The sequence below is a fragment of the Talpa europaea genome (assembly GCF_964194135.1).
Source record: "Talpa europaea genome assembly, chromosome: 9".
NCBI lineage: Eukaryota > Metazoa > Chordata > Mammalia > Eulipotyphla > Talpidae > Talpa > Talpa europaea.
In genome coordinates this window covers 117,183,951-117,246,858 of record NC_140076.1, presented here as the reverse complement: position 1 = coordinate 117,246,858, position 62,908 = coordinate 117,183,951, and the positions used below count along the sequence as shown (strand labels likewise).

Below are 62,908 nucleotides of genomic sequence, written 5' to 3'. Positions count from 1 at the left end.
CACGGTCACATGAGAAGAGCAAGTACCCAAGGTTTTCCTGAGTCCCTGGCCTGATCCCATGCCCAGTGCAGTGAACAGTATCCTCCCATAGGAGCACAGAATGCCAGAGATGGGAAGGACAAAAAAAATCACAGCAGTGACAGAAATACCCTTTTCGTATTGGGAAGTGTCAGCACAGACAACTTTCAGGAGCGCTGGGACTTCACAGAAGAAATGATGAATTTCCCTGGAGGCGCAATAAGGGAGTGTCAGAGTATAGACCACATGGATCAAGGAATTGAAGAATGCACCCAGCCAGGTCACAAGCACCAGGAGGACACAGACCCTGGGACCCATGAGGATGGGGTAGCGCAGAGGGTGACAGATGGCCACGTAGCGGTCATAAGCCATGACCGCCAGCAGCAGGCACTCTGAGCCCCCAAGGGTGATGAAGAGGAACATCTGGAAACTACACCCAATAAAAGAGATTCGATGATCCCCAGATAGAAAGTCCACCACCATTTTGGGGACAAACATGGAGATATAGAGGAGATCCATGAGGGACAGCTGGATGAGCAGAAAGTACATGGGAGTGTGGAGAAGAGGGTCAGCCCAGATGAGGATGATTATTATGGTGTTGCCGAACAGGGCCACCAGGAAATCGAGCAGGGTGAGTGTGAACAGTACCCAGGGCACCGGGGTGCTATGGAACAGATCCAAGAGGACAAAATCACTGCCAGAGGTCTGGTTGCTCAGCCATGCCATGCTCATGCTCCCAATTTGGAACTTTGGAGTGTTCTTCAAAAGTAGTATATTCGCAGTCCATAAAAAAATTTTACCAAATCAAATCATACCCAACTTTCTCATATCTCAAGTCCATTTATGTTCCAACTCTTCATACTTTAGTAAATCAGTATACATGCCTTTGATGTAGGATCTCATGAGATATCAGACTACTCCACACCGCAAAATGGTCAGATATGTTGTTAAAGCTTAATAGTTTAATGACATCTTTGTTATCAAAAGTTTTCTAGAAATTGAAAGTCTCAGGCAATTACAGCAAGCTGCACTCTACCCTAAATATACACTGAAATGCACAAGTCTATTTTATTCCTTCTGTAGTCATCAGGGGATAAAGCATGCATGGAAAATAGGGAGAAAATTTCAAGGTCACAATAAAGCTTTCATCAATTAAATCTTTTCACAATAATTTCCAATTAACTCCACAACTCTCATGTTGTAAAAAGGAAATTTTTTTCTCTGAAGATTCATTTTACAAACACATAATTAAATAGGAATTTTGCTTGAAGCTGCACAGTTATACTGAGTCTGTGAATCTAGTCAAAGAAGCAAGCTGCTTGGGAAGGAGAGTACGGAGGACTCAAGCATGCAGACCTGGACACAGTGACTCTGGCAAGGAAGAGGGTCCAAGGGCAGCAATTGGCACACATATGTGCCTGCGGGAGCAAACTGCACGTGGGAAATGCGCTTCTGAGTGGGAAGCCAAGGGGACTCACTGCCCTACAGATGGAGGCGCAGCAACCTCAGGGCTACAAGATCCCCAGGGATTTCTTTTCTCCTTTATTTTCTCTCCTTCTTGGTCTTGTTCCAACGTGAACTTAAAGCAACATCTGCAGTGACAAGGGCAGTAGAAAGCACACTTTCTGAGATTATTTTGGGTATCAGTTCCATGCTGAATGAAAAATTTTTATATTCATCTAAGCTACTTTTCTATTGGAAAGGATGCAAATGAAAAGCTTTCATGCATTAAAGTAATAACACATAAAATTTTTTCATATTAAAATGTCATTGTATTAACTGATAGCAAGAGCAGCTATTGAGTGCAGTCAGTTCTGCTGACAACACTTGAATCCTGCTGTCAGAAACCTGCCACTGTATTCTCTGACACACAGAGACAGGGACATCTGCCATCCTTGCCCTCACATCAGTCCTACAGACAGATGATACGGAGCTCAGTGGAACCTGGTGTGGGTGAAGGGTTGATCATGGGGTGATACTTACATGAACATGCAACAGTCCCTGTGCTGAATTTCATAGATTCAATATTGTTGTATGTAAAATAGCACATGAAGTCTTTAAAAAAACAAGTATCATTTATATACCCAATGTACCAGACAAAGTGGTAGGTCTAGGGTCTTCATCACTGCACTGTATACAAAATCCCCTGTTCCTCAGCCCTAAATTCTAAGGCAAATGTAACAGCAGAGTGAGTATCACAAGGAGGGCCATGCGAGCTGGAGGTTCACAGAGAAGACATTCATGGGGCTTTACATGCTCCTTATCTCTAGGAAAACAGGTTTGTCACTTATTTCTCAGCTCCAGAGAGAGCTAAATGCTTCCATTTGAAATAATAATTTTTACAGGATTATTGAAATAAAATAAATTTTACAAGGAATTTAACATTACACTTTTTTCTAAATACTTTTTTTTAACTTTTTTTAGATTTATTTATTTATTTATACAAGCACTGGGTACTGTCAGAAGTGCGGGAAGGTGACAGAATTCACCAGCACCAGAGCGGAGAACAGAATAGGCAGAGTGAAAAAATACACTGCTGAGGGGAGTAGCGGGCACGGCAGGAGAGGTCTGTAGCACCATGTGGGACCCTCACTGGTGGCCAGGGATCGAACTGTCACTGCAGAGTCTGCAGGCAGCTTCACAGCTCAGCGCTCAACTGCTGCGCCACCAGGGGAGGCCCCCTAAATACTTTTTAATGGCCTCCAAAATTCTGTAACGGGTGCTGCTCAAAGCTTTCCTGAGTGGCATGCATCAATGCCAACAATGAAAAATGGTCAAAGACATTTTCATGGACAGTATTTGTATTTGTGTTTGTATTTAAACTGTGGTGCTTAGAGAAGCCCAGAAAACATTCTATGCATGTATATGCAAAAGTACATAAAAACACAAAGGAAAAAAATAATTTGTAGTTGGGCCTCCCTGGTGGCACAGCGGATTGAGCACCACACTGTGAAGCTGTCCACAGCCTCTGCAGTGCAGGTTCGATCCCAGCCAGCCAGCGAGAATCCCACATGGTGCAACAGACCTCTCCTGTCTCACCCACTGCTCCCCTCAGCAGTGTATTTCAGTCATTCTGCCTGTTCTGTTCCCCACTCTGTCTCTGGTGAATCCTCTTCCCTTCCCTCACATATGGCCTGTGCCCCAGTTCTTGTATAAAAATTAAATAAAACTTTAAAAAAAAATTTGTAGTTGACATAAAAACTGAAAAGTCTATCCCTTTAGAATAAAGGACATGAATAACTGAAATCAACTAACAGTGTCTATTGAGAGTAAACCAAGGGAAATGTCATATAATTTTACTTAAGTGACTGCTCATGTATCTGAAAAAAAAACTTAATTACACATTTGCAACAAATTCATTCCCTCCGGTTTTCAAAAAGTACTTCAGGAAAGACTTTGAACACCAGAGAGGAGAGGCAGCTGGTATTTCTACACTTCACCCCTCTTTCTTCATAGAACTGACCACTGCCCTGAAGACTGACAGTAACAAATTGCACCTTTTTGAAAATAAAAGGAAATGTGATTATCAACTCAAAATCAGAAATTGCCTTTCATGCAGTACTAGTACCTAAATGCCGGTTCCAACATAACTAAACTGCTTACTTGGATGGAATAAAACTTGCTCATATTGATATTTGACAGATGTGCCATTAATTTAAATGGATGGGATTGTCTTAGTTGTTCCACTATATGCTAGGGAACAGCATCACATATTAGGCAACTTAAGGAAACATACCACACTTCTCTTCTAGAGAAACAAGCTCCTACTTACTCATAGGAACAAAATGAATGCTACTTACACAGTGCTGCCTGTACATTTCTTACTTTTTCCAGTACAGGACACACAGCCCGCCTGAACACACAGATTAAATACCTTGAAACCATTGCTTCAAGAGGCCAGGGTCAATTTACCATTGCACAAACAGCCCTCAAAATGATTGTCCCTAACTGCACTTGGTCCCTTAGGCAAAGCCTGTAGCAATTATCTCCCTATCCTTTATGACCCTGAAGAAATGGTTACAGCTACCTCACAAATATGTGCAATCTCTCCCTCAGGAAATACACTTTGCTGACGTGATGTATGTTCAAAACTTTCAGCAAATATCAATTTCAAAACAATAACTACTTGCTGGTTGTGTGAAAAACAAACTACTTATAAACAGCACTAACAAATTAAATATCATTTTTAATCATTTCTTAACTTGACATTTCTTAACTTGTAGAAATATTTTTATGATTTTGGCCATTCACACAAGCTGAGGTTGAAATGCTGCAAGTTGAAGCTGGGCCAATTGAAAGGGAAAACCCCTGTGACTGAGTCTTTGGAAGAAAGGTTCTTGGCTGGTAGATGGAACCACATTCAAATAGATTAGGAACAGGATCCACACCAGGTCCTCAAGATGAAGAGGGATTAAAGGTTCCTTCGTGGCTCTGGGAAATAACACAGAGCATTCTCTTTGAAGCAAAGGCAAACACTTTGGGAGAATATTCTTTACCTGAGCCTTAGCCCAGATAACAGAAGGATATTTCCCCAACAACAGCTCATCACACTTTTGATGAGCAGCTGTTGTTGGGGAAATATTATACCTATGACCATAGGCTCAACTCTACAACATACCACATCACACAGCTAAAGAGCTCTAGTATATAACAGTGTATTATATGCCAAATATTTAAGGACCAGTTCCTATAGAAACACAAAGAGAAGCAGGGATACTGCATGGGCACTAGATTTGTTTGAACTCGGGGGCAGCAAGAACTATGGACACAAAACCCAAATCAACTTCTTGCAGATTACATAATATATCACAATAAAGGCCTTAGCTCAGTCTCTATTTCCCACAACATCATGTATCTCATTTAACAGAAAATTACAAAGATGGCCATTAGCATTAGAAGCAGAGTCAGATAGCGTACAGATTTGCAGTTATCACAGAAGGAATTAAAGCAACACATGAATCAAATGGATAAATTACACTGTATCTGAAGGCAGTAAACTGGGCTACAGCCCACATCGTATCTGAGAACTTCGGAACTGAGAACTGGGGCACGGAATTCAGTCCGGGGGATCTCCACGATGTGGGATACACAGCAGACACAGCACTCCCACGCCGTTGAGGCACTCCACCACTTCTCCCAACTCTGTTCCCTGGAGACCTATAGCAGTTCTGGGAGGATACTAGGAAAGATCTCTCACGCCACCTAGTGATCAGAACAAAATCACCAAATACTTGATAGTTGGAAGCCAGGAAATCCAGACTACCCTCCAGCTCTGATTGGGAGTGAGCATCCCAAACAAGAGGTGAGAAGGGAAAGGATGTCTGAATTATGGAACTGAGAGCCTGGCATGGGATCTGGGCCATGGGTCATGCCATAACAGTGGGCAGTGCACAGAGTGACAGCCAGCATTTTGGATCTGAGAGCCCCTGACCTGAGAAATAGGGAAGACACAGCACCCCATGTGAGCAATAGCTCTTGTGTTGAGTGGTCACTTCCTCCCCTCATTTCCTAGAGAACTACTGGGGTTAAGCACAGGTTGGGAAGTACAGGTCTCTCACGCCACCTACTGACCAGAACAAAATCACCAACTACGTGATGATAGTTGGAAGGCCTACTCCAAGGCTCCCTTCTGGAACTGAGAAATACAGAGGGAGGGAACTATAAGGGGCTGTGCCAAGAAAAACAGCTACAGATTCAACCCCTGGTGGAGTTTTGGCCTAACTGCACTGGACTCGTTCTGGTAAACAGCTTCTGACACTCCTGAAGGAGCATCCCAAAGAGATGCCCACCAACACCAGTGGCACGACATCCCAATGCATAGCACTAATTAGAAAGCAAACAGCAAGAAGAAGGAAAAATACAGACAACAAAGCAAGCCCACAGGAGGACACACCACAAAAAAGAAAATCAGTCACCAGAACTCAACAATGACATGAAAGAACCTCTCTGCCTGCCAGATAGAGAATTTAGAATCATCATGATTAAAAAGCATAAAGAAACAAAAAGAAAAAAAATGATATGAGACAAATAATCAATGAACAGAAAAACAAAAATGAGACCTTAAAAAAGGAAATAAAAGAAATGCAGGACATTAAAGATTACTGGAGGAGGGTCTCCCCGGTGGTGCAGCGGTTGACCACTGGATTGCGAAGATGCCCACAGCCTCTGCAGCACCTGTTCGATCCCCAGCCACCGGGCGAGGGTCCCACATGGCGCGCAGACCTCTCCTGCCGCCCGCTGCTCCCCTCAGCAGTGTACTTCGTCAATCCTGCCTGTTCTGCTCTCTGCTCAGGCTCTGGTGAATTCTCTCAACCCCCCACCCCTGCACTTCTGACTCTACCTAGTGCTTGTATAAATAAATAAAATAAATCTTAAAAAAAAAAAAGATAACTGGAGGAGATAAAGAACTCTGGGGAAAGCAATGAAAACAGAATCGATGAAATGGAACAAAAGGGCCTCCCTGGTGGTGCAAGTGGTTGAGCGCAGCGCCATGAAGTTGTCTTCAGCCTCTGCAGTGCCGGTTCGATCCCCGCTGGCCTCAGAGCAACCCACATGGCGAGCAGACCTCTCCTGTCTTGCCCACTGCTCCCCTCAGCAGTGTATTTCAGTCAGTCTACCTGTTCAGTTTTCTTCTCTGTCTCTGGTGAATCCTCTCACCCTCCCGTGCATTTGGCCTGTACCCCAGTTCTTGTATAAATAAAATAAATCTTTAAAAAAGAGAAAGAAATGGACGAACAGATCAGTATTCTCCAAGATACAGAAACAAAAAGAACCAAAAGTGAAGAGGAGAGATAAATACAAAGGAAAAAGAATGAGGAAATTTTTCCACAATTATCAGACTCCAGGAAGGAAAAAATATAAGAATTATATGCATTCCAGAAGGTGAGGAATGAGACAACAGATATGACAAATTATTCAAGGAGATAATTAAACTTCCCAAATAAACAAAAAGGAGATGAATACAGACACACAAGAAGCGAGAACACCCGATTACCACAACAAAAAGAAAAGTACAGCAAGACACATAATAGTAAAGCTTGCAAGTGTCTAAAAAAGGAAAAAATAATAAAACTGGCAAGGGGGAAGAAGCAGATAACTTACAAGGGAAAGCCAATCAGGTTAACTTCAGACCTCTCCAAAGAAACACTATGGGCAAGAAGAGAACGGAGTAACATAATCAGCAAACTTCAAGACAACAATGCCAACCAAGAATACTTACCCTGCAAAGCTCTCCTTCCTCTATGAAGAAAAAATAAGGACCGTGTAGGCAAACAGAAACTCCAGAAATTCATTACAACTAAATCCCCACTCCAAAAAAATCTACAAGAAGTCCTAAAGCCAAAGCCAACAGAGGAATCAATAAGAAGAACAGAACAAAGCAAGGAATAAAATCACAAAAAGACAAACAAAATGGCAAATACAGATGCCAACGTATCAATATTAACTCTAAATTAAAATGGACTAAACTCATCAATAAAAAAACACGGAGTAGCAGGCTGGATTAAAAAACAAAATCCAACCTTCTGCTGTCTCCAGGAAACATATTTAACTACAAAAGATAAATATAGACTGAAAGTAAAATGGACCAAAAAAGAAGGCAGGAGCAGCTATACTTATAACAGATGAAATAGACTTTAAATTAAAAAGGTAAAAAGAGACATAGACAGACACTACATTATGATCAAGAGGAAAATACATCAGGAAGATATAACACTCATCTACATATACTCACCAAATGAAGGCACACCAAAATATATTAGGCAATTATTATCAGCTCTGAAAACAGACATTAAAGAAAATGCATCTAGAGTAGGAGACTTCAACACCCCACTCTAACCAATGGACACATCAACGAGATGAAAAATAAACAAAGACACTAGAGCCCTACATAAAAACATAGAACTCATGGGCTTAACAGACATCTTTAGGACACTGCACCCGAAAAACTCTGAGTACACATTTTTCTCAAACACACAAAATCCTTCACCTGAATCAATAACATACAGGGCCACAAGACAAACATCAACAGATACATTAAGACCAAAATCATTCCAACTATCTCCTCTGATCATAAAGGCATCAAACTAGAAACAAGTCATGAAAAGAAAGCAAGGAACCCTCCCACTTCATGGAGATTGAAATCCACACTACTGGAAGACCACTGGACTAATGAAGAGATCAAAGAAGAAATGAAAATATACTTTGAATTGAATGACAAGGAGGACATCAATTTCCAGGATGGACTAGCATTATCCACAAAATCCAAGTTATGGAACCAGCCTAAGTGTACAATACAGATGAGTGAATGAAAAAAAAACTGTGGGAATTTCAAAGTTTTCCCTTTTAACTGACTTCTAATTTCCTATTGCTTTGTTGCAAAGTTGCCATTTATTTTAATCTTCTTAGATTCCTTGAAATTTGCTTTCTGGAATAAAGTATTATATATTATGAAGAATTTAATGTGCACTTGGAAATAATGTGCATTCAATATTGTTTAGAATGTGCATTTGATGGATATTGTATGGAACATTCTGTATATGTCTTTTAGATCCTCCAACTCCAACATATCACTTATGTCTCTTAACCTTACTGCTAATCTTCCTGCAAGGTCACTCTATTGTTGATGGCGGGGTATTGAATTCCCCTCCTAATATTGTGTCCCTGTACAATGCTCGATTAAATGTGGTTAATATTTGCTTCATATATATTTAAGTGTTGTGATATATGATTTCACCTCTTATCTCTTCATACCCCTCCATGTGCAATGCAGACTACTTACAACACTATTCTAAATTCCTCCTTTCCGCTCCTTTATCCCTAGATGTTTACAGCATAACTGTGAGGGGAGTGAGGAAGGCCAGAATGGGTTCCACTTTGGAAAAGTACTTCCCCCCCCCCCGCTGTGTTAAAGCATTGGAAAAGGGGATAAGGGAGGAGGGTTTGGGGGAACCAGTTGCCCTGAGTCACAGGGCTTAGCAGTGGTGGGCAGCTCCAACAGTATAGTCCAACTTCATTGCTCCAGGAGCTTCACCTGATACAAGTGGATGGCTGCTATGATGCTTCTTATTTGTTTGTCTCCTAGATATAAGGCTTGAATTTGACCTGACAGCCAAATTCTCCTACAGTTGAAAGAAAAATCTAATTTGCTATTTACTCAGAAATTTTTATCTACTAAAGACAGAGATGACCACTTCTAAGACTTCTAAGACCACTTCTAAAAGTTAAAAATGAAAGTGCTTTTTAATTTTTAGTATTGTTTTCAGATGGTTTTTTTCAAACAATTCACTACAATTAATATACATATAAAATTAATATTTACTCAGACACACCCTTTCACCCAGGACACAGATCTGAGCTTTTACCCAGCTCCAGAAACTCCCTCCAGTACACAAGACAGAGGTGCGTTTTGAGGGAAGGCTATGTTCTGGAAAGGATTTTGTACCCAACTCAACTATCCCTCAAGGTTTGAGAGTAGAAGGAAGAGATTTGTAGTCATGCATGGCCTGAAAACATATACATTCAATTCACAACCTGTCAAGAAGTTGTTGAAGGATGTACTGCACTAAAGCAAAAGGGGTGCCTAGAAAAAGGAAGGTGCAAAGGCACATACACAAAAACAAGAAGTTCAATGCAGAACAGAGATGAAGGTGTGCCCTGAGAAGAGAAATAAAGGAAAGGCACGCAGAGACTCATGCAACAGACATGCACCCAATCCCACCACTTTTGAGAAGACAGAGGTCTTCAGGAAAATGAAGAAGTGTGGGAAGGAAAATTAAGTCTCAAGTGAAGAGAAGCACCGTGGCTTACTTCTTGAATCAGCTGTGAATACTTTTTATTTTGTTATAATACTCTACTCTTGTCTCTTCATCTAACCTAAATTGTGATACTATAATTTGGAAGGAATGGAGGAGAAGAAGATGTGAAAGATGGGTCAGGGCTGAAAAACAGCTCCAGCACCTTCCACAGGAGAAAAATCAATACAGATCTCTAAGATGAACAACCAAGACAAATAGCAATAGTACACCTGTTAATTAGTACAGTGGAGGAGGGAGCCCCCACACCAAAGCTTGACTACAGGAAATGAAAACCAGGGGAGAAAGGGGCATGGGGAACCACTTTTTCATGGTAACCCTTGAAGGACTACCTGCCTCTTAAAAACAATATATACAACATAGTTCAAAGCTTTGATTAGGTAAACATGGAACATATTCCTGATACTACTGAAAAGCATGAAATTGTCTGTATTCTGTTTATTATTGTGGAAAATATGGATGGTCAAGGAATGAAATGGAAAAAAATAGTTTCCCTGGGGAAAAAATTAGTCTTCACCCAAATATTTGAGGGTGAACCACTTGACAAGCAGTATCCCTGAGGTGGAGGCTGCATGTCCTTGTGAGATAGCTGTAACCATTTCTTCTGGGTCATGGAGGATGGGGAGGTAACTGCTGCACACTTTGCCTCAGGGACTGGGTGCAGTTGGGGACGGTCCCTCTGAGGACTGACAGTGGAACAGTAAATTGCTGTGGATTATGGAGGCAATGGCGTCAAGGTATTTAACCTTTGTTCAGGAGGACTGAGTGCTTCTGAGGCTGGAAGAACTAAGAAATGCATTGATAACACTCTAGAAGCAGCACCGATTCTGATCTTACAAGTAAGTCGGAGGGTTGTTCTCGGGATACATGTTGAAGTCTGTTATGATTTCCTAAGCTGCCTGATATATATAACTCTCTGACTTTGTACATATAATAGACAATCTCAATAATCCCCTCTATTTAAGATATCTATAAGATATTAATACATTTAAATACTGAAAATACTTAGATGTTGTGTGTGTTGACTCAAATAGGCTGTTTAGTTGAACTGGAACTGGCATGTGCACTAACATTGCATAAGAAGACAATAGCTCATGGCAATACTGATGGTCTGGTTTCATGTAATTGTCAATGAGGTACAATTTTCTAATTTTGGGGTGGAGTCAGCGGTTAGTTTTATGGAAGAAAGATGTTCACTGTTCAAAGCCAGCGCCCTCTCTACAGTGTCAATGCCCTTCCTGAAAGACTATTTGAAGGCTGAGGGCATGAGGATTGTTGTAAATCTATAATAAATTCATTTTTAAGAGACATGAGCAGTGGCATAAGTAAAACCATAGGAGATTTACCCAGGATCTACTCTCAACACACACTGTTGGTTGATTTCCTTCTAATTCATGTCAATGAGGTAAAAGATAGAGATGTTTTAAGTTAAAATGAAAGAAAATTGTCTTCAAATTCATTTTTTCCTGCCATTATATTTTGGGTAGTTTTATATATATTAAATACATATATTACATACATATATAAGATATGCGCATGATTTCATGTCCTCTGGGAGTCTCATAGCATCATAAATTAAGTAAATCTCCAAATACAAACATCCACTTACCAAATTACAGTGGACTGTTCTTGGATTGAGGGCATTCATATACATTAATTAGTAAACATTTAGGAAAATATCTATTAGGCAATACTGGAAACCATCAAAAGGTATTGAGAAAGTGGAATGTCAAATTTCTTAGGAAAACAAAGTATTTCGATGAAAAAGTAACTAATTATGTACCACACTATTTCATTCATTGGCTCTCTGAAAGCTGGGAAATAAATGAATTTTATGTCCTCCCAGACATGAAGACTATTGTAATTCAAATGATTAGATTGTGGGATTCTCCTTCTGGCACATAATGCCACGCTGCTTTGTTTGCTAGAGTTAAAGGGTTGATAGAAACAGGGAAGTTTTATATAGAGAGGGAAGTGGAAGAAAGTAGCGGACCCATAACTTTTTTGTCATATTTATTGTTTTAAAACTCAATGTTTTCAGACTTAACATGCTTTTATGTGTATGACATTTTAAGCACCAAATTCAGCATAGCGATTGGAGAGTGTTTGCATCTAGATTTCCCCATATGAACAACCCTACATTGCACGAGTTCTACAAACCCCGTGTCATCCCTCTGTGGCACGAGGTGGTGAGGACAGGGGCGGCTGACACTCCTGTCACTGGGGCAGACAGCTGGGAACTCAGTGCCAACCCACCTCACAGGGACTTCCGCTGGTACTAAAAAAACTGTGTCTACCCCAGCTGCCGTAACTGCGCACTTACCCAATGACATTTATTAAACACGTTTGTAATTTAAGTCTCACGTCCACTTAAAGTCTATGAAAGTCCTTTATTATACATCCTCCCCAAGAGAAAGTGCTGCAAGTCAAAACACAAGTGCCAGCTCTTCACATTCAACACAAAACTGATGCTCAAAATAATGTCATGAAGCGAGAGTCCTACTCCCTCCATCAATTCACAAATGACCTTAAGTTCACTTTGCAACAGAATAAAGACAATAAGACAGAAGGAAATCCCTGGGGATTTTCAAGCCCTGAGGTTGCTGCTGTGCCTCCACCTGTAGGGCAGTTAGTCCACTTGGCTTCCCAAGCATAAGCGCGTTTCAAACGCAGTCTGCTCCTGCCAGGCAGGTCTCTATACCACCTGCTGCCCACTGGACCCTTGTCCTGTCTGAAGCTCACATACAATACCTCCTTAATGACATGTTTAGAAATAGCTCCTTAGAGAAGAAAGGTATTTCCATTATACAACAGGTGAGATTTCCAGGTTAATTGGAAGTCATTGTGGAAAAGAATTAAAGGCTGCCTTGACCCTGACCTTGCAGCTCTGTCCACACAGCATATATAGCCCTGAACTACTGATATTAACCATTGTTTTTTTAAAGATTTATTTATTTATGCTTACAAGAACCAGGGTACAGACGAGAGGTATGGGGGCAAGAGGATTTACCAGAGACAGAGTGGGGAACCGAACAGGCAGATTGACTGAAATACACTGCTGAAGGGAGCAGCGGGGGTGTCAGGAAAGGTCTGCTGCACCATGTGGGTAGCTCCCTGGCCCAGGATTGAAATCGTGCTGCAGTCGCAGTGGAGAGCTTCATAGGTTGTGTCTTAACCCCCTGCACCACCAGGAAGGCCCTGATACTCCACATTATTGAAGTGCATAATAATGATGCAGGTGTTCATTAATTAATGCATTTATTTATGTATGCTACTTAAAGCATAACTTAATAGTAATTACTTGAGGAATGCAATTTCTAAAAATTTTAATGACAAAAATGTTTCAAAATAACATTTTAAAGCTAGCCAATATTGCCTTTTCTCAGTGTGGCAAGAATCCTAGATGGTAACTTAAGATACCTTAGTAAAGTCCAGTGAAAGGGAAAAAAATTTCTTAACTAATAAAGCTGAAGGGTGAAGCACAGGGAGTAAAATAGACTTGCAATGTTAAAAGTGGCACATGACTTTATTTGGAAAATCTTGTAGGGACAATGAACATTATGCTTGTGAAAAACTCTCCAAGGTTGCAAATTCAAAACACGAGCATGGCATGGCTGAGCAACCAGACCTCAGGCAGTGATTTCGTCCTCTTGGATCTGTTCCACAGCACCCCGGTGCCCTGGGTCCTCTTCACACTCACCCTACTCGATTTCCTGGTGGCCCTGTTTGGCAACACCATAATAATCATCCTCATCTGGGCCGACCCTCTTCTCCACACCCCCATGTACTTTCTGCTCAGCCAGCTGTCCCTCATGGATCTCGTCTATATCTGCACATTTGTCCCCAAAATGGCCCTGATCTTTCTGTCTGGGGACCACCGCATCTCCTTCGTTGGGTGTAGCTTCCAGATGTTCCTCTTCACCACACTTGCCAGCTCAGAGTTCCTTCTACTGGCGGTCATGGCTTATGACCGCTACGTGGCCATCTGCCACCCTCTGCGCTACCCCATCCTCATGCGCCCCAAGGTCTGTGTGCTCCTGGTGCTTGTGACCTGGCTGGGTGCCCTGCTCAATTCCTTGATCCATGTGGTCTATACTCTGACACTTCCTTACTGCGCCTCCAGGGAAATCCATCATTTCTTCTGTGAGATCCCAGCCCTCCTCAAAGTGGCCTGTGCTGACACTTCGCAATACGAAAAGGGGATTTATTTTAGTGCTGTGATTTTTTTCATTCCTCCTGTCTCAGCCATTCTGGGCTCCTATGGAAGCATACTGTCTACTGTTCTGGGCATGGGATCAGGCCAGGCGCTCCGGAAAACCTTGGCTACTTGCTCCTCTCACATGACTGTGGTGTTGCTCTTCTATGGGGCTGCAATCACTAAGTACCTTGTGCCAAAGTCCTACCACTCCCCCGAGCAGGAAGAAGTGGTCTCTGTGATCTACACCATCATTTCACCCATGCTCAACCCTCTCATCTACAGCCTGCGGAACAAGGACGTCAACCAAGCTTTTAGAAAGGTTTTCAGAATATGACAATGTAAGGTTTCCTGGTACCCAATGTAAATCCAGAACAATGATGGTGTATGCTTTGAAGTGGAACAGGACCTTTTTTATATTCTTTTGCAGCAATTGTCACCATCAGTGAAGACCTGGTTATTAATATGATGTGTAAAATATATTTTTATTCCGATGTAATTTTCCTATTTGTCAATTTTCAAAAAGTATGGTTCATAAGGGAGAGGAGCCATGTTATCTTGAAAATTTTGTCTTTAAAATTTTAGATATATTCCAAAACTACCATTGTAAATATATAATGATGTATATTTTAAAGTATACATTGTTTTTATAAATTTTGAAATATCTCTTAAAATACTACTTGCTATAATTCAATGACCTGGAATTTCTGAACGAAAATTTATTTCTCTATTATATATATACTAATACACATTTTTTAGCATTGTGGGTTTTCACATTGAGAAATAATTAATATGCAATAGTAGTTTTGGTTTTCAGAGTACAGCATGGTGAATTCCTTGTGAACTGCTCAACACAAATCTTGTTACCCCACACACCACACAAGGTAACTCTGAGGTTTCATCCTCTTGCCTAACTTCATACGCCTCCCACACCCCACACCCACTTTCATCTGGTAGCCACCTTTTAATAGTGATCATCTAGCCTCCCAGTCAAGTGTTATGTCTGGCCACCTCGGTGCACCTGCCACCGATCACCCACACCCCCACAACAGCCCAGGGGCCGGCCCCCGCCTGTACCCACCCTTGGATGCTCAGCTCTGTTTCCGGCTTCTACCGTTAGTTTTTAAGCTGATCTTTCTCTGACTCTCAGTTTGGCATCTCTAGATTCTGCACATTCCTGGCCCATCTGGTATCTGCCCTTCCCATCTGACGTATTAAACGTAGCATCATCCCTCTGCTCTGTGTCTCGTTCACCTGTAGATTTCCACGTGAGTGAACCCACAGGGCATTTGTCTCTTCCTCTGACTTGCTCCCCCCCCAGGACATGCATGGTGTCACATATGGTGACATTTCATCTTTTTAAAAATTGTGTGAGGGTCTCCCCATACACAGACATGTACACACACACACACAAACCCCACTTCCCTACCCACCCACCCATCGTTGGAACCTCCGTTGGTTCCCAGGTGTGGTGGTGTAGGAACATAGGTCAGCATATGCATTTTGGAATGAGTTTTTTTCTTTTCCTTTGGATAAATACCCAGAAGTGGAATTGCTGGATCATATGAGTTTTACTGTAATTTCTGAGGAATACGTGTTTTAATATACTGTTCCCCAACAGTGCATGGGGGTCCCCAATCCCCACACCTTTGCTCACACTTGCTGTCCCTTGTCTTCGTCACCATGGTACTCCCCCTTATCCAGGCCCGTCATTCCAAGGTCCCCAAGTGGAAGCCTAAAAATCAGATCCTACCAAACTGGACAGCAACTATTTTTCCTAAACATACTCAGCTGTGTGAAAAATTAATGTACAAATTAGGCAAAGGAGGACATTTATAATGAGTAAAGTTAGAAAAGATCGTTGTGTTAACTATTGATCTCTAAAAATATCTTACTGTAGGTGAGTGATTTAGAGTTCCTCCAAGGAGCCCTCTCAGGGCTGCTGACCATGGCAGAAGACGCAGCCAGTCCTCGGGAGTGATGGGGCAGCTCACGTGGCTTGGAGTGGGAGACTGAGCACCCTCACCAGTTGGGACACTGAGCGCCCTCTCCTGCACCTGAGCGCCACCTTGATGGCTTCCTTGGCAAAGGCCTATTTGGATCCTTTGCTCTTTTCACACCATAAAATTTCATCACGAAAATGCTGACATGTGCACCGTAGCTTGTGTCGGCTGCAGGTTCAACTTTAAAGATGTCTCTAAAAACCTCTCTAGTGGGTGAAGCTTAGTGTTTCTAAATGATGCCTTCAATACAATCTCACGCTCATTCAGATTATTATAAATCGTAGAAAACTTAAACTGCTGATAACTTTATAAACCTGACAGACACACTCTGACACCATCACTGGCATGAATTCTACAAGTTTCTTTAGCGAGACTCACTGGTGTAACTGCCCGTCCTAAAAGTTGTCTTTTATCGCTCCCCATGGCTGCTCCGCCTCCTTCTCCCTAGCGGGGTCTCACTCTTGGAGCTTAAGACTGTCGTAGACGGAAAAATATGAACATTGTTCAGTTCAAAATGGGAAATGCATGATTGTGTTTCTTTGTAGAGAATTAAAATCAATGACCATTTTGTGACTTAAACACAAGCACTAGGAATTGTCAATCCTGCGCCCATTTCTGGAACTGAAGATGTCCTGCCCGTGCTCCTTCAGCATATTAAACGTGACGCCTTGCTTTGGAAGTACCAACTATGGAGGCTTCCAAAACAGGCCATTTGTCTTTCACTTTAAAACTGTATCCACCAACTGGGAGAACATTTTTGCACCCAACACTAATGATAAAGGACTGATCACAAAAATCTGCAAAGAGCTGATGAGACTCAACAACATAGAAAATAATCCAGTGAAAAAATGGGCAGAAGAGCTAAAAAGAAACTTCTCTGAAGAGGAAATGCAAATGGCCAACAGGCATATGAAAAAATGTTCAACATCACTTGTCATCAGGGAAATGCAAATCAAACCTACCATGAGATACCATCTCACACCAGTGAGAATGGCACATATTAAAAAAACTAGCAACAACAAATGTTGGCGAGGGTGTGGAGAAAAAGGAACTCTCCTGCACTGCTGGTGGGAGTGCAAACTGGTCCAACCACTATGGAGAGCTGTGTGGAGATTTCTGGACCTACTAAACATAGAGCTTCCATAGGATCCAGCAATTCCACTCCTAGGTATTTACCCAAAGGACACAGAAACATCAATTCCAAAGAACACCCGCACCCTTATGTTTATAGCAGCACTGTTTACAATAGCTAAGCTTTGGAAACAGCCCAAATGCCCAAAAATAGATGACTGGATCAAGAAGATGTGGTCCATATACACCATGGAATATTACTCAGCATTCAAAAAAGATAAACACATGCAATTTGCAGCAACATGGATGGCGCTGGAAGGGATCATGCTCAGCGAAATAAGCCAGAAAGGAAAAGAAAAATCCCGGATGGTCTCACTCCTAGCAGGAATCTAGAAAACTTAAATAAGGGACCAGGAAAATGAATAACTATAAGAAAGTGAAAATCAAAATCAACAAAAAACTATGAACCAGAGACACTTTTTGGGGGGTGGGGGGCGGGAGGGAAGGGATTGGGGTCAGAATGGGGGGGGTGCAATTGTATGGGGAATATAAAAATAAAATTTATTATTAAAAAAAAACTGTATTTACCTGAGATAACGCAGGTTCCTCGCCTCGAGGGCCGCCCCTCTTCATAGGTGCTTCCACCCTACAAGCACGCGGGTCCCGCCCCCGCCCTGACTGCCAGCTCCCAGCCCGCACCTCGGCGCACAGGGTTGGTGTCTCCAGCTCCTGGGCCTCCTCCAGTCCCGCGCGCGGCCAGGCGGTGCCCCAGAGACCTCCCCTCCCGGAGGGGCGTCTGAGCACCCCCCCACCCCCCCCCGCACACCCCCGGGCCGGCTGGGGCCGCGTGTGGGTCGCGCCTGGGGCTACCGGGTCCGGTTCCGACCCTTCCTTCTCTGTCCCCGGGCGCGGGAGGACCCAGCTCCGTCCTCCTCCACCGTGTCCTTCCCTCGGCTGCGTCCCCGGCCCTCCGGCCCGTCCACGTCACCAGCGGCCTCGTCCCTCCTCGCGGGCAGCGCGTCCCGTCGCGGGCGGCCACACCCCGCGGTCCCTCCAGCTGTGCCCGGCTCGGCCTCCCTGACCGCCCCCCGGGAGGGCGCCGGGACGCGACCCTCCGAGCAGGTGCCTGGCCTCTCCCGGCGCCCGCCTCGCGGCACCGCGGCCACGCGGGGCCCGGGGTCCTGGGTGCGCCCCTTTGCGCTGCGCCGCGCAGGGCGCGAGGGGTGGCGGGGCAGCCGCGAGGGAGCGGACCTTGGCCCTAAGGAGGCTTCCAGCTCCTCACCAGAGCACGGTGCTGCCTGCGGGGGGTGTCTGGCCTGTCTCACACTGGGGTGGCCCCTTCCCCCCTCGCGCCAAGCATCCTCACCACAGATGCGCCTTGCGTCTCGCCAGAGCCGCCTCTGCGCCCACCAAGGGGTGAGAGGGTTTCTGTCGCTCCTCTCCGGGAAGGGGTCAGTCCCCTGGGCGATCTGAGCTGTGGCCCGAGCCTGCCCCCCGAAAAAGCCCACCGCGGGGTGGCCATGACCCTTGACGTCAGTTTGCACGGCTTCGTGGAGGGTTTATCACATCTGTCTCCCCAGGGAAGGCCCAGAGTTCTCTTCGGGACGTCCTTGTCCGCTTCTGGTCTCCGAGTAATGTGGGCCTCACAGAACGGGTCTGGGGGCGCTCGCTCCTCCTCAGTTTTCAGAATGAGTGAGAGATGAAAGTATTAGCTCATCTCCACAGGCCCGCGGGAGCCCACTTGTCGAGCCCTCGGGCCCTGGCTCCTGCTTGGCGGGAGACTGTTGAGTGATGACTGTTTCTCCCTTCTTGCTCACAGTGGCCTGTTTCCTCCCCCTCTTCTGACTCGGGCCACGCGGAATCTCAGGAGCTTGGCGCACACGCACCTCATCTTCTAGGATCGCTTGTTACCACAACACACGTCCTCTCCTGTTGTCAATCCATAACACACCCTAAATGTCTTTCTCACATGATGCCCAGGGAAAATAACAGAACAGTGATGATAACCAGGACTGGAAAGTTCTAGATCTAGATCGGGAGAAGCTAAATAAACAAGGGCCGGGTCTCTCACGTGCTCAGCCCCCTCCGAGGCCAGCCTCGAATCTGTGTCTGTTCTCTACCTTCCTTGCTTCAGGAACACGCCCGAAACTGCACACGTGGGGAGACTGTCCCTAGTCCCTGGCACTCTTGCCATTAGTGATGACACTTGAAGGAAGGGCTGGCCGATTGCGGGACTCTAATCTTCATTTCAAATCTAGGCTGTGGATTCCAAAATTCTGTGTTTTACTCCTACAGCCGAAATTCAACGAATCATAACTGGCGTTCTGGAGAAATTCTTTCAGGTGCTTTACGGAAAGAAAGAATATATATTTTTGGAATAAAAACCGCACATTATGTAATTGGAGTGAATGAAGATTAAATACAAGTATCATCTACAATAGGAATGTCCTGATCTGTTATATGTCAAGAAAGCAGAGAGTAAGTGGCCTCTGCAGCTTTCCTGTGATCTCCCCGACTGCACCATCTCCAGTCTCATGCAATTGATATTTCTTTCTTTCCCCAAATCTCCACAAAGGATGGGGACCTCCCTGGAGGCGCAAGGGCTAAAAACACAGCACTATGAAGCTATCCGCAGCCACTGCAGCACGAGTTCAATCCCTGGCCAGGGAGCTACCCACAGGGCGCAGCAGACCTCTCCTGCCTCGCCTGCTGCTCCCCTCAGCAGGTCATCTGCCTGTTCTGCTCCCCACTCTGTCTCTGGGGAGTCCTCTCACCCTCTACACCTCTGGCCTGTACCCCAGTCCTGGTATGCATAAATAAATACATCTTTTAAAAAAAATGTAAGCACAGGAGTTGCCAAACACCAGCTCCTAAAATGAAGAGTTTGACAGGCTAAAATTTAAACAGACTTTAATTTCCCTAGACAAACGCACCTCCCTGCAATAGAACGAGACGGAGAGTATTGTTGTTACTGAAATTCCTCTCTGGGAGCTCATGCACAACACACTCTTTCTGCAAATCATATCTGCACCCAGGGCGCTTCAGAGACCCGCGTGTCCCACGCCACGCCTCCTGGACGTGCTGAAGAATGTTCCACCCAAAACGCAGGCGTAACACAGAAGACACCTGCGGCCTGCTACAGCCCCTGGGACAGCTACACACTCTGCCGGTGACACGCTCGAGGGCCCCGCGGGCCCAGCGGCCGCACGGAGGAGCTGCGTCCAAGGAGAAAGAGGAGATAATCGTTTTTGGCGGCCTGTCAGCCAGAGGGCCCCAAGAGGGCTCTCCGCGGGCGAGACCTGTCTTCTCTCAGCGCACGGACAGCAGCTCCAAGCAGGTCGCCTGCGCATCGCAGTGGACGCCCAGCTGGGACAGAGACCAGCTTCCCGGCAGGTGCGCACCGCGCGCGACAGGCTCCGCGAGGCGGCGGCCGCGCCTCCTGCAGAAGCCCGGGCGCTGCACACGGCGGGCACGACCGCGCGCGCTCAATTCCATTTCCCCAGATTTTCCGGGGAAGCGACGGGACCCGGGTCGTCTCGGAGAGACAGCCGTGGCCATGTGGCCAGCGCGGCTCCCGCCCCGGCCGCGGCCGCGCGTCTCCACAGGCGTGCCCGGGACTCCGGCGCCGAGTCGCGCCCTCCCGGGGGCCGAGGGCGCCGCCTCCTCTGCTGCCAGCGTCCAGCGCGGGCCCCGCCGCGCCGTCGGGCGTCTCCAGGCCCCGGGGCCGCGATCCCGAGTCCGTCTGCGCGGGCCCGGGCTGGAGACGCGCTCGGGCCGCAGAGCCCCGCGGACAAACCACCCCGCGGCCGCCACCCGCGCCCACTGCAGCCCCGACGGCCGCGCCGCCCTCCCCGCTGGCGCTGTTTAGGGGGCGACGCCCCGCACCCCGACGCGCCGGACTGCACCCCCGACTTCTGCTCCACGGGAGAAGAGGCCGCTCAGGCGCCCGCCCGCGCCCCGGGAGTCTGCGCGTCCACGCGCCCAGCTCCCCGGGTGGGGGACCTGACAGGCGCGCCCAGCTCCCCGGGTGGGGTGTCACGGGGGCGCGGCGGAGAGGCCCTGCCCCGCGGGGAGGAAGGGCGCGCGGCGGGCGCGGCCGGGGGCGGCGGCGGACATGCAGGTCCCGAGCGGCCCCGCGGGGAGGAGCCGGCTCACCGGGGCGCGGGTCCCCACGCCGGGCGCGCCGCGGAGATGCCTCATCAGCCTCCCCGCGTCCCGACAGGGCTGCGCGGCAGGACCGCCCCCCGCGCCCAGGCGCCCGCCCGCGCCACCCGCTCTCGCGAGGACGCCGCGCAGCCCCCCTCAGCCGCCCCACCCCGGGAGAGCCCGTCTCCGCCCGAAGCGCGCCGCGCCCGGGACGCGCATGGTCTGAGGGAAGGGCGGGCACCGCCGCGGGGACCCCAGGGCGGCGCGCTCCACGGTCTGGGGGTGGGGGGCCGTCCCCGCTCCTCACCCGTCGCGCTCGCCTGTGCGCGCCCAGTTCTCAGGGCAGGTAAGGCCGCCCCACGCGCTCCCTCCCTCCCTCTCTCTCTCCATGCACACACACGCGCACACGCGCTCACACACGCGCACACACACGCGCACACACGCGCACACACGCGCGCACACGAGATGGAGAAGCACATGACTATGTACGCGGTCCCCCCCCCCCAGTCCCAGGCTGGATCACGCGTTTGACCTGCGAGGCTATTTTTTTTCTTTTTAAAATATAATTCTAGATGTGACGGGTTTGAATCAGCCGGGCATAGTTTATTATTTGTCTGCGCCGATTAGTCTCCTCCCGCAGCGTCTCCCTCCCTTCCGCGCCCTGAGGGGCGTCCTGACTCGTCCAGCGCGCGCCCCGCGCCCCTGCCAGGCCCCTCCAGGCCGCCGCGGGCCGCGCCCGCCTCGCACCCGCCCCGCCGGCCTCGCCTGTCTTCCCGCGCGTGGGCCGCGGCCGCCGTCCCTGTGCCTGCCCACGCGCGGGCACCCGGGGCGAGTCCTGCCCGTCTCAGGACAAGACCCCTGTGCTTCCCCCTTGGAATTTCGGAACCAACACTGTGCTGGGTCCACAGGAGACACGCAGCGAATCTGAGAGGACTGAAAACACTTTCACGTCATTTCATGAAACACTTTTAGTTATTAAGATGTTATTTGCTCTGGAAATATGCAGAGGCCAAATCTGTGTCCAAAAAGGGGAAAAATTAATTTCCCAGCATGGCAACCACTGAATAGACTCCCGCGTCAGCTTAATTAGCAAGCTTCCTCCAGCTTCCCTAACATCGCCAGGCTTCTTCATTTCAACTCACTGTATCCCTTGCACATGCACAGGAAAGAACAACGCTAATGAAGCCACAAGATCTGGAACACTCCTTCTCTGTAATTAATATAACTTTTGCCAATTTGTAGGCAATATAAGGTCAAAATAGACAAATACATGAGGAAACATATCAAATTTATAAGCTAATCCACCAGATCTGTCAGGCATATCTGTCCTGTTCACGTGAGTGAAGTACGCAGGGGAACATTTTTCTTGGGAGAACACAGCCCCAATCGAGCACTTGGAAGGTATTTTGAAGGGAAGAAAATATTTGTATAAAATCATCTCAATGTCAGTTTTTCCTTTGCAAATTATAACTTAATCCCATGGTCAGTAATAATATTTATTTTAATGCCCTCATTTCTCACGTGTCTATTGTTCAACAGATAGGACTGAGCGTGTTAAATGGAGGGAACTATATTCACCTGAGATTATTACATCATTTATAATCATCATTTGGTTTTCCTTAGGAGGCCATCAGAGCTGTTTCATGGACCTGCAGATATTATCAACCTTGATATTCCGTGTTAAGTCATGAAGGCAGAAAATCTAAGCGTTGGGACAGATTTTCTACTCCTCGGTCTTTTCCAGCATGGCCGGATGGACACTTTCCTCTTTGCTGCCATTGCCGTCCTCTTTACAGCGGCTCTGACGTCCAATATCGTATTGATCCTCCTCATCCAGCTGGACAGCGGGCTCCACACCCCTATGTACTTCCTGCTCAGCCAGCTCTCCTGCATCGACATGCTGTACATCTCCACCACGGTGCCCAAGATGGCAGTCAATTTCCTGACCAACAGTATGAACATTACTTTTTTAGGCTGTGAGATTCAAACATTTGTGTTCTTGGCTATTGGCGGAACCGAGGCCCTACTTCTTGGTCTCATGTCTTACGACCGGTATGTAGCCATCTGCCACCCACTGCATTACTCCGTTCTCATGACCAGGAGGATCTGCTGGCTCATGGTCTCGTGCGCGTGGACTAGCAGCTCTATCAATGGTTTCATACACACGCTCTATGTGTTTCAACTTCCATTCTGTAGCTCTCGACTCATTAACCACTTTTTCTGTGAAGTCCCATCTCTGTTACCCCTGGTGTGTCAAGACACGGCCCGGTATGAGTACACAGTCCTCCTCAGTGGGCTTGTCATCCTGCTGATACCATTCTTGGCCATTCTGGCTTCCTACGCCCGTGTGCTTACTGTGGTGTTCCGAATGAGCTCCGGTCAAGGGCAGAAAAAAGCTGTCTCCACTTGCTCCTCACACCTGATCGTGGCAAGCCTATTCTACACGACCTCTCTCTCCACCTACACGAGGCCACACTCCCTGCGGTCCCCCGAGCAGGACAAAGTGGTGGCTGTGTTTTACACCATCGTCACCCCACTTCTCAACCCGTTTATTTACAGTCTAAGGAATAAGGAGGTGATGGGGGCCATGAGGAGACAGTTAGGACAATGTGTGTTTGCACATAAAATATGACCTTTGGAACCCTCCCTCACTGAGGCTGAACAACATGAAAGCTGTGCCTAGAATTCTGATAGAAATGCTAATAAATGCTTATTAAATAAATTGGCAAGCCTTTGATTCCTCCTGACTTCAGAAGTAACTAAGGTATCATTGTCAGAACTAGATAGATTTTCCATATAGAAAAGAGAGGAACGGTATGATTGTCAAACTTGTTCAATCTCTGAAACAAAAGAATCCAACCTGGTCCACTCAACATTCCCATATGATAAATGTTTTGAAGTGCTTTTCAGAATCTGACACACCATGGAGAAGTAATACAGTTCACGCCCATGCAGAACACTAGGAGAATCCACACATGACCAAAAAGTAATATAGAGAAAAGCACGAATCCACCATTTCATTTCTTTACTCACCAAGCTTTTTAACGCGTTAACTATGTGTGTGGCCTTTTTACCGGCACTTCTGATATTAGAGAAGTCAAAGATAAAAACTGACTAAAATCTCTGATCTCTGGAGCTTTACACTTCCACAAGGGGAGATATTCAGTAAGTAGCAAAGTTAACAGTATATAAAAAAGTAATAACTGCAGTAAAAATAAGGCAGGGATTTGTGATAGGGAATTTGCAGTTTTATATAAAATTGTCTAGAAAAGGCTAAGAGGTGGGATTTGGTAAAAGGCTAAAGGGAATGAAAAATTAAGTCAATGGAAATGTGGTGATGAGTGTTCTGGGAAGAAGTGACGAGAACATCCTGCTGAGTGAGGTGCCGGGAAAAGTCAAAGAAGACCAAGGGGTAAGCGTGCGGGCTGCAGGCAAGGAGCAGATGGACTGGACCCAGACATGAACTACAGCATAATCACAGTGAGACTCGGCATTAGGGGCCTCCCTGGTGGCGCAGGGGTTAAGTCTCAGCACTTACTAAACATCTTGTTAAAATATCAGATGTTAAACTTAAAATTGAATATAATCTGTCAGCTAATAACCAACTCTGGTGCACCACTGTGACTAGACCAGGAGAGAGGGAGGAAGAATATATTTTCTGTGAAACCTTTCAAAGGTTCTTTGATATCTTGGCAATGAATGTCAACAGCTTTAATAACAATTTGTAATAGCATCTAAAATTTCATTTGTGGTTGAACCCAAGTACATTTATATGTCCACAAAAGTCTTACTTGACTTAGCTGACTGGTTTATAATGTAATGTGAACTACCGAGAAAACCAGCCATACCAAGAATCAATGCAATAAAAATCATGTCTCTGGGCCTCCCTGATGGTGCAGGGGTTAACTCTCAGCACTATGAAGCTGCCTGCAGCCCCTGCAGCACGAGTTCCATCCCTGGCCAGGAAGCTACCCACATGGCAGAGCAGACCAATCCTGGTTCGCCTGCCTGCTGCTCCCCTCAGCAGTGTGTTTCAGTCAAATGGCCTGTTCTGCTCCCCACTCTGTCTCTGGTGGATCCTCTCATTCCCCGCAACTCTAGCCTACACCTCACCTCTTGTGTGCATAAATAAAATAAATCTTAAAAAAAACCTTGTCTCTTTATTTTTTTTTTAAGATTTATTTATTTATTTATAAAAGCACTGGGTACAGTCAGAAGCGTGGGAGGGTGAGAGAATTCACCAGAGTCAGAGCAGGGAGCAGAGCAGGCAGAAGGACCGAAGGACACTGCTGAGGGGAGCAGTGGGCGGCAGGAGAGGTCTGTGCGCCATGTGGGACCCTCGCTCAGTGGCCAGGGATAGAACCGGTGCTGTAGAGGCTGTGGGCAGCTTCGCAACCCAGCACTCAACCGCTGCGCCACCAGGGAGGCCCAAACCTTGTCTCTTTAGAACCACTACATATCTAGTCCCCTATCTCTCCATTAATTTTAAATTTTGAGTTAATTATTCTCTGGGAATGTTTATAAGATCTCCAAATATAATCATACAAAATTATCAACTACTTGCATTTACTGTTTGAACTTTATAAAAACCATCTTACTATAGGCCATCATTCTCAGAAATAATTTGAGCTACTCGACATTTATAGCTGGCTGTAGCTGAGGCCCATTCTCCTTTGCTGTTGAATAACATCTTATTTTAAGACTGTAACATGTTTTGTCAACGTATACTTGACTTTTTTCCAGTTTTCAGATATCACATATAGTGCAGTTGCTAAACAGACAAACAGAAGAGAGTTGAGAGACCAGAAAAAAAACCCACAGGGGAAGGAAAACTAACTGATGACCAAAGAGTCAAAAGCAAACAAGGGAGCAGAAGAGTCTCTTCAAAAATGGTTCTGGGAAAAGGCACAGCCACACCCAAAATCACGACACGACCCAGACAGCTACCTAACACACAGACACGAATTCAAAATGGACTAAAGATTGCTGAAAGATGAAAAACCAAAAACTGCCTTGATGATGTGCTCTTTGTCACAGGCCTTAGAGATGTGTTTCGGGCTCAAATCCAAATGGCAGGGCAACAAAACCCAAAATTAAAAAGGGATCACATCTACTAAAGTGCTTCCAGACAGGAGAAGAAAATAAATTATCGATAAAATGATACCAAGTGGGAAAAAGGATTTCCACATAACACATCTGACAGGGGGCTCACATCCAAGCTCTATGAAGAGCTCACACAACCACACGAAGAGAAGACAAGTCAATCAAGACAAGAAAGGAGATAAGAGCCTCTCAGGGGAGACACGCAGGCAGACCACAGGCACAGACAGCAGTGCAGGAATATTCAGCTGTCAGGTGAAGGCTAATCACACAATGGAAGTATTACCTCAAGGAAGACACTTTGTCATGAGCTGAGGCTACACTACATAGTTGTGATTGCTCCATTTCATTAGGATTTAACTCTTAATCATTTATAAAGTACTAATTTTTTTAAAGATTTATTTATTTATGCATACAAGAGCTGGGGTATAGGCCAGAGATGCAGGGGGGTCAGAGGATCCACCAGAGACAGAGTGGGGAGCAGAACAGGCAGACTGAGTGTAATACACTGCTGAGGGGAGCAGCAGGTGTGACAGGAGAGGTCTGCCTCGCCATGTGGGTTTCTCCCTGGCCAGCCGGGGATCGAACTCATGATGCAGAGGCTGTGGATTGCTTCATAGTGTGGTGCTTAACCCCTTGCACCACCAGGGAGGCCCTAATGTACTAATTTATAAAGTAATATTAACACAGCCATGCATGTGTACAAGAAAATACAGTCCGTGTAGCTTTGGTGCCATCTGCGTGTCAGGCACCCCCTGGTGTACAACAATGGATAAAGGGGTACAGATTCAAACAGACAAGAAACACGTGTTGGCAAGATGTGAAGAGAAGGGCCCTGCCCGGCGCTGAGACTGGGAATGCAGGGACTACAGAGCCTATGGAGGCCCCTCAACACTGAGGAAACCCACTACGTATCAGCAGTTCCACCTTCGGGCATTGATCCGGCAGAGAGAAAGCACCCATTCATAAAGCCATGAGGACACCCATCCCCACACACACAGGGACACACAGGGCAGGCGCATGGGACAGCCCAGAAGGGCCAGAACTGCCACTCACCCGCCCGGCGTCCCGACAAGGGAGCCATGAAAGAGCCCAAAACCACCAAAACCAAGGGCAAGAGCAACATACACCCAACAACAGGGGCCTGTGGGCTGGAGCCGATCAAGGGCAGTGTCCATGAGAGCACGGGCCACCGTGGGTTCTCACCGGTACGCATGATTCCAAGAGACCTCAGGCTTTGGGACCCATCACGACAGGGTTTCTCTTACAAACAGGGGAACAAAGAGCTTGTTGTGTCCATAGTGGCACCTCCTCCCGAAGATGGCACCTTCCAGAAGTACAGGCAGAGTTTCAGGTACATGGAATCAGAGCTGGACCACACTGGTCAACAGTGATGGTCACCACTGCCAACAGGAGGGATGGGCAGCGCTGGCCAGTAGTGATGGTCACCACTGTCCCAGAGGCAGTGTCAGAGACACCCAGTGTCCACAGTTCTCTGTGAGAGCTTGGACGACGCCAACGACAAACAGCTCATTGACACACCAGCCCCGCCAGGGCCTTGGGTGCTCCCTTCAGGCCATGGAGACACAGGCCCGAGGCCCCATCTCTGCAAAGGTCTTTGGCTTCTCTTCCCTCTTCTGAGGTCCCTGCTGGATTCTTCTCTTCTCTTCTCTGCAGCTTCTGGTCCTCCTTTCCTCAGCCTAGAACCATCACACTACAGCCCCCGCCAACTCTGCTTCTCTCCTCTCTCAGGGGGCACCACCCACAAGTCTGATTGGACCATTTTTCACTCCTGTGGCTACTGGACCATTTAGCACCAGTCAGCTCACAGCTCACACCTGACTGGCCCACCCCACAAGCCAGGAAATACCCACAAAAGGGTGGTTGCTGGGCCCTGGAGCCACGGCCAGGACTGGCTTGTGCTGGAGCAGCAGGAGGAGAGACCAGCCTCGCTGCTGCTGCTCCCGCCACTGAGGTGGCTGGTTCCAGAATCAATGACACCATCACCACACGGGGACTGGCTAAGATTCCAGTGATGCATGAATGGACAGGGGGTGGGGTGACTGTGTGTGTGTGCACGCGCGTGTGTGTGCGTGTAGGTAGGATGGTAGCAATATAGTGGAAAACCTTCAAAGATTTTATTAAAAAAGCTGAGTGTCAACATATGTGTGAGCATGGATGAGCCTGGAAAGAAAAATGCCAAGGAAATGGGTAAGCAGGAAAAGACAAATACCCATGAGTTCATTTAAAGGAAATTGACAAAGAAAACAAAAGTAGACAGAGAGAAAAAGGGGGGTGACCTGATGGAAGTGGAGGTTGAAGAGTGTGAAATAGGTGAGGTCAAGAGGCTACATCCTAACAGTTAAGTCTGCATGGGTGGGATGGTGACTGCACTGTGGTCGTTTCAACATGTAGTTGAGTGTCTACATGTCACATCCTTAAGTCATTCGATATTTTGTGTCAGTTTATTGCTCGAAGAGTTTAGGTCTGGAAAATAAACATTCCAGACATTAAACAATGTACACCAACACATATAATAGAGCAACAGTTTCACTCTAACTTTCAAGCCAGGTTTGAGAGAAAGCATCGTTTGGGGAAATGTCTATAAATCTAGAAAGAATAAATACTTTAGAATATCCATGACTGTGACGATACATCTACACGCTCAGTACAGGCAACTGCTTACAGGCATCATGGTTCATGTTTCTGAACACACGCATTTTGAAAATACAATAAATAAGACAATTACAAAGAAGAAATATATTGTAACTGCCAATGAGTAATGAAGATTCCAATATATGTTATCACTGACTACAGAAGGTAGACATGATATGTTTTTAAATATTACATTCCATTCAGTACAAAATTATATGTTTTTGAACTCAATTTCTCAACATAATTGTTTTCCATACTAAATGTAAGTAAGGTATAATTACATATTCTATTCACATTGACAGCAAATGACAATGCTATTATGGGTTTACAGTAGACACAAGGAAACTCCAATTCCTCACACTCTGAAAACCTTGCGAAAAGCTCTAGTGACGTCCTTGTTCCGCAGGCTGTAAATTAGGGGGTTGAGCATGGGTGTTATTATGGTGTAGAACACAGAGACCACTTCTTCCTGCTCAGGGGAGCAGTAGGACTTTGGCACAATATACTTGGCAGTGGCAGCCCCATAGAAGAGCAACACCACAGTCATGTGGGATGAGCAAGTAGCCAAAGTTTTCCTGAGTCCCTGGCCTGATCCCATGCCCAGAACAGTGGAAAGTATCCTTCCATAGGAGCCCACAATCGCAGAGATGGGAGGGAAGTAAAAAATCACAGCAGTGACATAAACGCCCTTTTCATATTGGGAAGTGTCAGCACAGGCCACCTTCAGGAGCGCTGGCATCTCACAGAAGAAATGATGGATTTCCCTGGAGGCACAGTAAGGAAGTGACAAACTATAGGCCACTTGCATCAAGGCGTTGATCAGAGCACCCAGCCAGGTCACAAGCAAGAGGAGCACACAGACCTTGGGGCGCATGAGGATGGGATAGCGCAGAGGCTGGCAGATGGCCACATAGCGGTCATAAGCCATGACCGCCAGTAGCAGGCACTCAGAGCCAGCAAGGAGATAGAAGAGGAACATCTGGAAGCCACACCCAACTAAGGAGATGCGGTGATCCCCGGACAGGAAGTCCACGACCATTTTGGGTACTAATGCGGAGATACAGAGGACATCCAAGAGGGACAGTTGGCTGAGCAGAAAGTACATAGGGGTGTGGAGAAGAGGGTCAGCCCAGATGAGGATGATTATTATGGTGTTGCCCAACAGGGCCACCAGGAAATCCAGCAGAGTGAGTGTGAAGAGGACCCAGGGCACTGGGGTGCTGTGGAACAGATCCAGGAGGATGAAATCACTGCCTGATGTCTGGTTGCTCACCCATGCCATGCTTGTGTTCCTAACTTGTAACTTTGGAGAGTTCTTCAGAAGTATTATGTTCACAGCCCATAAAAATTTTACCAAATTAAATCATGCCTAGCTTTCTGATATCTCATGTCCATTTATGTCCCTACTCTTCATAGTTTAGTAATAGATAGTTTAAGGACATCTTTGTTATGAAAAGTTTCTAGAAATTGAAATTCTCAAGAAATTACAATCAAGCTGCCTCTACCCTAAGTATACACTGAAATGCACAAGTCAATATTTGATTCAGTTCCTTAGTCATCAGGGGGATAAAGCATGTGTGGAAAAGACAAAGAAAATTTCAAAGTCACAATAAAGCTTTCATCAATTAAATCTTTTCACAATAATTTCCAATTAACTCCACAACTCCCATGTTGTAAAAAGGAAATAATTTTTCTCTGGGGATTCTTTAAACATACATGTAATTAAACAGGACTTTTGCAGGAAGCTGCACAGTTATACTGAGTCTGTGGATCCAGTCAACCAAGTAAGCTGCCTGGGGAGGAGAGTACAGAGGACTCAAGCATGCAGACCTGGACACAGTGACTCTGGAAAGGAAGAGGGTCCAAGGGCAGCAGTTGGCACAGAGTCCTGCCTGGCGGGAGCAGACACATGTGAAAATGCACTTCTGCGCGGGAAGCAAAGTGGACTCACTGCCCTGCAGATGGGGGAGCAGCAGCAAACTCAGGACTATAAGATCCCCAGGGATTTCCCTTCTCCTGTTTTCTTTCCTTCTTGTTCTTCTTCCAACATGAACTTAAAGCAACATCTGCAGTGACAAGGGCAGTAGAAAGCACACTTTTTGAGATTATTTGGGCATCAGTTCCGTGTTGAATGAAAAATGTTCATATTTTTACATTCATCTAAGCTGCTTTTCTCTTGGATAGGATGCAAATGGAGAACTTTCATGAACTAAAGTAATAATAAGACATAAAAATTCTTCATATTAAAATGTCATTGTATTAACTGATAGCAAGAGCAGCTATCGAGTGCAGTCAGTTCTGCTGACAACACTTAATCCTGCTGTCAGGTGCCTGCCACTAGCAACTCTGACACACAGCGACAAGGATCTGCCATCTTTGCCCTCACATCAGTCCTACAGAGAGATGATATGGAGCTCAGTGGGACCTGGTGTGGGGCAAAGGTTGAATATGGGGGGATCCTTACATGAACACGCAACAGTCCCTGTGCTGAAGTTCATGGATTCAATATTATTATATGTAAAATAGCACATGGAGGCTTCAAAAATTCAAGTATCGTTTTCATACCCAATGTACCAGACAAAGCGGTAGGTCTAGGGTCTTCACTACCACACTGTATACAAAATTCCCTGTTCCTCAGCCTTAAATTCGAAGGCAAATGTAACAGCACAGTGTGTATCACAAGGAGGGCCATGCGAGCTGGTGATTCACAGAGAAGACATTCATGGGGCTTTACATGCTCCTTATCTCTAAGAAAACAAAGCTGTCACTTAATTCTCAATTCCAGAGAGAGCTAAACAATGCTTCCATTTCAAATAATATTTTTTATGGGATTATTGAAATAAAATAAATTTTACAAGGAATTTAACATGACTCTTTTTCCTAAATACTTTTTGATGGCTCCCAAAATTGCATAACAGGTGCTGCTCAAAGCTTTCCTGAGTGGCAGGCAACCAATGCCAACAATGCAAAATGGTCAAAGATAATTTCATGACCAGTATTTGTATTTGTATTTCAATTATGGTGCTTAGAGAAGCCCAAAAAACATTCTATGCATATATATGCAAAAGTACATAAAAACACAAAGGAAAAAAATAATTTGTAGTCGACTTCCAAACTGAGAATTCTTTCCCTTGAGAATAAAGGACATGAATAACTGAAATCAACCAATGGTGTCTATTGAGAGTAGACCAAGGGAAATGTCATATAATTTTACTTAAGTGTCTGCTCATATATCTGAAAAAGAACTTAATTACACATTTGCAACAAATTCATTCCCTCAGGTTTTCAAAAAGTCTTTCAGGAAAGACTTTGAACACCAGAGAGGAGAGGCAGCTGGTATTTCTACACTTCACCCCTCTTTCTTGCATGGAACTGACCACTGCCCTGAAGACTGACAGTAACAAATTGCACCTATTTGAAAATAAAAGGAAACATGATTATCAACTCAGAATCAGAAATTGCCTTCCATGTGGTACTAGTACATAAATGCCAGTTCCAACATAACTAAACTGCTTACTTGGATGGAATAAAACTTGCTCATATTGATATTTGACAGATGTGCCATTAATTTAAATGGATGGGATTGTTTTAGTTGTTCCATTATATGCTAGGGAACAGCATCACATATTAGGCAACTTAAGGAAACATAACAAACTTCTCTTCCAGAGAAACACACTCCTACTTACTCATAGGAACAAAATGAACGCTGCTTACGCAGTGCTGCCCATACCTGTCTTGCTTCTTCCAGTACAGAACACACAATCCACCTGAACACACAGATTAAGTACCTTCAAACCATTGCTTCAATAGGCCAGGGTCAATTTACTGTTGCACAAACATCCCTCAAAGTGACTGTGCCCAACTGCAGCTTGGTCCCTCAGGCAAAGCCTGTAGCAATTATCTCCCTGTCCTTTATGGCCCTGAAGAAATAGTTACAACTCTCTCACAAGTATGTGCAGTCTCTCCCTCAGGAAATACACTTTGCTGAAGTGATATGTGTTCAAAACTTAGAGCAAATATCAATTTCAAAGAAAAGATACATTAACTACTTGCTGGTTGTGTGAAAAACACACTACTTATAAACACCACTAACAAATTAAAAATCACTTTTAATCACTCCTTAACTTGTTATGTTGTAGGAATATTTTTATGATTTTTGGCCATTCACACAAGCTGGGTTTGAAATGCTGCAAGTTGAAGGTGGGCCAATTGAAAGTGAAAACTCCTGTGATGGCAGTCTTTGGGATGAAGGTGCTTGGCTGGTGGTGTGAACCACATTCATATGGATTAGGACCAGGATCCACACCAGGTCCTCAAGATGAAGAGAGATGAAAGGTTCCCTCCTGGCTGTGTGAAATAACCCAGAGCATTCTCATTGAAGCAAAGGCAAACACTTTGGGAGAATAGTCTTTACCTGAGCCTTAGGCCAGATGACAGAAGGGTATTTCCCCAACAACTGCTCAACACACTTTGCTCATTCACCTCAGAAACAGGGAAGACTACAATGCAATTTTGAAGGTCACTCTTGGATACACACACCCTATGCATGCCTAACATTATACCTAAGATCATAGGCTCAACTCCACATACATATCACATCACTACAGCTATAGAGCTCTAGTATATAACAGTGTATTATATGCCAAACAAGGAAGATATCTAAGGATGAGTTCCTATAGAAACACAAAGAGAAGCAGGGACACATGTGTGGGCACTACATGTGTTTGAACTTGGGGGCAGCAAGAACTATGGAAACTTAAAACCCAGCTGAACTTCTTGCAGATTACATAATATATCACAATAAAAGTCTTAGCTCAGTCTCTATTACCAACAAATCATGTCTCTCATTTAAAAGAAAATTACAAAGATGGCCATTAGCAATAGAGGCAGAGGCAGAGAGTATACAGATTTGCAATTATCACAGAAGGAATTAAAGCAACCATGAATACTATGCTCATGAATCCAATTGATATATTACACAATAAAAGCATGATATCACGGCAAGTAAACAGATAGAAGATGTAAATCAACATGAGCTCCACTTTTTAAAAAATGCTTCAAGTTAAAAATATTATAATACACAGTTGAACAAAGATGAAATAAAACATTGTAACTAGTAAGAGAAAGAAAATGTACACTATGAAGGGAAGGAGAGATAAAATTTTTTATTAAAGATAAACACATGCAATTTGCAGCAACATGGATGGCGCTGGAAGGGATCATGCTCAGCGAAATAAGCCAAAAAGAAAAAGAAAAATACCGGATGGTCTCACTCATAGCAGGAATCTAGAAAACTTAAATAAGGGACCAGGAAAATGAATATAAGAAAGTGAAAATCAAAATCAACAAAAAACTATGAACCAGAGACACTTTTTGGGGGGTGGGGGGCGGGAGGGGAAGGATTGGGGTCAGAATGGGGCGTTTGCAATTGTATGGGGGAATATAAAAATAAAATTTAATATTAAAAAAAAATAAAAATAAAAAAAGAATAAGACAGAAAAAAAATTTTTATTTGAAAAAAATTAATAGAAATAAAGAAGACTTTGATGGGATAATCAGTCAACTCAACAACTGAGAAAATAATCAACCACCACTAATATTTGTCCATACAAGATTTCCCAAACAGAGCAAAAAAGGGGTGATTGGGGAAATTTAATTAAGAGTCAAGAAGTATGGGATGATATCAAAGGCAATCGGGCAAGACAGAGACATGAAAGGAATCCAAATGGGAAAAGAAGTGAAACTATCATCATATGCAGACAATACATTATTATAGAGAGAGAGTCCTTTAAAAATCCACAGAAAAACTAAAACAATATATGTGTTTAGTAAAGTACCAAATTACAAAATCAGTATACAAAAATTAGTAGTCTTCCTGTATGCAAACAATCAATCTCAAGAAGAAGAAATAAAGAAAATCATCCCATTTACAATGTACCCCCACAAATTAAATACCTAGAAATAAAACTAACAAAGGAGGTGAAAGATCTATACAAGAAAAACTACAAAACACTGGTAAAAGAAATAGAAGATACAAAGAAAGGGAAAGACACTCTCTCCTCATGAATTGGAAGAATTAACATCATAAAAATGGTCATCCTACCAAAACCAATTTACAGATTCAATGCAATTCCAATAAAATCTCAATGAGATCAGAACCCTGCTACCCTCCTCCACCCACAAAGCAGGCACACTTCGACAAACAGAAAGGAGGAAAAAAACAAGAACAAATTAGAGATCAAGCAGATAGTGAGCAGAAAGGAACTACTGCACACACTACACCCCATGAGCAGGTAATGTGGGGACACGTGCAGGAACTTCCACAGAGGTGAGCAAACGGCACTGGGGAATCAAAAACTCGGCGCCATTAGAAGAAGATAGGGACTCCACGAATAGACCTGGAAATAGACAAAGGCCAGCTGGTAAGCTTGTGCACAAATAGCTTGAGCTCAAAAAGCATATGCAGATGGAGGCTGACAAGGTTCCCGCACCTGCTAGAGGGAAGACACAAGGGGGCCTTCACTGAAGTAATGACCCTCACTGGGTAATCAAAAACCAGGTGCCCAGGCACAGGATTAGCAGGCAAAAGGTGCCATATCTGCAGGCACTGAACTGTGCTACCACCCACATTCCAAATCTGAGGGCTTCGGAACTGAGAACCTGGGCACGAAATTGGAGGCGAGGCATGGGATCCCCACAACAATGGGGCACAGGGCAGACAGCACCGCCACGCCGTTGAGGCACTCCACTCTACCACAAACCACCCCCCCCGCACCCCCCCTCATTCCCTAGAGACCTACGAGAAAAAGCAGTTCTGGAAGGATTCTAGGAAAGATCTCTGAGGCCACCAGCAATCAGAACAAAATCACCAAATACCTGATAGTCCGTCCAGCAATTCCACTCCTAGGTATTTACCCAAAGGACACAGAAACATTAATTCAAAAGGGCACCTGCACCCCTACGTTTATAGAAGCACTGTTTACAATGGCTAAGCTATGGAAACAACCCAAATGCCCAAAAATAGATGACTGGATCAAGAAGATGTGGTACATATACCCAATGGAATATTACGTAGCAATCAAAAAGATAAACTCTTGCCATTTGCAGCAACATGGATGAAGCTGGAAGGGATAATGCTCAGCAAAATAAACCCGAAAGAAAAAGAAAAATATCCGATGATCTCACTCATTGCAGGAATTTAGAAAGCCTAAATAAGGGGGGGTCAGGTAAAAGACTAATTATAATAAAGAAAAATCAAAATCTACAAACAACTATAAACCAGAGACACTCTAACGGGGGTGGGGGGTGTGAGATGAGGAGGGATCAGGGCCAAAATAAGGGGGGTGGGAACTGTTCGGGGAATATAACCAAAATGAAAATGGATACATTGTGAAAAAATGAAAATGATGTAAGAATTATATAAAATAAAATAAAATATTTTTAAAAAGACACTTCTCCAAAGAAGAACGGCAAATGTCCAACAGGCATATGAAAAAATTTCCAACATCACTAGTTATCAGGGAAATGCAAATCAAAACCACAATGAGACACCACCTAACACCAGTGAGAATGTCTCACATTTTTAAAAAAAATGGAAACAAATGATGAGAGAATGTGGATATAAAGGAACCCTCTTACACACCCTCTAGTGGGAATGTAGCATGGTACAGTCTCTATGGAAAGCTGGGTGGAGGTTCCTCAGACATTACAAAATGGATCTACCATGTGATCCAGTGATTCCTCTCCTAGGAATCTACCCAAAGGACATAAAAAACACTAATTCAAAAGGAAACTTGCACTCCGGTGTTTATTGTAGCACTATTTACAATACCCAGATATGGAAACAACCCAAATGCTCCAAAATACATGAATAGATCAAAAAGTTGAGGTATATTTACACAATAGAATGTTACTCAGCAATCAAAAAAGACAAACTCATGCCATTTTCAGCAACATAGATGAAGCAGGAAAGGATCGTGCTGACAAACGGATGGCTGCTCCGATGCTTCTTATTTGTCTCTCCAGATACAGGGCTTGAGTTTGACCTGACAGCCAGATTCTCCTACAGTTTAAAGAAAAAACTAATTTGCACATTACACAGCAATTTTTATCTACTAAAGATTGAGATGACCACACCCAAGACTTCTCCATGTGGGAAATAAAATAAAAGTGCTTTTTTAATGTTTTAGTATTGTTTTCAAATGTTTTTTCCAAATAACTGACCACAGTTAATATACATAAAAATTAATATTCACTCAGACACACAGTTTCACCTAGGACACAGACCTGGATTTTTCCCCAACCCCAGAAACTCCCTCCTAAGACAGAGGTGCTCTTTTGAGAGATTTTCTGGCTAAGATTCGGTAACCAGCTCAACTATTCCTCACGGTTTGAGAATAGAAGGAAGGTGTTGGTAGTCATGCATGGCCTGAAAAGATATACAATCATGTCAAGAAGTTGTTGAAGGATGTACTGCACCAAAGCAAATGGGTGACTAGAAAAAGGAAGGTGCAAAGGCACATATGTCAAAACAAGAAGTTCAATGTGGAAGAGAGATGAAGGCGTGCCCTGAGAAGAGAAATAAAGGAATGGCATGTGGGGACTAGTGCAACCAGTCTGCACACAATCCCACCACATTTGAGGAGACAAAAGATCTCAGTAACACCAGGGCCCCTGATGTGTGGGAAGTAAAATGAAAAGTGTCAAGGGAAGAGAAGCACCTTGGCTTACTTCTTGAATCAGCTCTGAATACTGTTTACTTTGTTATAAATACTCATGTCTCTTCACCTAGTCTGAATTGTGATACAATTATTTGGAAGGAATGGAGGATAAGAAGATGTGAAAGATGGGTCAGGGGTGCCTCCCTGGTGGCGCAAGGGGTTAAGACACAACCAATGAAGCTGTCCACAGCCACTGCAGCACAAGTTCGATCCCCCAGCCAGAGGGAGCAACTCACATGGCACAGCAGACCTTTCCTGATTCGCCCACTGCTCCCCTCAGCAGTATACTTCAGTCAGTCTGCCTGTTCTGCTCCCCACTCTGTCTCTGGTGAATCCTCTCACCCTCCACACCTCTGGCCTGTACACCACTCTTGTATGCATAAATAAATTAATTAAAAATCTTTAAAAAAAAAAGAAATATGGGTCAGGGCTGCAAAATAGCTCCAGAACCTTCGCCAGGAGAAAAATCTATAGCAGAACTCTAAGATAAACAACCACAACAAATAGCAATGGTATGCATGTTAATTACTACCATGGAGGAGGTAGACCCCACACCAGAGCTTCACTACAGGAAATGAAAACCAGGGGAGAAAGGTCTTGGAGAACCACTTTTTCATGATAACACTTCAAGGACTGCCTGCCTCTTAAAAACAGTTATACAACATAGTTAAAAGCTTTAATTGGGTAAACATGGAACATACTCATGATGCTACTGAAAAGCATGAAATTGCATTCTGTTTATAATTATGTAAAACATGGATGGTCAAGGAATGAAATGGAAAAATAAAAATAGCAGTGGGAAAAAAATTAGTCTTCACCCAAATATTTGAAGGCGAAGCACTTGACAAGCAGTATCCCTGAGGTGGAGGCTGCATGTCCTTGTGAGATAGCTGTAACCATTTCTTCTGGGTTGTGGAGGATGGGGAGGTAATTGCTGCACACTTTGCCTCAGGGACTGGGTGCAGTTGGGGATGGTCCCTCTGAGGGCTGCCAGTGGAGCAGTAAATTGGTGTGGATTATAGAGGCAATGGCGTCAAGGTATTTAACCTTTGTTGAGGCAGACTGAGTGCTTCTGAAGCTGGAAGAACTAAGAAATGCATTGATAACACTCTAGAAGCAGCACTGATTCTGATCTTACAAGTAAGTCAGAGTGTTGTCCTCGGGATACATGTTGAAGTGTGTTATAATTTCTTAAGCTGCCTAATATATAATGCTCTGACCTTGTAGATATAACAGACAATCTCAAAAATCCTCTCTAAGATATATATCGATAAAATATTAATACATTTAAATACTGAAAATACTTAGATGTTGTGTGTGTTGACTCAGATAAGCTATTTAGTTGGACTGGAACTGGTGTGTGAGCTACCATTGCATAAGAAGACAATAGCTCATATCAGAACTGATGGTCTGGTTTCATGTAATTCTCAATGAGGTACAATTTCCTAATTTTGGGGTGGGGTCAGAGGTTCGTTTAATGGAAGAAAGATGTTCTGTGTTCAAAGCCAGCACCCTCTCTACAGTGTCAATGCCCTTCCTGAAAGACTATTTGAAGGCTGAGGGCATGAGGTTTGTTGTAAATCTATAATAAATTCATTTTTTAAGAGACGTGATGGGTCTCCCAGGTGGCGCAGCAGGTTAAGCGCTGCGCTGTGAAGCTGTCCTCAGCCTTGGCGGTGCCGGTTAGATTCCCCGCCGGCCACGGAGATTCCCACATGGCGCAGCAGACCTCTCCCACTGCTCCCCTCAGCAGTGTATTTCAGTCCATCTGCCTGTTCTGCTCCCTGCTCTGTCTCTGGTGGATTCTCTCACCCTCCCGTGCCTCTGGCCTCTACCCCAATGCTTGTATAAATAAATAAATCTTTTTAAAAAAAAAAAAAGATAGATGTGAGCAGTGAATTAAGTAAAATCATGTGACACTTGCCCAGGATCTACTCTCAACACACACTGTTGGTTGATTTCATTCTTATTCATGTCAATGAGGTGAGAGAGAGATGTTTTAGGTTAAAATAGAGAAAAATGACTTCCAATTGATTTTTCTCACAATTTTATTTTGGGTAGTTTATATATATTATATACAAATATTACAAACATATATAAGATATATGCATGATTTCATGTATCTGGGAGTCTCGTAGCACCATGAATTAAATAAATCTCCAAATAACAACATCCACTTATCAAATTACATAGGACTATTTTGGATTGAGGGCATTCAAATACATTAATTAGAAAATATTTATGAAAATATCTATTAGGCAATTCTGGAAACCATCAAAAGGTATTTACAAAGTGGAATGTCAAATTCCTTAGAAAAAAACATATTTCAATGAAAAAGTAACTATTTTCTGTACCACACTATTTCATTCATTGGCTCTATGGAAGCTGGGAAAAAAGTGAATGTTATGTCCTCCCAGACCTGAGGACTTTTGTAAATCAAATTTTAGATTGTGAGATTCTCCTTCTAGCACATAACACCACCCTGCTTCATTTGCTAGAGTTTAAGGGTTGATGGAAACAAGGGAGTTTTATATAGGGAGGGTAGTGGAAGAAACTAGCAGACCCATACTTTTTTGGCATATTTGATGTTTTAAAAGTCAATGTTTCAGACTTAACATGCTTTTATATGTATGACGATGTTCAGCACCAAATTCTATGTAGGGATTGGAGAGTGTTCGCGTCTAGATTTCCCCGTATGACCAACCCTACATTCCACGAGTTCTACAAACCCCCGTGTCATCCCTCTGTGGCATGAGGTAGTGAGGACAGGGGCAACTGATGCTCCTGTCACCGGGGCAGACAGCTGGGAACTCAGTGCCGAGCCACCTCACAGGGACTTCAGCTGGTACTGGAAAAACTGTGTCTACCACAGCTGCCTTAATTGATTACTTACCCAATGACATTTATTAAACACATTTTGTAATTTAAGTCTCATGCCCACTATAAAAAGTCCATGGAAGTTCTTTTAAGATTTTTTTAAAGATGTTATTTATTTATATAAGAACTGGGGTACAGGTCAGAGGTGCGGGAGGTGAGAGGATCCACCAGAGACAGAGTGGAGAACAGAACAGGCAGACGGATTGAAGACACTGCTGAGGGGAGCAGCGGGCAAGACAGGAGAGGTCTGCCGCGCCATGTCTGTATCTCCCTGGCTGGCCAGGAATCAAACCTGCACTGCAGAAGCTGCGGACAGCTTCACAGCACAGTGCTCAACCAGCTTAGGCACTGGGGAGGTCCTGAAAGTTCTTTATTATACATCCTCCCCAAGAGAAAGTGCTGCAAGTCAAAATACAAGTGCCAGCTCTTTACATTCAGCACAAAATTGATGATCCATATAATGTCATGAAGTGAGAGTCCTACTCCCTCCATCAATTCACAAATGACCTTAAGTTCACTTTGCAACAGAATAAAGACAATAAGACAGAAGGAAATCCCTGGGGATTTTCAAGCCCTGAGGTTGCTGCTGTGCCCCCACCTGTAGGGCAGTGAGTCCACTTGGCTTCCCCTGCAGAAGCGCATTTCCCACGCAGTCTGCTCCTGCCAGGCAGGTCCCTATGCCACCAGCTGCCCACTGGACCCTCGTCCTGTCCAGAGTCGCTGTGGCCATGTGAAACAGGAGCTCCCCAAGCTAAGAGACTCCACAGTTCTGCAGTGAGCGCGCTTATTTGACTGGGTATTGAAACACAAATATGCACACGAAGCTCACAAACAGCACCTCCTTAATGACATGTTCATAAACAGCTCCTTAGAGAAGAAAGGTATTTCCATTGGGCAACAGGTGATATTTCTGGAATTGACTGGAAGTCATTGTGGAAAAGAACGAAAGGCTGCCTTGACCCAGACCCTGCAGCTCTGTCCACACAGCACATATACCCCTGAACTACTGATACTCCACATTATTGATGTGCATAATATTAATGCAAGTGTTCATTAATTAATGCACTTTATGTATGTATGCTGTTTAAAGCATAATTTAATAACAATTACTTGAGGAATACAATTTCTAGAAAACTTTAATAACAAAAATGTTTCAAAATAACATTTTAAAGCTAACCAATATTGCCTTTTCTCAGTGCTGTATGAATCCAGGATGGTAACATAAGATGCCTTAGTAAAATCCAGTGAAAGGTAAATATATTTCTTAACTAAAGCTAAAAGGTGAAGCGCAGGGAGTAAAATAGACTTGCAATATTAAAAGTGGCACATGACTTTATTTGGAAAATCTTATAGGGACAATGAACATTATGCTTGTGAAAAACTCTCCAAGGTTGCAAATTCAAAACACAAGGATGACATGGATGAGCAACCAGACCTCAGGCAGTGATTTCATCCTCTTGGATCTGTTCCACAGCACCCTGGTGCCCTGGGTCCTCTTCACACTCACCCTGCTCGATTTCCTGGTGGCCCTGTTCGGCAACACCATAATAATCATCCTCATCTGGGCCGACCCTCTTCTCCACACCCCCATGTACTTTCTGCTCAGCCAGCTGTCCCTCATGGATCTCGTCTATATCTGCACGTTTGTCCCCAAAATGGCCATGGTCTTTTTATCTGAGGACCACCACATCTCCTTCGTTGGGTGTGGCTTCCAGATGTTTCTCTTCACCTCACTTGCAGCCTCGGAGTGCCTGCTGCTGGCGGTCATGGCTTATGACCGCTACGTGGCCATCTGCCAGCCTCTGCGCTACCCCATCCTCATGCGCCCCAAGGTCTGTGTGCTCCTGGTGCTTGTGACATGGCTGGGTGCATTCTTCAATGCCTTGATCCATGTGGTCTATACTCTGACACTCCCTTACTGCGCCTCCAGGGAAATCCATCATTTCTTCTGTGAGATCCCAGCCCTCCTCAAAGTGGCCTGTGCTGACACTTCCCGATACGAAAAGGGTGTTTATTTTAGTGCTGTGATTTTTTTCATCCCTCCCATCTCAGCCATTCTGTGCTCCTATGGAAGGATACTCTCCACTGTACTGGGCATGGGATCAGGCCAGGCTCTTAGGAAAACCTTGGCTACTTGCTCTTCTCACATGATTGTGGTGTTGCTCTTCTATGGGGCTGCCATCTTCAAGTACCTTCTGCCAAAGTCCTACCACTCCCCCGAGCAGGAAGAAGTGGTCTCTGTGTTCTACACCATCATTTCACCCATGCTCAACCCCCTCATCTACAGCCTGCGGAACAAGGACGTCAATCAAGCTTTTAGGAAAGTTTTCAGAATATGACAATATAAGGTTTCCTGGTACCCAATGTAAATCCACAATGGTGATCCTATTTGCCTTGATATGGAACAGTGCCTGGTTTTATATTCTTTTGCATCCAATGTCATCATTAGTGAAATCTGGTTATTAATACAATATGTAAAATATATTTTTATTCCTAGTTAATTTTACATATTTCTCAATTTTCAAAGAGTACGGTTCATAAGGGTGAGAAATCATGTAATCTTGAAATTTTTTTATTTAAGAATTTACGTGTATTCCAAACCTCCCATTGTAAAACTATAAGGATGTATATTTTATTCTTTTATTATTTTTTAAATTTATTTATTTATACATACAAGAACCCAGGTACAGGCCAGAGATGTGGGGGATGAGAGGATTCACCAGAGAGAGTGGGAAACAGAACAGGCAGATCTACTGAAACACACTGCTGAGGGGAGCAGCAGGCGAGTCAAGAGAGGTCTGCTGTGCCATGTGGGTAGCTCCCTGGCTGGGATGGAACTCATGCTGCAGTGGCTGCGGACAGCTTCATAGGTTCTGTCTTAACCCCTTGCACCACCAGGGAGGTCCCATAATGATTCTTATTTGAAAGTATACAATGTTTTTATAAATTTTGAAATATCTCTTAAAATAACTTGCTATAATTCCCTGACCTGGATTTTCTGAATAAAAACTTACACCTATATTATATACATTAATACACATTTTTAACATTTTGGGTTTTCATACTGAGTAATATTTTTTTTTTGTGGGACCCTCGCCAGTGGCCAGGGAACTAACCGGCACTGCAGAGGCTGCAGGCGGCCTCTCAGTCCAGCACTCAACCTCTGCGCCACCAGGTGAGGCCCCATATTAAGTAATAATTAATATGCAATGGTAGTTTTGTTTTCAAGTACAACACAGTGATTTGCCTGTGACCTGCTCACCACACTTCGTTACCCCACACACCACAGAAGGCAAGTGTGAGGGTTCATCCTCTTGCCTCACTTCAGACGCCACCCACACCCCACGCCCACTTTCATCTGGTAGCCACCTTTCATTAGTGATCATCTATTCTCTCAACTGTGGGGACACCAGGAGCCTCCCAGTCAAGTGTCAGGTCTGGCCACCTGGGTGCACCTGCCACTGATCACCCACACCCACACAACAGCCCAGGGGCCAGCCCCCGCCTGTACCCACCCTTGGATGCTCAGCCCTGCGGTCAGGCTTCTACCGTTAGTTTTTAAGCTGGTCTTTCTCTGACTCTCAGTTTGGAATCTCTAGATTCTGCACATTACTGGCCCATCTGGTATCTGCCCTTCCCATCTGACGTATTTCACGTAGCATCATCCCTCTGCTCTGTGTCTTGTTCGCTTTTAGATTTCCACGTGAGTGAACCCACAGGGCTTTTGTCTCTTCCTCTGACTTGCTCCCCCCAAGGACATGCATGGTGTCACATATGGTGACATTTCATCTTTTTAAAAATTGTGTGAGGGTCTCCCCTTACACAGACATGTATACACACACACACACACACACACACACCCCACTTCCCTACCCACCCACCCATCGTTGGAACCTCCGTTGGTTCCCGTGTGTGGTGGTGTGAGGAACATAGGTGAGCATATATATATTTTTAATTAGTTTTTTCTTTTCCTTTGGACAAATACCCAGAAGTGGAATTGCTGGATCATATGATAGTTTTGTTGTAATTTCTGAGGAACACGTGTTCTATTTTTTTTTAAGATTTATTTATTTATCCATACAAGAGCTAGGGTATAGGCCAAATGCGTGAGAGGGTGGGAGGATTCACCAGAGACAGAGCGGGGAACAGAACAGGCAGACTGACTGAAATACACTGCTGAGGGGAGCAGCAGGTGAGACAGGAGAGGTCTTCTTCCCCATGTGGTTTCTCCTGGCCTGCCCAGGATCGAACTCGTGCTGCAGAAGCTGTGGATTGCTTCATGGTGGGGTGCTAACCCCCTACGCCACCAGGGAGGCCAGGAATACGTGTTTTATATACTGTTCCTAACAGTGAATGGGGGTCCCCTATCCCCACACCTTAGCTCACACTTGCTGTCCCTTGTCTTCGTCACCACGGTACTCCCCCTTATCCAGGCCCATCCTCCCAAGGTCCCCAAGTGGAAGCCTAAAAATGAGATCCTACCAAACTGGACAGCAACTATTTTTCCTAAACATACTCAGCTGTGTGAAAGATTAATGTACAAATTAGGCAAAGTCAGACATTTATAATGAGCAAAGTTAGAAAAGATCGTTGTGTTAACTATTGATCTCTAAAAATATCTTACTGTAGGTGAGTGATTTAGAGTTCCTCCAAGGAGCCCTCTCAGGGCTGCTGACCGGGGCAGAAGTCGCAGCCAGTCCTCGGGAGTGATGGGGCAGCTCACGTGGCTTGGAGTGGGAGACTGAGCGCCCTCCCCAGTTGGGACACTGGGCGCCCTCTCCTGCACCTGAGCGCCACCTTGATGGCTTCCTTGGCAAAGGCCTATTTGGATCCTTTGCTGTTTTCACACCATAAAATTTCATCACGAAAATGCTGACATGTGCACCGTAGCTTGTGTCGGCTGCAGGTTCAACTTCAAAGATGTCTCTAAAAACCTCTCTAGTGGGTGAAGCTTAGTGTTTCTAAATAATGACTTCAATACAATCTCACGCTCGTTCAGATTATTATAAATCGTAGAAAACTTAAACTGCTGATAACTTTATAAACCTGACAGACACACTCTGACACAATCACTGACATGCTTTCTACAAGTTTCTTTAGCTAGACTCGTTGATGTAACTGCTCGTATTAAACAGCTGTGTTTTATTACTCTATGACTGTCACAAACGGCCACGTCCCTCCTTGCAAGCGAAGCGCGTCCCGTCGCGGGCGGCCACACCCCCCTGGTCACTCTGGGCTGTGCTCGGCTCGGCCGCCCTGACCGCCCGCCACGAGGGCGCCGGGACGCAACCCTCCGAGCAGGTGCCTGGCCTCTCCCGGCCGCCCACCTCGGGGCACTGCGGTCACGCGTGGCCCGGGGTCCTGTGTGCGCCCCTCTGCGCTGCGCCGCGCTGGGCGTGAGGGGTGGCGGGGCTACCGTGAGTGAGCAGACCTTGGCCCTAAGGAGGCGTCCAGCTCCTCACCAGAGCGCGGTGCTGCCTGCGGGTCAGGTTTCTGGCCTGTCTCACACTGAGGTGGCCCCTTTTCCCCCTCGCTCCAAGCATCCTCACCACAGATGCACCTTGCGTCTTGCCAGAGCCGCCTCTGCGCCCGCCAAGGGGTGAGAGGGTTTCTGTCGCTCCTCTCCGAGAAGGGGTCATCCCCTGCGTGATCTGAGCTGTGGCCCGAGCCTGCCCCCCGAAAAAGCCCACCGGGGGGTGGCCACGACCCTTGACGTCAGTTTGCCACGGCTTCGTGGAGGGTTTATCACATCTGTCTCCCCAGGGAAGGCCCAGAGTCCGCTTTGGGACGTCCTTGTCCGCTTCTGGTCTCCGAGTAATATGGGCCTCACAAAACGGGTCTGGGGGCGCTCGCTCCTCCTCAGTTTTCAGAATGAGTGAGAGATGAAAGTATTAGCTCATCTCCGCTGGCCCGCGGGAGCCCACTTGTCGAGCCCTCGGGCCCTGGCTCCTGCTTGGCGGGAGACTGTTGAGTGATGACTGTTTCTCCCTCCTTGCTCACAGTGGCCTGTTTCCTCCCCCTCTTCTGACTCGGGCCACGCGGAATCTCAGGAGCTTGGCGCACACGCACCTCATCTTCTAGGATCGCTTGTTACCACAACACACGTCCTCTCCTGTTGTCAATCCATAACACACCCTAAATGTCTTTCTCACATGATGCCCAGGGAAAATAACAGAACAGTGATGATAACCAGGACTGGAAAGTTCTAGATCTAGATCGGGAGAAGCTAAATAAACAAGGGCCGGGTCTCTCACGTGCTCAGCCCCCTCCGAGGCCAGCCTCGAATCTGTGTCTGTTCTCTACCTTCCTTGCTTCAGGAACACGCCCGAAACTGCACACGTGGGGAGACTGTCCCTAGTCCCTGGCACTCTTGCCATTAGTGATGACACTTGAAGGAAGGGCTGGCCGATTGCGGGACTCCTTCATTTCAAATCTAGGCTGTGGATTCCAAAATTCTATATTTTACTCCCACAGCCGAAATTCAATGAATCATAACTGGCATTCTGGAGAAATTCTTTCAGGTGCTTTACGGAAAGAAATATATATTTTTGGAATAAAAATTTCACATTATGTAATTGGAGAGAATGAAGATTAAATACAAGTATCATCTACAATAGGAACGTCCTGGTCTGTTACATATGTCAAGAGAGCTGAGAGTTAGTGGCCTCTGCAGCTTTCCTGTGATGTCTCCGACGGCACCATCTCCAGTCTCATGCTACTGAAATTTCTTTCTTTCCCCAAATCTCGGCACAGGATGGGGGCCCCCCTGGAGGCGCAAGGGCTAAAGACACAGCGCTATGAAGCAATCCGCAGCCACTGCAGCACGAGTTCAATCCCTGGCCAGGGAGCTGACCCACAGGCGCAGCAGACCTCTCCTGCCTCGCCTGCTGCTCCCCTCAGCAGTGGATTTCGGTCATCTGCCTTTCTGCTCCCCACTCTGTCTCTGGGGAGTCCTCTCACCCTCTACACCTCTGGCCTGTACCCCAGTCCTGGTATGCATAAATAAATACATCTTTTTTAAAAAATCTAAGCACAGGAGTTGCCAAACACCAGCTCCTAAAATGAAGAGTTTGACAGGCTAAAATTTAAACAGACTTTAATTTCCCTAGACAAACGCACCTCCCTGCAATAGAACGAGACGGAGAGTATTGTTGTTACTGAAATTCCTCTCTGGGAGCTCATGCACAACACACTCTTTCTGCAAATCATATCTGCACCCAGTGTGCTTCAGAGACCCACGTGTCCCACACCACGCCTCCTGGATGTGCTGAAGAATGTTTCACCCAAAACGCTGGCGTAACACAGAAGACACCTGAGGCCTGCAACCCTGGGACAGCTACACATTCTGCCTGTGAAACGCCCAGAGGCGGTGTCAGAGACACCCAGTGTCCACAGTTCTCTGTGAGAGCTTGGATGACGCCAACGACAAACAGCTCATTGACACACCAACCCCGCCCGGGGCCTTTGGTGCTCCCTTCAGGCCATGGAGACACAGGCCCGAGGCCCCGTCTCTGCAAAGGTCTTCGGCTTCTCTTCCCTCCTCTGAGGTCCCTGCTGGATTCTTCTCTTCTCTCCTCTGCAGCTTCTGGTCCTCCTTTCCTCAGCCTAGAACCATGACACTACAGCCCCCGCCAACCCTGCTTCTGTCCTCTCTCAGGGGGCACCACCCACAAGTTTGATTGGACCATTTTTCGATCTTGTGGCTACTGGGCCATTTAGCACACAGTCAGCTCACAGCTCACACCTAACTGGCCCATCCCACAAGCCAGGAAATACCCACAAAAGGGCGGTTGCTGGGCCCTGAGGAGCCACGGCCAGGACTGGCTTGTGCTGGAGCAGCAGGAGAGACCAGCCTCGCTGCTGCCGCTCCAGCCACTGAGGTGGCTGGTTCCAGAATCAATGACACCATCACTACACGGGGAGTAGACTTAGATTCCAGTGATGCATGAATGGACAGGGGACGGGGTGTGTGTGTGTGTGTGTGTGTGCGCGCGCGTGTAGGTAGGATGGTACCAATATAGAGGAAAACCTTCAAACATTTTATTAAAAAAGCTGAGTGTCATCCTATGTGACAGCACGGGTGAGCCTGGAAAGAAAAATGCCAAGGAAATGGGTAAGCAGGAGAAGACAAATACCCATGAGTTCATTTAAAGGAAATTGACAAAGAAAACAAAAGTAGACAGAGAGAAAAAGGGGGGTGACCAGATGGAAGTGGGGGTTGAAGAGTGTGAAACAGATGAGGTCAAGAGGCTACAGCCTAACAGTTAAGTCTGCTGGGTGGGATGGTGACTGCACTGTGGTCGTTTCAACATGTAGTTGAGTGTCTACATGTCACATCCTAAAGTCATGCGATATTTTATGTCAGTTTATTGCTCGAAGGGTTTAAGTCTGGAAAATAAACATTCCAGACACTGAACAATGTACACCAACACATATAATAGAGCAACAGTTTCACTCTAAATTTCCAAGCCAGGTTTGAGAGAAAGGATCATTTGGGGACATGTCTATAAATCTAGAAAGAATAAATACTTTACAATATCCATCACTGTGACGATACATCTACACGCTCAGTACAGGCAACTGCTTACAGGCATCACGGTTCATGTTTCTGAACACACGCATTTTGAAAATACAATAAATAAGACAATTACAAAGAAGAAATACATTGTAACGGCCAATTAGTTATCAAGATTCCAATATATGTCATCATTGACTACAGAAGGTAGACATGATAAATGTTTTTAAATGATATTACATTTTATTCAGTACACAATTATGGTTTTGTCCTCTATTTCTGAAAATAACTGTTTTCTACAGCTCAATGTAAATGAAGGTATAAATACATCTTCTATTCACTTCCGAAGCAATTGGCAACGCTCTTATAGGTTTACAGTAGACACAGCAAACTCCACAATTCCTCACACTCTGAAAACCTTCCTAAAAGCTCTAGTGACGTCCTTGTTCCGCAGGCTGTAGATGAGGGGGTTGAGCATGGGTGTTATGATGGTGTAGAACACAGAGACCACTTCTTCCTGCTTCGGTGAGTGGTAGGACTTTGGCACAAGGTATTTGGTGATGGCAGCCCCATAGAAGAGGAACACCACACTCATGTGAGAAGAGCAAGTAGCCAAGGTTTTCCTAAGAGCCTGGCCTGATCCCATGCCCAGTACAGTGGACAGTATCTTTCCATAGGAGCACAGAATGCCTAAGATGGGAGGGATGTAAAAAATCACAGCACTAAAATAAATCCCCTTTTCATATTGTGAAGTGTCAGCACAGGCCACTTTGAGGAGGGCTGGGATCTCACAGAAGAAATGATGGATTTCCCTGGAGGCGCAGTAAGGGAGTGTCAGAGTATAGACCACATGGATCAAGGAATTGAGCACAGCACTCAGCCAGGTCACAAGCACGAGGAGCACACAGACCCTGGGACGCATGAGGATGGGGTAGCGCAGAGGCTGGCAGATGGCCACGTAGCGGTCATAAGCCATGACCGCCAGCAGAAGGAACTCTGAGCCAGCAAGTGTGGTGAACAGAAACATCTGGAAGCTACACCCAATGAAGGAGATGCGGTGGTCCCCAGACAGAAAGACCACCGCCATTTTGGGGACAACTGTGCAGATATAGAGGAGATCCATGAGGGACAGCTGGCTGAGCAGAAAGTACATGGGGGTGTGGAGAAGAGGGTCAGCCCAGATGAGGATGATTATTATGGTGTTGCCGAACAGGGCGACCAGGAGATCCAGCACCGTGAGTGTGAAGAGGACCCAGGGCACCGGGGTGCCGTGGAACAGATCCAAGAGGATGAAATCACTGCCTGAGGTCTGGTTGCTCAGCCATGCCATGCTCGTGCTCCTATTTGGTATATTTGGAGATTTTTCTCAAAAGCATTTTGTTTAGTCTATAATGAAATATACCAAATCAAATCATACATTGCTTTCTAATATCTCAAGTCCACTATTTCCAAACCTATCATCTTTTTGTTTCAGGAAAATAATACATGTGCCTTTACTAAGAATCTTAGAGACAACAGAAGACTCTTCCACACATGGAACAGTCTTGTGTGCTTTGTTTGGATCAGGTGTTTAGTCCTCTGTCTTATCCACAGGACAGACCATGTACGAACAAAGTAGATGAGACTTCGGGGTCAGAATAAAGGCAACCTAGTAATTATTAATTCTTTTCCACATGACTTCCAATTAACTCCAGAAATCTCACATGTTGGTAAAAGGAAATAATTTTTTTCTCTGCAGATTCATTTTACAAACATATAATTTAATAGGACTTTTGCTTGAAGCTGCACAGTTATACTGAGTCTTACAGGGCCTCCCCGGTGGTGCTTTGGGTTGAGCCCAGCACTGTGAAGCTGTCTGCAGCTTCTGCAGTGCAGGTATGATTCCCAGCCGGGCAGGGAGAGACCCACATGGCGCCGCAGACCTCTCCGGTCTCGCCCACTGCTCCCCTCAGCAGTGCTTTTGGTCTGTCTGCCTGTTCTGCTCCCTGCTCTGTCTCTGGTGAATCCTCTCACACTCCCATCCTTCTGGCCTGCACCCCAGCTCTTGTATAAATAAAATAAATCTTTTAAATATATATATATATATATGGAGTCTTACAGATCTACTCAATCAAGCAAGCTTCCTGGGGGGAGAGTACAGAGGACTAAAGTGTGCAGACCAGGACACAGTGACTCTGGAAAGGAAGAGCATCCAGTGATCAGCAGTTGGCAGAAACACATACCTGACAGGAGCAGACTGAGAGTGGTAAATGTGCTTCTTTCTGTGCGGGAAGCAATGGGGGCACAGCAGCAACGAAAAGGATAGAAGACCCTTTCTCCTTTATTTTCCTTTCTCCTTGTATTTCCTTTCCCCTTTATTTTCTTTCTTTCATGTCTTGTTCAAACATGAACTTAAAGGAACTTCTGAAGTGACCAGGACAGGAGAAAGCAATTTCCTGAGATTAATTTGGGCTTCAATTCTGTGTTAAATGAAAATATTAGGTTGTTATGCTGACTAGCTACTTTTCCTCTCAAAAAGGATGTAAAATAGGGAACTTTCATATACTTTAAGTAATAGAAAACAAAAAAGCTTCATATTAAGATCATATCATTGTATCACTGAGTGCTGAAAGCCGCTATTGCAGGTGGCATCAGTGCTGTTCAACAACATCCAAAGCCCCTCGTGAGGTGCCACATAACTGAATTCACAAAACTCTAACACACAGGACAGGAATGACACCTGCTGTCCCTGCCCACATACGCAGCACCCACAGAGAGATGAAATGGAGGTAGCGGTGTGCAATCGTGTGGACTAAGTTGGGGAATCTATACATGAACAACCCACAATCCCCACACAGAATTTGGCAGATTTGACATTATTTTACATAAAATAGCATGTATTCTATTTAAATAAATAAGGGTATGCAAGGTATTTTAAAAATTAAATACCTTTTAGAGATTAAATAAGCCAGACAAAGAGGGGGGTGTTCCAAGGCCCTTCATTACCACACCATATACAAAATTCACCTCTTTCCTCAACCTTTACATTCCCAGGGAAATGAACAGCATACAGTGAGAATTAAAAGAGAACCGTATAGTCTGCCACCCCACAAAGACATTCATGGAGCCTGAAATTTTCCTTATTTCTAAGAACACAGGGCAGTCACTAGCTTCTCAGCCTCCAGAGAGAGCTAAGGAATGATTCTTTTTGATCAATTAATTTTGTACCGATGTATTAAAATAAACTTTATAAGGAACTTAACATGCCACTTTTTCTAAATACACTTTATTGGCCTCCAAAACACCAACAGATTATTTCCAAAAGAGGTTCTTGATTAATGTATATGAGACCCATCAATGCAAAGTGGTAAAATACGTCATGCAAGTTTGTATTTTGATTTACTTAAAACATGGTTCACATGGGGCTCCCTGGTGGCGAGCAGGTTGAGTGGAGCCCTGTGAAGCTGTCCGCGGCCTCTGCAGCATGAGTTCGATTCCTGGCTAGCCAGGTAGATGCCCACATGGCACGGCAGATCTTTCCTGCCTCTCGCCTGCTGCTCCCCTCAGCAGTGCTTTCAGTCCTTCTGCCTGTTCTGCTCCCCGCTCTGTCTCTGGTGAATACGCTCACCCTCCCATGCCTCTGGCCTGTACCCCAGTTCTTATATAAAAATAAATAAATCTTTAACAAAATAAAATATGGTACACATTAAAAGAGGAACACACAGGCAGATATAGATGCATCTATGTATGTGTGCATGTGTACAGAGTCCCATGAAATACTACCAACGAGAAAAATTAATTGGTAGTGAACTCAATTAGATCCTGAAAATGATCTCTTTTAACTGAGGCAGGTGAGTAACAATTCAATCAAAAAATAGTGTGTGTTTAGAGAATATCACGGGGAAAGCTCTTGTAATTTTACTTAAGTGGAACACGTCAAGTCCCTCCAGTGTTCAAAATGTCTTTCAGGTTAAGACTGAACTATGGAGAGAGACAGCTGATATGAACAGGTTCAGTCTTTCTTACATAAAATTGACTGCTTCCCTGACCCTGGAGTTAGCATATTGTGCCTCTTTGAAAATAAAATGACACCAGATTATCAACCTTCAATCAGAAATTCCCTTTTAAAAATACCATTTTAAATAAACTAAACTGCTTATTCTGAAGGAATAATGTGTGAATAATCTACAGATGTGCAAATAATTTTAATAGATGGGCGTTTCTGAGGTTTCCCATTATATACACTAGGAGGGCGCATCATATATTAATCAGCTTGAAGCATAACACACCTCTTCACACATTTCCAGAGAAAAACACTCCTACTTACTCACAAGAACAAAATCAATGCTGTTTATGAAGTGTTGTTGATACATTTCAAACTTCTTCCAGGATCAGAATCACAAAGCCGGCCCAAACGAGAGGATAAATACCTTGAAGCCAATGCTTCAAAAGTCCGGGGTCAATGTGCTGTTGCACACTCAGCCATCAGAGACACTGTCCCCAAATGCACTCGGTCCCTGAGGCAAATGTGTAGCAATTATCTCCCCATCCTTCATGACCCCAAAGCACTGATTACAGCTCTCTCCCATGTATGTGCAGCCTCTGCCTCAGGGAATACACATGGGTGAGTGATGTGTGCTCAACTGGAGCAAATATCAACTTCAAACCAAAGATACATCAACTTGTCGCTAGCTGTTTCAAAATAAACTATCTATAAAAAAAATGTTACACATTTTAATTTGTAATGTTGTAGAAACACTTTTACAGGTTTTTGGCCATTCACACAAGCTGGGGTGGAAATGCTGCAAGGTGAAGGTGGGCCCACGGAAAGGGAAAAGCCCTGAGACTGCAGTCTTTGCAAGGAAGGTGCGTGGCTGGTGGGGGGAACCTCATTCATTTGGACAGGGGCCAGGAGCCACACCAGGTCCTCAAGATGAAGAGGGATGAAAGGTTCCCTCCTGCCTGTGTGAAAGAGCACAGAGCGTTTTTTGAAGCAAAGGCAAACACTCTGGGACAATAATCTTCACCTGAGCCTTAGCCCAGAAGGATGTTTCCCCAACAACAGCTCAACACACTTTGCTCACTCACCTCAGGAACGGGAAGGCTAAAACGTAATTTGGAAGGTCACTCTCGGGGACACACAGCCTATGAATGCCTGAAATTTATTCCTAAGATAATAGGCTCAAGACCACACAATTACAAAGGCCCAATAAAGGCCTTCGCTCTCATGTAACAGAAAATTACAAAGGCGGTCATTAGCATTAGAAGCAGAGTCAGACAGTATACAGATCTGCAATCATCACAGAAGGAATTGAAGCAAGTATGAACAATATGCTCATGAATCAAATGGATAAATCACACAACAAAGACATGGTATCACGGCAAGTAAACAATGGCAGCTGTAAGAAAGAATCAACATGAAGTCCACGTTGGAAAAAATGCTTCAAGGTAAAAATATTATAATATACAAAGGAACAAAGATGAAATAATTTGTTGTCTCTGGTAAGAGGCATAAATTGTACACTATGAAGAGAAGAAAAATAAAATTTTTAATTTTTAAAAAGTTTAAGAGAAATAAGGAAGCCTTCGATGGGACAGTCAGTCAAACCATCAGCTGAGAAAATAATCAGGCAGCTTCAATATTTGTCCATACAAGATTTCCCAAAGAGAGAAAAAAGGGGGGGGGAGGTTGGGGGGCAGAAGACCCAAGAGGTTTGGGGTGATAGCAAAGGCAATTAGGCAAGAGAGAGCCATCAAAGGCACCCAAGCAGGAAAGAAGTGAAACTAGCATCCTATTCAGGTGACAGGACACTATGCAGAGTCTTTGAAAAATCCACAGAAAACTAAAACAATGCACGTGTTTAGTGAAGTTCCACATCACAAAATCCATACCCAAAATCAGCAGCCTTACTATATGCAAACAAATCAATGTTCAGAGAGAGAGATCAGGAAAACCATTCCATGTGCAAATGGACACTCGCAAATTAAGTACCTGGAAATGAGCCTAACAAAGGGGGTGCAAGATCGCGCCAAGGAAAACTACAAAACACCGAGAAGGGAAGACCGAGAACTGCAAAGGTCCTCTCTGCTCAGGGATGGAAGAACCAACACCAGAAAATGGGCTCGAACCAAAGCAAGGTACAGATTCCGCGCAGCTCCCGGGCACGTCTCATGACAGTCTTCACAGAAATGGGCCAACACTGTGAAGCTCACGTGGACAACCACCGCCTGCACAGCAGGAGGCCTCAGACTCCCGGGGGAGGCGCGAGGCGCTGACTCCCGACTTCCGAGGCCACCCCAGAGCGACTGCAGGACAAACCCGGCTCCCAGATCCACGGGGCGCGAGCAAGGGAGCCCCCGAAGACGACGGCCAGGGAGGAAAGGCGCAGGTCCCTGGGGAATCGGGAGGGAAGATGACCGAGGGCGGCGCGGGCCGGCTGCCCCGGGAAGCCGCGGGGACCGTCCCGGCGACAGGGAAGCTCGGAACCCGCCCTGCGCGCCCTCCGGCCCACAGCAAGGGGAGACGCAAAAACAAAGCCCAGAGCGAGCTGGAGATCCGGGGGCGGGAAGGCCCCGCTGCAGGCCCGGCACCCCGGCACCCTGGCCCGGTGCTTCCGAGGCCCGCGGACCCTCCCGGAGCCCTCAGAGGAGAGAAGGGCTCCCCGAGACCCCGGGCGCCCAGGCCGGCGCGAGCCCTGCGGAGAAGCGAGCGCCCGGCAGCACGCGGGCCTGGGCCGCCAGGTCCCCGCACCCGCGACCTGGGGCTGCGGCAGCCACGGGGGCGACACGAGGGGAAGGACCCTCGCCGGATCATCGGAACCAGTGCCCGGGCGCAGGAGCGGGTGCAAAGGCGCCACTTCGCGGACACTGAACTGGGCCACGGCCCGCGTCCTGGACCTGGGGGCTTGGAACTGAGCCCGCGGGCAGGAAACTCGGGGCTGGGATCCCCATGACAACAGGGTAGGGGCAGACACAGCACCCCAAGCCACTGAGGCATGCAGCCACCCCCCCTCTCCTCCCCGGAGACCCCAGGGGAGGAAGCACAGTTGGGGGGACACGAGGAAAGCTCTCCGGCGCCACCTGCTGGTCAGAACAAAATCCCCGACTTTGGGACAGGTGGCAGCCAGGGGTTCCAAAACACTCTCAGGCTCTGCGAGGGGGTGGGCCGCGCAACATTGGGCTTCATGGGAAACGAGGTGTGGCGCGAGACCCCATTCCGGAACTGCGAGGCGGGCGTGGGGTCCAGGGCAAGGACACGCCGTGACGGTGGGCACGGCGCAGGGGACAGGCAGCGGCTTGGGTCTGAGCACTAGAGCCAGAACTCAGGGCGCGGGACCCACAGCTGCAGGCGCGGCCCGCGGTGAACACGGGGTGCACACAGCGCGCAGCGCGAGGACGGGCCTGGGTTGAGGTCGCCCCTCCGGCCCTCGAGAACCACAGGGAAAAGCACAGGTTGCGAGGAGCGGTCTCTGGCGCCACCTCGTGGCCGGAGCAAAATCACAACTAGCTACTTCCCCAGGAGAGCAGGGCGAACAGGGAGGGGGGGCTGCGAGAGACAATGCCCAGCAGCACAGCCAGGGCATCAACACCCTGGTGGCGTTTTGGCCGAACAGGGCTGGACCTGAACTGGTAAACAGAGTCCAACAGCCCTGAAGGCGCAATCCAGAGAGAGGCACCCCAACTCCAGTGGCACGACGTCCCGACACGTAGAACTCATTAGAAAGCAAACAGCAAGAAGAAGGAAAAATAGAAACAACCAAGCATGCCCGCAGGGGAAGGACACACCGCAAAAAGAAAATCAGTCACCTGCCTTCTTTGTTGGTCTATTGTTTTCCAACCTTCTACTTTCAGTCTATGTTTATCTTTTGTGGTTAAATGTGTTTCCTGGCGACAGCAGGTTGGATTTTCTTTTTTAATCCAGCCTGCTACTCTGTGTATTTTTATTGATGAGTTTAACCCATTTACATTTAGTGTTAATATTGATATGCTGGCATCTGTCTTTGCCATTTTGTTTGCCTTTTTTGTGATTTTATTCCTTGCTTTATTCCTCTGTTGGTTTTGGCTTTAGGACTTCTTGTAGAATTTTTTTGCAGTGGGGGTTTAGTTGTGATGCATTTCTGGAGTTTCTGTTTGTCTGGGAAGGTCCATATTTTTTCTTCGTAGAGGAAGGAGAGCTTTGCTGGGTAAAGTACTCTTGGTTGACATTTGCTCTCTTGAAATTTGCTGAATATGTTACTCCATTCTCTTCTTGCCCGTAATGTTTCTTCAGAGAAGTCTGAAGTTAACCTGCTTCTTGCCCGTAATGTTTCTTCGGAGAAGTCTGAAGTTAACCTGATTGGCTTTCCCTTATATGTTATCTGTTTCGTCCCCCTTGCCAGTTTCATTATTTTTTCCTTGTCTTGGACTCTTGCAAGCTTTAGTATTAGGTGTCTTGCTGCAGTTTTCTTCTCATCGTGGTAACTGAGAATTCTTCTCACTTCTTGCATGTCTATATTCGTCTCCTTTTTCATGTTTGGGAAGTTTTCTTCAATTATCTCCTTGAATAATTTCTCAGTTTCTTTGTCTCTCTCCTCACCTTATGGAATGCCTATAACTCTTATATTTCCTCTCTTCATGGAGTCTGATAATTGTCTAAGAGTCTCCTCATACTGCTTCATTTGCACTTCCCTCTCCTTTTTTCTTTTGGCTCTTTTTATTTCTGTATCTTTAATAGGACTGATCCGTTCTTCCATTTCATCAATACTGTTTTCATTGCTTTTCCCAGAGTTCTTTATCTCCTCTAGTAATCTTTTAATCTCCTGCGTTTCTTTTCTTTCTTAAGGTCTCAATTTCATTCTTCAGTTCAGTGGTTATTTGTCTCAAATCATGTTTTCCTTTTCATTTTCTTTCTGCTTTTTAATCATGATGATAACTAATTCTCCATCTGATAGGCCGAGAAGTTCTTCTATGTCATTGTTGAGCTCTGGTGCTGTATTTCTTTTTGTGGTATGTCCTCCTGTGGGATTACTTCATTATTTATAATTTTTCTTCTCCCTGTTGTTTTCTTTCTAATTAGTTCTATGTGTTGGCCTGCTGTGCCACTGGTGTTGGCGGGCATCTCTTTGGAGTGCTCCTTTAGGTGTGTCGGAAACTGTTTACCAGACTAAGACCAGCACTGGTAGGCAAAAACTCCAGCAGGGTGTTGATGCTGTGTTGCTGGGCACTGTCCCTTACAGTTCCCTCCCTCTGTATTTACTCAGTTCCAACAGGGAATCAGCTAGTTGGTGATTTTGTTCTGGTCGTGATGTGGTGCCAGAGACCCGTATTTGCTGACCTGTGCTTTTTCCCAGTGGTTCTCTGAGAAACAGAGAGGGGGCAGAGAGGAGCACCTCAAAACAGGGGCTCTTATTCCAGCTGGGTGCTGTGTCTGCACCGTGTTCACCCGGTGCTGTGCCCGCAGCTATATGGATCCCATGCCCTGAATTCTCCTCTTTAGTTTTCAGTACGAGGGCTATCAGATCCAAAACACTGGCTGTCACCCTGTGCAGTGCCCACGGCTATGGCGCATCCCACGCCGTGGATCCTGCACCTGGCTCTCAGTTCCAGGATGGGGTCTTGCTCCACGCCTTATTTCCCTCCTTACCCCCATTTGGGTGGCCCACCCTCTCTCAGAGCCTGAGGGTGCTTTGAGGATCCCTGGTTTCCAACTATCAGGATGTTGGTGATTTTTTTCTGGTCACTAGGTGGCACCAGAGATCTTTCCTAGTGTCCTCCAGAACTGCTTTTTTCCCATGGGTCCAGGGGAATAGAGTGGGAGTGGCGTGGAGCGCCTCAATGGCGTGGAGGTGCTGTGTCTGCCCTGTGGCCCCACTGTCATGGGGATCCCACGCCCCAAATTTCATGCCCTGGATCTCAGTTCCGAAGCCCTCCTATCCAGGATGCAGGCTGTAGCCCAGTTCAGTGACCGAAGAAATGGCGCCATTTGCACCCCACTCCCATGTCCTGGCACCTGGTTTCTGATTACTCAGTGAGGGACATTCACCTCAATGAGGGCCCCCATAAGTCTCCCAGTAAGCCTAGGTCGCAAGCGCCGGGACCGGAGCAGCCACAATTCCCAATCTGCAAATGCTTTTCAAGCGCTGCTTTTCCGCACAAGCTTACCGGCTGGCCTTGGGCTATTTGTAGGTCTCCATGGAGTCCTTGTTTTCCTCTAATGGCACCTGGAGTCATTCGCTCACCTCCATAGCAATTACTGCACTGATCTCCACAGTTCCAGTTCACAGGGTGCAGTGCCTGAAATAGGTCCTTTCCACTCACAGTCCCGCCTGATGTGTAGTTTGTTCTTGTTGGTTGATTTTTTTTTTCCTCCTTTCTGTTGCTGACTTTGTGGGTGGGGGAGGGTAGCAGGGTTCTGAGATTTCCTCCCCTCTCCTCCTCTTTTATGGCAACTTTCTTCTTCGGGCAGTTTGCCAGAGTCGCCAGTTTATCTTCCATGTCCCAGTTCTCACAGGGACCTCCCTGTTAACTTTTTCTTTTATGGGAGAACTTACTCACAGCCGTTCCCCATCTCCATGTTAATCACTTCCCCTCAATATTAATTCTAAATTTAAATGGATTAAAATCATGAATAGAAAGACACAGAGTAGCAGGCTGGATTAAAAACCAAAAGCCAAACTTCTGCTGTCTCCAAGAAACACATTTAACTACAAAAGATAAACATAGAGGGCCTCCCCGGTGACGCAACAGTTGAGCGCTGGGTTGCGAAGCTGCCCACAGCCTCTGCAATGCTGGATCTATACCTGGCTGCTCCCGGGACACCTGAGAAGGGTCTCACATGGTGCACAGACATCTCCTGCCACCCGCAGCTCCCCTCAGCAGTGTACATCGTTCCTTCTGCCTGCTCTGTTCCCCACTCTGGCTCTGGTGAATTCTCTCACCCTCCTGCCCTTGTGACTGTACCCAGTGATTGTATAAATAAATAAAAAAAAAATCTTTAAAAAAAAAAGATGAACATAGAATGAAAGTAAAAGATTAGAAAATAATGCTAGAGCAAATGGACCAAAAAAGAATGCAAGAACAGCCATATTTATACCAGGTGAAATAGACTTCAAATTAAAAAAGGTAAAAAGAGACATAGACCGACACTACATTATGATCAAGGGGACAATACATCAGGAAGATATAGCACTCATCAACATACACTCACCAAATGAACAAGCACCAAAATATATTAGATGATTATTGTCAGCTCTGAAAAAAGATATTAAAGAAAATGCATATACAGTAGGAGACTTCAACACCCCACTCTCACCAGTGAACAGATCAATGAGACAAAAAATAAACAAAGACACTAGAGCCCTAAATAAAGACATAGAACTCATGGACTTAACAGACATCTATAGGACACTGCACCCCAAAAAAATCTGAGTACACATTTTTCTCAAGTGTGCATGGATCATTCTCCGCAATCATTCACATACTGGGCCACAAGACAAACATCAACAGATACATGAAGATCAAAATCATTCCAACTATCTTCTCTGATCATAAAGGCATCAAGTTAGAAATAAATCATGAGAAGAAAACAAGGAACACTCCCACGTCATGGAAATCCACACTACTGGAAGACCACTGGACTAATGAGGAGCTCAAAGAAGATGTTAAAAAATACTTTGAGTTGAATGACAAGGAGGACACCACTTTCCAGGAGGTATGGGATGCAGCAAAAGCAGTAATTAAGAGGAAAATATAGAGCAATACAGGATCACATCAACAAACAAGAAAGAACTCCAAGAAACAAACTAATCTCACATCTCAAAGAGCTAGAAAAAGAACAACAAAAATCCCTAAAGCCAGTAGAAGAAAGGAAATAATAAAAATCAAAGCAGAAATAAACAAACTGGAAATTAAAAAAACAATCCAAAAGATCAATGCAACCAAAAATGGTTCCTTGAAAAAAATTAAAATAGACAAACCTCTAACCAGGCTCACAAAGAAAAAAAGGGAGAAAACATATAAATAGGATTACAAATGAGAGAGGAGAAATCACAACAGACTCAGTAGAAATCAAAAGAATAATCAGAGATTACTATGAACACTTATATGCAAACAAATTCAACAACCTAGAAGAAATGGACAAATTCCTAGAATGATATAATCATCCAACGCTGGACAAAGAAGAAATAGAACAACTAAACAGACCAATTGAGGCAGTAATCAAAGCACTCCCCAAAAACAAAAGACCAGGCCCAGACGGCTTCACAAATGAATTCTACTAAACGTTCAGCAGTGAATTAGTGTCTATCCTACACACGCTTTCCAAAAATTGAAAAAGAAGGAATGCTACCAAATATGTTCCAAAAAGCCAGCATTACACTAATACCAAAGCCAAACAAAGACAGCACGAAAAAAGAAAATCACAGGCCAATCTCCCTAATGAACACTGATGCAAAAATCCTCAATAAAATCCTTGCCAACAGAATCCAACAATGCATCAAAGGGATAGTACACCACGATCAAGTGGGATTCATCCCAGGGGCACAAGGATGGTTCAATATACAAAAATCAATACGTGTAATCCAACACATCAACAAAAAGAAAAAGGAAAACCATATGATCACATCAATAGATGTTGAGAAAGCATTCTACAAAGTCCAATATCCATTTAGAGGAAGGCCCTTGAAATTCTTGGGATAGAAGGAACATACCTTAACGTGATAAAGCCACATACGACAAACCCACTGCCAACATTATTCTCAATGGCGAAAGCTGAAGGCCTTTCCTAAAGGAACAAGACAAGGATGTCCTCTCTCACCACTGCTCTTCAATATAATACTAATAGAGGTCCTAGCCAGGGCAATAAGACAAGAGAAGGACATACAAGGAATCCAAATAGGGAAAGAAGAAGTAAAACTATCACTATTTGCAGATGATATGATAATATACATGGAGAACCCTAAAAACTCCACAGAAAAACTAATTCAACTCATCAATCAGTTCAGTAAAGTGGCAGGATACAAAACACGAAAAATCAGTAGCCTTCCTATACACAAACAATAAATCTGAGGAAGAAGAAATTAAAAAAATCCCTTTTATTATCGAAACAAAAAAAAATCAAATATTTGAGAATAAATCTAACAAAAGAGGTAAAGGACCTATACAAAGAAAACTGTAAAACACTGTTAAAAAAATAGAAGAAGACACAAAGAAATGCAAAGACATCCCCTGCTCATGGATTGGAAGAATAAACTTCATTAAAATGGCCATCCTACCAAAAGCAATATACAGATTCAATGCTATTCCAATCAAAATTTCAATGTCATTCTTCAAAGAAATAGAACAATTATTGATGAAATTCATATGGAATCACCAAAAACCCTGAATAGCCAAAGCTCTCCTGAAAAAAAAAGAAGGGAATGCAGGCATCACACTCCCAGTCTTCAAACTCTACTACAAAGCCATAATCATCAAAACTGCATGGTATTGGAACAAGAACAGACATACAGACCAATGGAATCGAATAGAAAATCCAGAAATAAACCCACAGATTTATGGTCAACTAATCTTTGACAAAGGATCAAAGACTATGCATTGAAGCAAAGAAAGTTTGTTCAATAAATGGTGCTGGGAAAACTGGGTTGCTACATGCAAAAGAATGAAGCTTGACCACTACCTCACACCATACACAAAAATCAACTCAAAATGGATTAAAGAACTAGACATAAGACCTGAAACCATAAAATACATAGAAGGAAATATAGGCGAAACACTGTGTGATTTGCACATCAAAGACATCTTTACAGACACATCACCCAAAGCAGTGATAGTGAAGGCAAAGA

The 62,908-nt window shown here is 45.2% G+C and overlaps 5 protein-coding genes across 5 annotated transcripts in view; 2 read left to right on the top strand and 3 right to left on the bottom strand.

Annotated features, from left to right (window-relative positions):
* Positions 1-744, bottom strand: part of LOC311176876 (olfactory receptor 2T27-like) — a gene marked incomplete at both ends in the record, with an annotated part of 927 nt that extends 183 nt beyond the window's left edge. The window contains one exon of the mRNA XM_084242515.1: positions 1-744. This exon is cut by the window's left edge and continues 183 nt beyond it. Within this exon, the coding sequence (XP_084098641.1) occupies positions 1-744 (744 nt within the window).
* A 22,188-nt stretch (positions 745-22,932) lies between these two features.
* LOC311176874 (olfactory receptor 2AK2-like) lies at positions 22,933-23,877 on the top strand (the record flags this gene model as incomplete). The annotated part of the gene is made up of 1 exon (XM_084242513.1): positions 22,933-23,877. One exon carries the CDS (start codon positions 22,933-22,935, stop codon positions 23,875-23,877), a length of 945 nt encoding a protein of 314 aa, XP_084098639.1.
* A 5,478-nt stretch (positions 23,878-29,355) lies between these two features.
* On the bottom strand, positions 29,356-30,282 carry LOC311176873 (olfactory receptor 2T27-like; the record flags this gene model as incomplete). Its single annotated transcript, XM_084242512.1, has 1 exon — positions 29,356-30,282. One exon carries the CDS (start codon positions 30,280-30,282, stop codon positions 29,356-29,358), a length of 927 nt encoding a protein of 308 aa, XP_084098638.1.
* An 11,727-nt stretch (positions 30,283-42,009) lies between these two features.
* On the top strand, positions 42,010-42,936 carry LOC311176872 (olfactory receptor 2T27-like; the record flags this gene model as incomplete). Its single annotated transcript, XM_084242511.1, has 1 exon — positions 42,010-42,936. The coding sequence occupies one exon, from the start codon at positions 42,010-42,012 to the stop codon at positions 42,934-42,936; it is 927 nt and encodes a 308-aa protein (XP_084098637.1).
* A 6,579-nt stretch (positions 42,937-49,515) lies between these two features.
* LOC311176871 (olfactory receptor 2T27-like) lies at positions 49,516-50,442 on the bottom strand (the record flags this gene model as incomplete). The annotated part of the gene is made up of 1 exon (XM_084242510.1): positions 49,516-50,442. One exon carries the CDS (start codon positions 50,440-50,442, stop codon positions 49,516-49,518), a length of 927 nt encoding a protein of 308 aa, XP_084098636.1.
* Between the last annotated feature and the right edge of the window lie 12,466 nt (positions 50,443-62,908).